Below are 72,089 nucleotides of genomic sequence, written 5' to 3'. Positions count from 1 at the left end.
TCCAAGACACCCTGAAGGACCTACCTGAGAGGTAGGACTTAAAGTTCACACAATCAGCAAACCTTAAGGTACACATGATAAGCAACACTGGAGAGAAATCGTATTAGTGTTCACACTGTGATAAGAGATTCAGTCGGTCAGCAGACTTGAAAAAACACAAGGTAGTCCACACAGGAGAGAAACCACACACATGTGATCAGTGCTGGAATAGTTTTGCACTAAAACAACACTTTACGGCACACGTGAGAGTTCATACTGGACAGATTTTTAATTTTTAATTTGTGTTGTATATAATTTTGCTTCATGTTACAAATCATATCATCTGCTTTCTTATGGGTTTTATATTATGTTCAGTTGTCTTGTAATGCATATGTGTCAGCTGTGAAGTGTTCTGAACCAGCGAAGCTTTCAACACAATGGACCCATCGGTAAGCCCCCCAGCACCTCCTCCCTTAGTTACTGGGTGAATGCTTTGGAAAATTTTTCTCAGTTTTGTTTGGGTTTAGAAAATAGAATAAAATAAATTCCATTGCCTATCAGGATACCTAGAATCACTTTTACAAGTATCCCATGCACATAATTTTCCCATGTTTCCATCTACAGATGTCCGAGTTCCTCTCCCCATGCAGCTGATACTCGACTGCCATTGGCTTATCTGCGTTCGAGGGAAAGGACTTACCTATACGTCAACTGTATTGGAAAAAGGTTCATTATTTGAAGCGTTTTAACATGGTTTATGCTAAAAATAATAACACCTTTCAAAGTGTTATGTTCCATTACAGCCAGTGGTTTCACACAGTGGTGGTCAGTAATGGAGTAGCGTTACTTCGTTACTGTACTTAAGTACATTTTTAAGTATCTGTACTTTACTGGAGTAGCACTACATTCCAAAGCTTAAGATTGTACTTTTTACTTCACTACATTATACTCATTATAATATATCACGTGCTCTGACACGCAGAAGCGGTTTCTGATTCATGAACGAACTGAGTCTTTTCAATGAACCTTTTATATCGGATCGCAAATCGCACCAAAACGATTCATTTACGAATTAGAATGACCCGATTGCAGCTGTTCTTGAGTCGTCAACTCACTGATTCAAATGAACAGTTTAGTGCGAGTCTCCTGTGAATTGAATTCACAAGTAAGAAACAGGAGATCTTGTGTGGGCGCGCAACTGATGTTGATAAAAGTAAGTTACTAATGTCGAATTTTAGGTTTAATTATTGTAACTGAAAACCATATTTAGGTCAAAAGTAGGGATGTCAACGATTAATCGATGATCAATTAATTGTCGATAAGTGATGCAATCGATTAAAGCTGTCGATTTAAACTCTAAAAGTACATTAAAACAGAAACAACACAAAAGTTCCTCAACATGGAAATCAATAGAAATGTAGTAACTAAGTCATTTAATCAGATAATTGTTTCATATCGTGTGCTTTGCAGGGCTGCGGGACACAGGACAGAAAGGCTATCCTACAAATTTGTTAATTAATTCCTACGATTTATTAATTTGTGGCAACTGTCCATGTTTCATTAATTTTATTCCCTAAATAACCCATGGTTTAACTGAAATAAGGGAACAAATTCATAAATCGAACAAATTCTTTATTTATGAAATCTTTAATTTCCCTTCCCATGTTTACCACAGTAAGAGATGCGAAAACAGTGATTAAAAGTGAAAGATAATAAAATAAACCTGCAAAATTAGAGGGTTAGACTGTGAAGATTTAGGAAAAGAGGCAATGCCTAAATGTTATTGAATATGTGGAAATTCGTGACCAACCGGCAAACCAGAACAAAGACACATAAATGAAGGTTATAGGCTCGAATGCATCCAGTGGCATGGTCACGATATAACATTTTCCAGTTAACCTATTATTCCTCTAATAAACAAAGCTTTTATACCACACTTGTCATAATCAGAGTTTATAATTTGTATATAAATAATTACTGGATTCAAAACGGCAATTAAAAGGTGCTGTGACCGACACTGACGATACATTTTCCCGTGATGTCATTAAACGGTGACGCCACAACAAGCATCGTTCACAAGTTTCTGCATGGACCTAACTAGGGCACAGGTTCTCAAGCCCTGGGACAAAATGGGATGCTTTGAGGAAAATGTATAACCTATATAAGTAATAGGCCCAACATAAATAGAACAATTTGTATTCATTTTTTAAAAAAAAAAAGCGAAATATATCTGACTAAAATAATTAATGACTCTACATCAGTGTGGAATGGCCTGAAAGCCATCACCAGCTACAAGACCCCATGCCCAGCACTGAGGCCAATCAACACCTGGCTGAATACCTGAACGAGTTTTACTGCAGGTTTGAAAAACAAAAGCCTGGTCTGACACCCCACGCCTGTTCTGACCATCTCACAGCACAGCCATCAACACCCTCCCCCTCCCTCCCTCCCCCCTATTGTTTCTCAGCCTGTACTCAAGATCTGTGAAGAGGATGTATGCAAAGTCTTTAGGAAGCAGAAGATAAGAAAAGCCAAAGGCCCAGATGGTGTCTCTCCAGCATTCATGAAAGCCTGTGCTGTCCAGCTATCATCCATCTTCACATTGATCTTCAACAGATCCCTGGAGCTGTGTGAAGTCCCCTTCTGCTTCAAACGCTCCACCATCATACCTGTACCCAAGAAACCAAAAATCACAGGACGTAATGACTACAGACCCGTTGCTTTAACATCTGTGGTCATGAAGTCATTTGAGAGACTGGTGCTGGGCTACTTAAAGGACATTACTGGACCCTTGCTGGACCCCCTGCAGTTTGCTTACCGAGCAAACAGGTCTGTGGATGATGCAGTCAATATGGGATTGCACTACATCCTCCAAAATCTGGACAAACCAGGGACTTATGCAAGGATCTTGTTTGTGGACTTCAGCTCTGCTTTCAACACCATCATCCCAGACACCCTTCAGAATAAACTCACACAGCTCTCTGTGCCCACCTCCATCTGTCAGTGGATCACCAGCTTCCTGACAGACAGACAGCAGCTAGTGAGGCTGGGAAAACTCACATCCAGCACCCGCACCATCAGCACCGGAGCTCCTCAGGGCTGCGTTCTCTCCCCACTGCTCTTCTCCCTCTACACAAATGACTGCTCCTCTAAAAGACCCCTCCATCAAGCTCCTGAAGTTTGCAGATGACACCACAGTCATCGGCCTCATTCAGGATGGTGACGAGTCTGCTTACAGACAAGAGGTTGAGCAGCTGGCTGTCTGGTGCAGTCACAACAACCTGGAGCTGAACACGCTCAAAACTGTGGAGATGATCGTGGACTTCAGGAGAAACCCCCCCGCTCTCCCCTCACTCACCATCATGAACAGCACTGTGACTGCAGTGGAGTCATTCAGGTTCATGAGCACAACCATCTCTCAGGACCTGAAGTGGGACAATCACATTAACTCCAATGTGAAAAAAGCACAGCAGAGGCGGTACTACCTTCGTCAGCTGAAAAAGTTCAACCTGCCACAGGCACAGATGACACAGTTTTACTCCGCTATTATTTTGTCTGTTCTGTGCTCTTCTATAACTGTCTGGTTTGGGTCAGCCAGCAAATAAGATTTAAGAAGACTGCAACGGACTGTAAGGACCGCAGAAAGGATCATTGGTGTGCACCTGCCCAGTCTTCAGGACTTGTTACCTGCCCGTTTCTTCACTCTGGAGTTTTACATCACAGACCCCTCTCACCCCGGACACAACCTGTTTGCACTTCTCCCCTCAGGCAGACGCTACAGATCTCTGTGCACTAGAACATCTAGACATAAAAACAGTTTTTTCCCCCATGCCATCTCCAGCTTAAACAGCTAACATATGAATTTGAGTTTTGATCTGTAATTCATTTCCGTAAATCATTCTACATCTTTAATTACTGCCTTCTCAAGTATTGTGTAAATACATATGCATCTCTATTATTCTCTATTATTTATACAGTTCTATATAGAGTAATAATGCACAAATCTGTACATAAAACAACCTACTGTTCCAGATTCTTTCACATTATTTATTGAAAAGTCTTGTTAAATTTATTTTTATTTTTTGTTCTCATGTCAGATGTGTATGTATGCATGTACGTATGTATGTACCAGGAGCACCTTTGAAAACACCAAAACAAATTCCTCGCGTGTTTGCGCACACCTGGCGGATAAAGCTAATTCTGATTCAGATTCAGGGTTCAGATACACTCTCTCTGTATAAATCTAGATTAAAAACATCCCTTTAACCAAACATTCACACAATGTATCTCGTAACTTGGTACTTCAGCTATATCTGGTCAAATGCACATTTTTATTCTTTTGCTTGGGTTGAACACATCATCTTTGCTTGGTTGGAATAGCAGCTACACTAGTTTCGTCTCTGCTTGCTTCTCTGTTTCGGGACTTGCATCCCAAGGCAACTAGAAATTAGACAAGCTTCAGTCTGGATCCAACCCTTACAAAGATCTAAGATGACCACCACAAACAAAATGGCACCCACCTCTCTACTAACATTCCCAATAAATTAACAACATAAGCTTAGTAGATAAACAAACAATAACATAAGTACAGACAGACAAATGATAACGTTCAGAACAAATCAGATTTCTTGTCATAGGCTCCAGTTATCACAAGGGTGTTAACACAATAACACTGTAAAGGAATTAATCAACAACTCAAGCAAACAACTAAAGCTGTCTTTGTTGAGAACAGAATCCTCATGATGCAGCCTCCACACACACCACTTGTGCAATGCTGCAGCTTAAAACCTCACGGCTTCCTCTCCTCCTGCAACCCCATCAGATTATTACCAATTATTGGAATCAGGTGGAAGCCCTTACCTCCTGCTTAGGGAAAGTAAAGGAGCAGAGAGAGAGAGAGAGAGAGAGAGAGAGAGAGAGAGAGAGAGAGAGAGAGAGAGAGAGAGAGAGAGAGAGAGAGAGAGAGAGAGAGAGAGAGAGAGAGAGAGAGAGAGAGAGAGAGAGAGAGAGAGAGAGAGAGAGAGAGAGAGAGAGAGAGAGAGAGAGAGAGAGAGAGAGAGAGAGAGAGAGAGAGAGAGAGAGAGAGAGACTTTTTCACTTTTGAGGTCTTCTTTAATAATTCAATAAAACAAAAGACCTATATTTTTTAAATTCAAAAACCTTCAAACATACATATATTTACAATTTTCACATAAAAAAAAAAAAAAAAAAAAAAAAAAAAAAAATAAAAATAAAAAATATATAAAAACCTTAAACACTCAAAAATTAAACACTAAATCTCCCTGATCATCAGCTTCACATAAAAAACCATCAACACCCCACACATGAAAAAAAAATTGACATTATTAATGAGGCTATAAAAAGCATATTCCATAATTAATCTTTTCTTTATAAACCCTCTCATCATCAGAATAGCATCCACATTTTCCCTCCCTTCTACTTTATTTTTCCTTGTACACCAGATTGCCAACTTTGCTGCACCATATAAGAAATTTAATAAAACAACTTTAGATTTTTTTTGTTTTAAATATTTAGGACCAAAAATAAACAATTCTTGATTAAAATTTCCTGTAAACTGTACACTCCAGCTTTCCATTAAGCCCAAAATTTGATCCAAACGTGGACATTCAATAAAAATATGGAAAACAGTTTCAGACACCCCACAAAAAGGACAACCCTCATCATCTGAACCATTAAGGAGTGCTTTGTGTCTGTTTGTAGCTAAAATCCCATGTACAACTCTCCACTGAAGATCACCCACCCTCTTTTCAATGGGTCTTTTGTACAGGGACCGCCAACTACCTTTCGGGGAAGAGCCTGATTCAAACACGGTTGTCCATTTAATATCTCTTACAGTTTTGAGATGTTGATAATTAATGGTTTTCACATGCTCTGTAAAGTGTTTGTCTGTTCAAAATACTAAAGTGATTCAGTTCTGGTGTGTCCAAGGACAGTAATTTTCTGTCATCTTCTTGCCAGTCTTCTTTTTTTATGGATACATGCAAATCAGGAAACCAAGCTTTCCCTCCATCATTACAATTCTCCACATGAGAAACTTTCATAAAATCCCTTATTGGAGCAGGGAAGACCTCCTCAAGATCATGTAACAACTTCTCAATTATGCGTTCAGACCTGAATCCCAGCATACGTGTCAAAACCTCTGCAGGTATCCAGTTCAGTCCCCTTCGAAGATGGCATATTTTGGAGACTCCTGCCTTCAACATTGCCGACCTAACAGTGGCAGAACACAGCAACTCGACAGAGATAAGTGGATTAAAAAACAGAGGCTCTTCATATACCCAGTGATTGGATTCATCCCATTCTCTTGAAAAGGATAACGTCCGCCAAGCTTGCAACACACCCTGATAGAATATTGTCAATCCTTCTGAATCTATTCCTTCAAGGGACATGACAAATAATAGCTTATCCAAACCCATTCTTCTATTTTTCCGCAACAGAGCACATGCAACATCCATCCTGATAGTACATGCTGATAGTACAAAAGACGCTGGGCTACTTGCAAACGGAAAACAGCAATCCTAGAAAAAATGTCAATTAGTCCTTGTCCTCCCTCATGAACTGGAAGATAGAGGATGGCAGCTTTTTGTTAGCCAGTGCTGTCCTGACCAGAAAAACTTAACAAGATTCTTTTGAATGTCTTCAATTATGTTTCTTGGAGGATCCAAAACCATCAACTTATGCCAAAGGGTGGAAGCAATAAGATTATTAGCTATCAGGACTCTTCCCCTATAGGATAACTGGGGTAGCAGCCATTTCCATTTAGACAACTTAGCAAGCACTCCCTCTACTAATCCTTCCCAATTTTTCATCCTAGATTCCTCTTTTCCCAGATATACTCCTAAGAATTTAATACCTGTCTTCCCCCACTTTACATTTTCCGGGAGTTCAGGTAAAGGGCTTCTTTCAGAGCCACACCATAGAGCCTCTGTTTTTTCCCAATTTAGTTTGGCTGATGAAGCCCCTTCATAAATCTTTAAAGCTTCCTTTAAAACTTGAACATCATATTTATTTCTGACCATAACAGTTATATCATCTGCATAGGCTGAGAGCTTAATAGCTTCAGCTTCTGGCCTCTCACTTACTAAAATACCTGTTAATTTAGTTCTTAATAAATAAAGTAGAGGCTCTATTGCCAAAGCATATAGCTGACCAGACATAGGGCACCCTTGTCTTATCCCTCTTTTCATTAGAATTGGTACACTTAAACCTCCTCCAATTTTAACCATACTTACAGCGTCGGTATATAATATTCTTATCCATGATAAAAAATGTTCTCCAAACCCATAACACTCAAGAACCTTGAAAAGGTAATTATGGTCCACACGATCAAAAGCTTTCTCCTGATCTAGAGAAAGCACACCAAAATCAACATTGTATATTCTTGCATAATCCATAATATCTCTCATTAAAAACAAATTATCATAAATAGACCTTTTGGGTATACAATATGTTTGGTCTTTCTGTATTAACACATCAAGAACACATTTAAGTCTGTTTGCCAAACACTTTGATAAAATTTTATAATCAGAACATAAAACAGCAACTGGTCTCCAATTTTTTAGCAAACAAAGATCACCCTTCTTTGGAATCAGAGAGAGCACTGCTCGTTGACAACTTTTCGGTAGAACCTTTGCTTTGTAACTTTCCTGTAAAACTTGTAAAAAGTCTCTTCCAATTATCCCCCAAAAAGTTTTGTAAAATTCTGCTGGAATTCCATCGATTCCTGGTGCACGACCAGATGAGAGTTGATTAACTGCCTTTGTAACTTCCTCAAACGTCAGATCAGAGTCTAAGTTCTTTGCATTTCCTTCATCCAGCGTAGGTAAGTTACTAAAAAGTTCATCTGCAACAACGTTTCCGGTGCATTCTTTAGCATATAAGTCCACATAGAAATCAACAGCCAGTCTCCTCATTTCCAAAGGATCTGAGGTCAGATTTCCATCAGGTGTACGTAATGCATGCATATAATTAGTAGTATGATTAAACTTCTTATTCAAGTTGAAAAAATATTTTGTAGGAGCATCCATATCCTGTAAGGATACAAAATGTGAACTAACAAGAGCACTTTTAACTCTTTTATTTAACATATTACTTAACTCTTGTCTCCTCTGACTAAGATCTTCTCTTAGATTCATAACATTTTGATCAATTAACATATTCTGAATCTTTGAAATATCATTCTCCAATTTTTTTATTTCATATTTAATTTTACAGGAAGTGTGTGCCACAAATTGTTGACAGAAAAGCTTAATCTGAGTTTTTCCTATCTCCCACCACTGAAGAAGATTATCATAATCATTTTTTGCCTCAACCCAACAATTCCAAAACAATTTAAAATTCTCATAGAAATTTACATCTTGAATTAATTTAATATCAAAACGCCAATAAAAGAACTGTGGTTTTGTTTCTGATAAAATAATATTCACAGTAATAAGCTGATGATCAGAGATAATACATGGTGTGATATAAGCCCCTATAACTCTATTACACTGATTATTATGTAAATAAAATCGATCTAAACGTGCTGCACTAATTCTACCTACTGCTGCTTTAATCCAACTATATTGCCTAACATTTTTATTTTTTCCTCTCCACACATCTACTAACCCTAACTGAGTAATCATTGCTTTTAAAACTTTAGCAGAAGCAGGATGTGGTTCTTCTCCATTCCTATCAATAACAAAGTCAAGGGTGCAATTAAAGTCTCCACCAATTATTAAAAAATCCTCTTGTGAAAGGGATACAAGAGTATTTTTTAGCATCTCAAAAAGCTTAATTCTGTCCTTACCAATATTTGGTGCATAAATATTAACAAAGACAAAACTTCTCTCTTTTATTTTAGCTTTAATTAAAAGGAGCCGCCCATTTTCTAATTCATTAATAGATAAAATTCTTACATTTAAATCAGCAGAAAACAATATTGCCACACCTGCACTTAAATTTGTTCCATGACTAAGAACAAATTTACCACTCAGACCACAAACCCCAATCTACCTCATTATTTACATCGCTGTGTGTGTTTCTTGTAGAAACATCACACTAATCTCTTTTAGTTTTATACTCTCTTTTAGTAATAACCATTTATTTCTATCCCTTATCCCATTTACATTAAGAGACCCAACTCTTAGGACATCCATAATAAGATAGGAAAAGGAAAAAAACAGTAGTATGAGAAGAAAACCAAAACAAAGACTGGGACCCATTGTGCACTTATTTTAGTCTACACTTCACTGCCCGGCGTTTCGCCCTGACCGGTTTTGCTCCTTGCCTAATTGCGGTTAAGTATTTTTTTAACCTAAACCTTTTCTGCTGAGATAACACTTCTAGGCTACATTCTTGTCTAACTTTCATAACAGATAACACAAATTTATCTAAATCTGGAAAAAACTTACCAATTTCAACTTTTTTACCCTTTGTCTCGTCCAAGAATGCATTAATCTGCTCAACCGAATACAAATCACTCCCACAATTAGCCACATCAAAGTCAGCACATGAATCATCATCTCTACAGCTTTCTACCGTCGTTTCTGACAAATCATCAAATTCTTCACTTTGCCCATCATGTGTCTCATTTTCCTGGATCATTTTTCCTGGATCACCACAAACATCTCCATTACTAACAACATCGCTACAACTTGGAAGCTCAGCATCATTCACAATACTATCAGAAGCACTTTGCCTTACCTCAGTGATAGTACCTGCCTTTTCAGGTTGTAGCGGTGTATTCTCCGTCGCAATCTGTGGCCTATTGACTGGGCCTTCAGACGAGCCTTCCTCTTCATGATTACGCGCTTTGTGCGGACAAGTGAACCGTTTGTGACCAAAATCCCCGCACTCAAAGCACCGTAAAGTCTCCGTACTAGCATACACCATATATGAACCTTCTCCATGAGATACCCGGAAAGACACATCGAGCGTTTTAGCGGGAGAGCTCAAAAACATATAAACATGTCTTCTAAAAGATAGCACATGTTTAAGTGCAGCGTTCTTACAACCCAACGAAATTTCTTTTACAGCACCGGCAATTTTGCCGAATCTAGTCAGCTCTTTAACAATACTCTCATTACCAACGAACGGGGGTACATTAGATATGATAATTTTAGTTGCCGGTGCGGACAATGGTGTAATATGCACGTACGTTTCATTGATCCATATTCCGCTTTCAATCAAGGTTTTCACCTGATTTTCATTTTTTAAAAAAACGACTACTGCCTTATTCATTCTTGAAGCCGAGCTAATATTTTCATGACCAACTTTGGCTCCGACGGCAAGGAGAACATCCTCAATAGCAGTGTTCGCCTCCGGTGTACACCTGAAACCATTCCGGAGGGTGAGAGGCGACGCTACCCCCGCGGGGGTGGACGTCATGTTGCCTCACACTCGCACCCCACACGAAATAACAATAAAACCTTCCCTAAAAAAAGTGTTTTGAAAGGTGAAAGAAAATGGAAAAAAATAATATTAAATAAACAAATAAGAAAAAAAAAAAAAAGAAAAAGCAATTATATAGCTTAAAGGAAACTGAAAAATGCGCTCTCCAGACACGTGCTCTCACACACGTCGTTCCCAGTCTCTCACACACGCACTCGTTCCCAGCATCCACTCCGATAGAGGGAGAGAGAGAGAGAGAGAGAGAGAGAGAGAGAGAGAGAGAAAACAAAACAAATACGTCCTTGGACGTAACAGTTTGATTACATGTAATTTGTAACTAACTGCATGATTCTTATTGAACATTTCTGACATAGTCACCACTAATAACCTACTCCTAAATATAATGTAGAAACTTAATATTTTCTGTAAAGCTGCTTTGCAATGATTGGTATCATGAAAAGCACTTTACAAATAAACTTGAATTGAATGTAAAAATGAACACAGCAGTCATCATTTACTCCTGACATGTGAGCTGCTGAAGGCGGCTTGATTTTGTTTTTGAAGGGAATGTGCCCCCAATTTACCTAAACACGTCTGTGTTCATGCATAGAGCTAAGAAACAGCGAGTACAAGGTTTTTTTTAATGAATCTTTGCAAATCGCCTTTCCTAATAATGTGATAGTTAGCAAGTTCTGCGGCTAAAGTTTACAGTCTCATGAGAGCGGCTTTTCGCCCCACTGAAGCGAGAAGCGGGGTTAGCAGAGCTCATTAGCATTTAAAGTGAAGGTGAAAGTCGTGACATTTGTCAAGTATGGTAACCCATACTCGGAATTGGTGCTCTGCATTTAACCAATCCAAGTACACGCACAGCAGTGAGAAGTGCACACACCGTGAACACACACCCAGAGCAGTGGGCAGCTGGGGGTTCAGTGCCTTGCTCAAGGGTATTAAGGGTGGAAGAGAGCGCTGTTCATTCACTCCCTCCCACCTACAACTCCTGCCAGCACCGAGACTCAAACCTGCGACCTTCTGGTTACAAGTCCAATTCTCTCATGTTCCACAGCTGGAACATGCACCGAAACGGCTTGTTGTGAACAGAGCTGATTTTGACAGGATAAAAAATTTTGTTTTACACTACAGTTGAGAAATTTTAACCAAAGTATGTTATAGACTTTTTATTAAGACCCTAAAGAGTCATATCAACTTGTGGAAACTAGGCATCCTATAACACCTTCAACATGTGAGTCTCAAGGTATCGTTTACATGCCAAAGACTTTCCACACTGATAGCAGGTTCAGTTCAGTTCATCTTAATTTCCAGAAGGCAATTTGGTTGAAGCAATCAAATATTTCACATAAACAATAAAAACACAATACAAAACAAACAAACAAACAAAACAATCCATTTTGTTCCTAATAAGTTCTTACCTTAAATTTTAAACCTTTACAGCTTATGGAATAAATGTCTAAACCAGTGGTCTCCAACACTACTCCTGGAGAGCTAGTGTCCTACAGATTTCAGCTCCAACCCCAGTCAAACACACCTGAAGCAGCTAATCAAGGTGTTCAGGGCTACTTGATAATTACAGACAGGTGTGTTGGAGCAGGGTTGGAGATCCCTGGTCTAAACCAATATTTTTAATAATAGGGGCTTCTATAACAAATGCCAGAAGGGAGAAGGTGAAACTAACAAAATGCTCTGGGCTTTACCCAAAACTTGTCTATGATATAACTGGCCCGTAGTCATCTGCTTCCGCCACGTTATTTTACTTCCCTCATTTACAATCCTCTCAAGACAATTCTTATTTTTCACATTTAGAGAATTAAACCAGCACAACAGTGAAAAAGATAACAGTAACTCATAAGATCTGTAGAACATGCACATCAATGTTTGTCCACATTAAATGACCTTAGTTTCCGCAAGCAATACAATCTCTGCTGCCCCCTCTTACACAAAACCTCAGTATTGAGAGAAAATGACAAATTGTTATCCAAAACAGTGCCCAAATACTTGTACTGTTAAACACTCTTTTTGTTGTGTCTTGCGGGTTTCATAATAATGAACATGGAATGTTGACGTATACATAAAGTGATTAAAAGAACGGAAAGGACGACTAAGATTCTTCAAGGACAACTGGCAGTGCTACATTTGCTACAAGTGCCTGCACTTCAGTGTCCGTATATTTATCGCTGTTCGTCATATGGCCAATCAATGTATACTTACATCACAGGTAGTACCCTAAACACCCTATTGTCCAGTGATTTATTAAAGGGCATACTGACCCGCAAAACATGATTTTTTAGTTCATCATTTTTAACACTGCATTTGTAACTTAAAAGTAACATAATTTTATTGACAAAAGTAACTGTAATCAAATTAGATAAATTTAAAATGTAAGGCATGACTTAACTGCGTTACCAGGAAAAGTAAAGCGTATATACCCAACTCTGCTCATGTCACCCACTGAGCATGTTTGGGATGCTCTGGATCGGTGTATACGACAGCGTGTTCCAGTTCCTGCCAATATCCAGCAACTTCACACAGCCATTGAAGAGGAGTGGACCAACATTCCACAGGCCACAATCAACAACCTGATCAACTTTATGTGAAGGAGATGTTGCACTGCTTGAGGCAAATGTTGGTCACACCAGATACTGACTGATTTTCGGACCCCCCAATACAGTAAAACTGCACATTTTAGACTGGCCTTTTATTGTGGACAGCCTAAGGCACACCTGTGCAATAATCTTCTAATCAGCATCTTGATATGCCACACCTGTGGGGTGGATGGATTATCTCGGCAAAGGAGAAGTGCTCACTAACACAGATTTGGACAGATTTGTGAACAATATTTGAGAGAAATAGGCCTTTTGTGTACATAGAAAAGGTCTTAGATCTTTGAGTTCAGCTCATATAAAATGGGGGCAAAAACAAAAGTGTTGCGTTTATAATTTTGTTCAGTGTAAATATACAGATTTTTAACCAAATAGCCTCAGTCTGTTGACACCAGTGAAATGAGCATTAAGTAAGTGGCAATTTACAGAAGATCTAAAGACAGCAGCATATTAAATGAGGTGAAAACAGGAACTATTGACATGAAAAAAGAGTCTTTTCAGCAGCTCTGTTAATATTGATGAGTCTCAGACCATCAACACTCATTCAACAAGACATTCAGATCATCAGCAGATCATCTCACTTTATTCTGAGTGTTTGCTGATAGAAACTGAATATATGAGTCAGGATGTATGCTAAAAGGCTATAAAACTGCTCTATGGAAAGGCATTACTATTATATTGTCATATTTTCTCACATATGCATTGCATGGATAAAACATAAGCAATACAAAAACAAACACTACTCATCTTTAACTACTACAGCAGCATAATATGTCTGTGTGAATCTAAATATAGTCTGATTTTATCATAACTACTATCTAAAAAACGCTGGGTTATTATTATTATTATTATTATTATTATTAACTCAATTGCTGAGTTATGCCTGTTGGGTCATTATGTTGGGGTTATTTTTCCAGTGTTGGGTAGTGTTTGTGTAACCCAGCAGTTGGGTTAGTGGGTGGCTCCTCGATCGTATCTCCTGAACACAACAGTGATGAAATGATGAAGTGTAGGCAATCTGAGATGACCACCAATGGTCAGAATATTATAGACAAAAGAATAATAATAAGCAGCAGTTCAGAGTCAAATATCATGTTTGCAATACAAAAGAACCATACCATTTCCATAATCAGTTCTTTAAGTGTGAATGGCTCATAGTCTGAAAACATTAGCTTAATGTGGGAAAAAAAATATTGGAGTCAATTTGTTACTTTAATTTATTAGTGTTAATTTATTTTATTAAACTGGGTAAATTATTACACTTTCTTTTATTTTATATGATGTCATGATTTACTTTAGATAATAACAAAGGTTTATTATTGTATGTTCGTTTGGCATTTTATTTATTGCATACCCTTTAAATTCGCTCATTGAAAGAACAACAGCAGCAGCAGCAGCAGTATGGTGTAACATTTATTTGAAACATGTATTTGGTACTTAAATTGTCTCTAATATATCGCATTAAGTCAAACAACTTGTTTTCATAATCCTTGGAAGTCAAACGCAATCAAAAATTTAATTAGATTAATCACACAGCTCTTAAGTACATTAGATCTTGCTTCTGGATTGCAAAAAAACGATAATGCATCGCAGACAGATATCTGGATATTATCACATGTAGAAACAGTTGGCAAGATACAGTTAGCTTGATAATATTTATGTACCAATAATAAATTGTAAGTGTATTTCCTTAATTTCCCCAGTACCAAAAGCAGAACAGTTAACATTAGTGTTTATCAATATCACAGTCTTTCATATTTTAGCCCCAGGGCTCTTTACTGTGTTCTGTATCATTCCTACTTACAAGAGAAGCTAATAAGGATCAATTACAAATCTACATGACAGTATATCTTGCATCTGTGTTTTCTAAATATATCACAGAATAATAACTTGTTTTAAAAATAACAATCAAGAATAAATTAAAAATATATCTTGTCTCTTAAAAGTGTAACTCTCTTCTTCAGCTTCCTGAACAAGAACAGCTTGTAAAAAGCTTCTACTTTCCTTCATGAAAATGTAAGCAAATTACAAATGATATGCATTATAAGAATGAACTGCACACAAATTAAAGAAACTCATAAGAAAGCACAATGATATAATTTAAATCATGAAACAAACTGATATTCAAGAATAAACCTTTGTGACATTGTTCTTTGGAGAGAAACTCCATCTTTGAGTTGATCTGAATCTCAGTTGAATCTGCTGGTTTTGAAGATGAAGATGAACTTTAGTCACAGTAAAAACTTTAGATTACGTTTCGTTGTCATGTCATGGTTAGGACAGATTTATCCAGAATATATTTTCTAGCTCGATGCATTCTTGTTTCACATTTGTTCAGGACGCAGCATCAGATCCGAAAGTGCTGGATCTGAAGATGATCTACTTAGGGCTCATCAACACCAGGCCAGAGCTTACCATATGCAATCTTTGCTTTTTCCTTGCTCCTCCGTAAACACAGCATCATCTCAAGAATTATCTGCATACACACACAACCACCTAAACTGACTCATAATGATGCAGTATACAAGCCAGACCAGTATGTGGCGCTGTAATTCTGCCACAGAGATACACTAAAAACAGAGAAGACAACTTGGACCATGTGCATAAACCTTGCGCGCTATACACAAACCCAACACAACAACAAGACAAATCTAGTGAAGTTAGTAAAGCTAGTAGTCTTCTGCAGCACGAACACAAGCATGTATACCGCCTTTGCTATTGTTTTTGTTATTTCATGACGTAGTGGCGTCTGACTGGGGTAAAGAAGTGCAGTGATGATAACATCGTTTCACAAAATATACAGACTGGCTGTACACATGAAAAAGCAAAGGTGTTGTTTTTGGATTTATCCACTCCGGTTTTAAAAAAAAATAAAAAAATTGTGGTTTCAGGCTCCCAAATGCTGGATCTGTCTGGATGAATACAGCTAAATGTATCTCTGTGTGTACTGGGCCTTATTGTGATTGTTTTTTTTATGTCTGTGTAGATCAGATGAATGACTGAAACACTTCCCACATGCAGTGCATAGGGTTCTCTCCAGTGTGGATCCTCTCATGCAGTTTTAAGCAGGTCACTGAAGTAAAAGTCTTGTCACAGTCAAAGCACATTCACTCTCTCACAGCAGTGCGCATTTTCTGACTTACTTAAAAAAAAAACACTGTTGCCACAAAAATTACATGAATGTGGCTTCTCCTTTGAATGAACTTTAAGATGTTTCTTCAGAAGTGAAGCCCACAAAAAAATTTTACAGCATTAAACACATGCATGCAGTTTCTCTCCAGTGTGGATGTTCATGTGTTTCTTAAGGTGTGATGATTGTCTGAAACTCTTCCCGCACTGATCACAAGTGAACAGTTTCTCTCCAGTATAAACTCTCATGTGATGCTCAAGACTTGTTTTGTTTGTCAATCTCTTTCCACACTGAAAGCAGTTGAAAGATTTCTTGGCCCTTCTTTTCTTTAAATCTTCCTGTTTGGTTTGAGAGCAACTCTAAAGTTTTTCTTCAGTTTTGACATGATTTTTCTCCTCAACTTCACTTGATTCTTCATTCTCCCCATTTTCTTCAATCAACTCTGAAATGAAAGAAAAAATGGTTCATTTTCAGTATCTTGTAAAAGATGAGAAATGTGAAAATAAAAGTGAACCCTGATGTAACAGTGCAGGGCTCCAGTCTAAAGCTGGGTACACACCACAAGATAATCGGGCTGATTTGGGACCGATTATTCCCCTTCAGTAATGTCCCGATTATATAATTTTCATATAGAAAAATTTATATATTCTACTCATACTAAATGTACCATTATTATAATACAATTTTAGAATTTCAATATATAAAGCAACACATAGCAATGAATGACTAATAAGTGAATAAGTGCTCCTCTGCTGCCATCTACTGGTTATGGTGGTAATTTTATGTATTTTTTTATTTATTTTGCATAAGCGTTTGTTTACCATGAAACTATACAGGTGCATCTCAATAAGTTAGAATGTCGTGGAAAAGTAAATTTATTTCAGTAATACAACTCAAATTGTGAAACTTGTGTATTAAATAAATACAATGCACACAAGTCTTTGGTTCTTTTAATTGTGATGATTTTGGCTCACATTTAACAAAAACCCACCAATTCACTATCTCAACAAATTAGAATACTTCATAAGACCAATAAAAAAAAAAAAAAAAAAAAAAAAAAAAAAAAAAAAAAAAAAAAACCTTTTTAATGAATTGTTGGCCTTTCGGAAAGTATGTTCATTTACTGTACATGTACTCAATACTTGGTAGGGGCTCCTTATGCTTTAATTACTGCCTCATTTTGGCGTGGCATGGAGGTGATCAGTTTGTGGCACTGCTGAGGTGGTATGGAAGCCCAGGTTTCTTTGACAGTGGCCTTCAGCTCATCTGCATTTTTTGGTCTCTTGTTTCTCATTTTCCTCTTGACAATACTCCATAGATTCTCTCTGGGGTTCAGGTCTGGTGAGTTTGCTGGCTAGTCAAGTACACCAACACCATGGTCATTTAACCAACTTTTGGTGCTTTCGGCAGTGTGGGCAGGTGCCAAATCCTGCTGGAAAATGAAATCAGCATCTTCAAAAAGCTGGTCAGCAGAAGGAAGCATGAAGTGCTCCAAAATTCTCTCATCTGAAAAGAGGACTTATGACCACTGGGCAACAGTCCAGTTCTTCTTCTCCTTAGCCCAGGTAAGACGCCTCTGATGTTGTCTGTGGTTCAGGAGTGGCTTAACAAGAGGAATACGACAACTGTAGCCAAATTCCTTGACACGTTTGTGTGTGGTGGCTCTTGAAAATTCCATTCCTTGTCAAGTTCACTCAAATTCTTGAATTGATTTTGCTTGACAAACCTCATAAGGCTGCGGTTCTCTCGGTTGGTTGTGCTTCTTTTTCTTCCACACTTTTTCCTTCCACTCAACTTTCTGTTAACATGCTTGGATACAGCACTCTGTGAATAGCCAGTTTCTTTGGCAATGAATGTTTGTGTCTTACCCTCCTTGTGAAGGGTGTCAATGATTGTCTTCTGGACAACTGTCAGATCAGCAGTCTTCCCCATGATTGTGTAGCCTAGTGAACCAAACTAACAGACCATTTTGAAGGCTCAGGAAACCTTTGCAGGTGTTTTGAGTTAATTAGCTGATTGGCATGTCACCATATTCTAATTTGTAAATGTGAGCCAAAATCATCACAATTAAAAGAACCAAAGACTTAAACTACTTCAATCTGTGTGGATTGAATTTATTTAATACACAAGTTTCACAATTTGAGTTGAATTACTAAAATAAATGAACTTTTCCACGACATTCTAATTTATTGAGATGCACCTGTATTTAGATATACATTTGTGACGAGTGGGGCGGGGCCGAGAGGCGTGGGAACGGAGCGAGGCCAGTGGAGTTATTGGAAATGAGCGACACCTGCACCACTCACCGGTCTCAAGTCCCATGGAGGAGCTCCAGAAGGATAAGAGGAGGAGTAAGGACAGTGAAGGGCGGGAGAGGACCAGGCCTGGATTTTATTTTTTGTTTTTTTCTGTTTGTGCATGGCAGTCGTCCGCGAGGGGCTGTCGCACTAGTTTGTGTTTATTTTCTCATTAAGGTTTTATTTAAAATGTTTGCCGGTTCGTGCCTCCTTCTTCCCGACTTACAAACGTTGTTACAACATTGTTTTGTCTCATCAAAAATAAAATTAAGGTGAAATACTTAAGTGTTAAAAATTGCTTACATTTCTCTCTCAAAAGGTTGTACAAACCCTGAAATTAATGATGTAATAACATTGGACAATTTCTGCCACAACACCATGGTTATAGTTAATGTTACTGCTTCTGGGTTTCTGCGTCAGCGCTGTTTGATCTGTTCATAGCAGAACTCTGTGATGAATTTGAACGCTTCTCATTAGATCTCGCAGCAACTGTATTCATTCTGCGGCGAGTTCAAACTCTTCTCACTGGATCTTGCAGCACTGTGTAGTAACCATGTCGCGAGATCAACATTGGTTCCTGAGTAAACCTGTTCTGAGCTTGGACCAGTTTGCTTGCGTTGCACTCAATTATTGGCCTAAGCTGCTAAACGGTCCATGCTGTGCAGCACAAACGAGTAGCACGGTTCTGTTACACTATTGTTTTATTTGCCGTTTGATGTTTCTCATATGCAACAGAAATGGCTACTCATGAGTAACGTGGTGGTCACACCGGCAGAAATGTTTTTTTGTTAAAAGCAAAATTGCAGTCTTGAGCCCAGCAGTGGAAAGTAGACAATTGTGTGGGTGATAAAGGCCCCCTGTAGCGAGTCCATAGCCGCTTTTACACTGTCGGGCCAGTGCGAGCCAGGGCTTAAAATGGGCCGGGTGGGGCTAATAGCCTCAGGCCTGTAGCACAAGGCCAAAATAGCACTGTGTTTCCACCGTCAGGCAAGAAGCTCCGCTGTGCTTCACTAAAATCCGCCCTTTACACGCTTCTCAGGAACAACGTCACACAACCCCATCATTTCACCAACAAAGAGAAGTTATAAGAAAACTAATAAGAAATAAGTCACTGGAACTAGTGCAATCACAAAACGAACATGATAAAAGCGGCCGTTTGCGTGCATGCTTTGTTAAATATTTAAATCCAAAAGCATCAGTGTTTTACTATAAGTGATGCATTGATCATAATGAAATAATTTATCAGGATTGAAAATTAGTCACACAGAAATAAAGCGTTATGAACATAGTCTGCTCTTCAGTCGAGTCTGTTTCTGTTTATTTGAAGTCACAATAGCCTATAAACATCACATTTAGAAAGAATGATAATTTCCAATTTTTATAAAAGTTCCCGAACAAAAACCATTAGGCTATTATATTTTTATAACATAGGCTACGCGGAGCTAAACTCTTGAGACGAGACTTATGACAGATAAATTATGTTACTAAATAAATACACGATTGTGATAGAGAATAAGAAGCTGACGTCTGATTTCTCCAGCAGTCATATTTACGATGTTTACTATGGTAATGTTAAAGCCTATCATGCATAGTCTTTTGCATCGTTTATAAATATTTCTGCCTTGTATAGTGATTTTTAATCCACATCGGATTGCTGCTGACTGAGAGTGAGTTTTGAGCTCAGCTTATTTTTAATGCTGTTGTTATAGCTGCTTTATGAAATGATCCGCGGCGCTGACACTCTCAAGACGCGGAGAAACTCCGCCTTTGTTCATAACCACTCCTCTAACCCCAGCTGGCCCGCTTTGGCCCCGAGGAAGCACCGACGAGGCACGATCAAGCCCCGGAAGTGTCAGTGGAAACGCGACTGGCCCTGGCACGCACTAGCATGCCCGCTTTTGGCCCGACAGTTTGTTTCTTGTTTCGTAGTTGTCTTGTGGCAGCACATGGCCTCGTTGATTGTTTTTTTTTCAGCCATGTGCTTCTCTAGCCCCTCCTCCTGGTTTCCACTTTACCCCACCCTCTTGTTAGCCCTCGTTGATTTATTTTTGGTGTAATTGCTCTCACCTGTTCCTCTTGTGCTTTCCTCCCTATTTATAGTTCTCCTTGCCCTCTTGTTTTTGCCAGTTTGTGGTCATTTTCACCCCTTCTATCGTTGTCTTTGTCTCTGTGTGTGGCTGAGTGTGTGTTTTTTTCTACCTGCCTGGTTGGTCTTGTGCCTAGTCTAGTCTAGTCTAGTCCTTTGTAGTTCCATGTTCTTGTCTTGCCCCTTGTTTTTGCTTTTTGTCATTTTTTATCCAATTCTTTTAGTCCTGATCTTTTGTTTTGCATTTTTGTTTGGTATTCTTTAAGTTAGTTGTGTTGGTTAGATTGGTAATTATTTCTGATTTATTTTGTTACTTTGTTACACAGCATTTAAGCAGGCTCGGGTAAGCCCACTGCTTAAGAAACCATCTCTAAATCCAGCACTTTAAGAAAACTACAGACCGGTATCCCTTCTTCCATTCATTGCAAAGACACTTGAGCGAGTTGTGTTCAACCAACTCTCTGTTTCTTGTGCAGAACAACCTCCTGGACAGCAACCAATTTGGCTTCAAAAGTGGCCACTCAACTGAGACTGCCCTGCTCTCGGTTACTGAAGCCCTGTGACTGGCAAGAGCAGCTTTCAAATCCTCAGTACTCATCTTGCTGGATCTGTCTGCTGCTTTTGACACAGTTAACCACCAGATTCTCCTGTCCACCCTCAGAAAGATGGGCATCTCTGGAACCACACTCCTGTGGTTTAAGTCCTACCTCTCAGGTAGGTCCTTCAGGGTGTCTTGGAGGGGTGAGGTTTCTAAGTCACAACTTCTTGCTACTGGGGTTCCTCAAGGCTCAGTGCTTGGACCACTTCTTTTCTCCATTTACATGACGTCAATAAGATCTGTCAATTCAGAAGCATTGCTTTTCTTATCACTGCTATGCTGATGACACTCAACTCTACTTCTCATTCCAACCAGATGATCTGACGGTAGCTGCTAGCATTGAAGCCTGTCTGAGAGACATTGTTAGCAGGATGAAGGACCATCACCTTCAGCTCAACCTTACTAAGACAGAACTGCTTGTGGTTCCAGCTAACCCATCGTTTCATCACAACTACTCTATACAGCTGGGTTCGTCAACCATAACTCCTTCCAGGACAGCCAGCAACATAGGAGTTGTGATGGATCATCAGTTACGCTTCACAGACCATATTGCTACAACGACCCGGTTCTGCAGATTTGCCTTATACACCATTAGAAAGATCATACCCTTCCTGTCAGAGCAAACCACACAACTTCTTGTACAAGCTCTTGTTCTCTCCAGACTGGACTATTGTAATGCTCTCTTGGCGGGCCTTTCTGCATGTTCTATCAAGCCTCTGCAACTGATCCAGAATTCAGCAGCGAGAGTTGTCTTCAATGAGCCAAAAAAAGCTCAAAGTTCAAAAAAAGTTCAAAATCACTCTCACTGACCTTTTCCTGGACTGTGCCCAGCTGGTGGAATGACCTCCCAATCTTAATTCAAATAGCTGAGTCTATACACATCTTCAGAAAACATCTAAAGACACATCTTTTTCGCCAGCACTTTACCAACTAATACTACCACTAGCACTTACTCACAGCAAAAGTAAAATAAATAATTACTGAAAGTAAAAGTGAAAACTAATGAGACAGATCCCTCTTTTTTTTTGGGGGGGGGGGGGGGGGTTATCTAATTAAAAATTTGCCTTATTAAACGAACTATTATTTATAAGCTTTTTTGTCCTTATTGGCCCTGAAATGGAGGGATTTTGTTGATAAATTAATATTTTGCTGAATGTGTTTTTGTGGCACCTTGGCTGGTTTAGGCCTGTCATGGATAAATAAAAATAAAAATAACAATAAAACCACCAGTAGGTGGCAGCAAGGAGAGAGCGCTGTTCATTCACTCCCCCCACCTGTAATCCCTGCCAGTACAAGACTCGAACCCATAACCTTTGGGTTTACTAGTCCGACTCTATAACCATTAGGCCACGACTTCCCAAAAACAAGTGAGCCCATCTGAAAGGACCATTGAATCACTGGCTCACTCGATTCGTTCAAAAATTTATTTATTCAAGGAACGAAACACCGTGTTCTTATGCACTGTAAAAAAACAAAAATAAATAATAAAAAAAATTATAGCACATTTGTGCTTGCGTACCTGTGCTGATATTCAGAAAATATAAAAACAAAAACTCATACATGGGTATTTTTTCTGTCATTGCTTGAATTATAAGGGCATTCTAACTGCATTCTAATAGACTTAGTCGCACAGTGAATGCTTTTGGACGTGTTTTTGGTTGTTTGTTGCAATGTCAGTGACATACTTGATAATGTCAGCTCTACCATCGTCTATCAGTCCCTCACAGTCACAGATACAGTACAATAACATTGATTTGATCAGAATCTCAGCTGAATTTTGAATACTTACTGTGATTGTTTTTTGTATGACTGTGTAAAGAAGATGAATGTTTGAAACACTTCCCACATTCAGTGCAGTGATACGGTTTCTCTCCAGTGTGGATCCTCCTGTGTCTTTTCAGACTTGATGACACACTGAATCTCTTGTCACAGTGTGAACACTTGTAAGGTTTCTCTCCAGTGTGAATCCTCTGGTGCAGTTTTAAACAGTTTGCCGAAATGAAAGTCTTTTCACACTCAAAGCACATGTACTCTCTCACACCAGTATGTATTTTCTGATGTACTTTCAAAGTTGAAAAACGTGAAAAACTTTTTCCACACACATGACATGAATGTGGCTTCTCCTTTGTATGAACTCTCAGGTGTTTCTTCAGGTCTGAAGCTCTCAAAAATGTTTTGCCACACTGATCACATGAGTACAGTTTCTCTCCAGTGTGGATGTCCATGTGTCTCTTAAGGCGTGATGATTGTGAGAAACTCTTCCCGCACTGATCACAAGTGAATGGTTTCTCTCCAGTATGAACTCTCATGTGACGCTCAAGACTTGTTTTGCTTCTCAAACTCTTTCCACATTGATTACATGTGTACAGTTTCTCTCTTGTATGAAATTTCATATGTGTCATAAGGATTCCTTTCCGTGTAAAATTCTTCCCGCACTGATCACATGTGTACGGTTTCTCTCCAATGTGGATCCTCTCATGTGTTTTCAGATGTGATGACTGACTGAATCTCTTGTCACAGTGTGAACACTTATAAGGTTTCTCGCCAGTGTGGATGTTGATGTGTTTCTTAAGGCTTAATGATCGTGTGAATCTCTTCCCGCACTGATCACATGTGTACGGTTTCTCTCCAGTGTGGATCCTCTCATGTGTTTTTAGGTCTCCTGACCGAATGAATCTCTTGTCACAGTGTGAACACTTATAAGGTTTCTCGCCAGTGTGGATGTTCATGTGATACTTAAGGGTTGCTGATTGTGTGAAACTCTTCCCGCACTGATCACATATGAACGGTTTCTGTCCAGTATGAACTCTCATATGACGCTCAAGACTATTTTTTCTTATCAAACTCTTTCCACACTGAGTGCAGGTGAAATATTTCTTGGCTCTTTTCTTTAAATCTTTCTGTTTGATTTGAGAGCAACTCAAAGGTTTTTCTCCAGTATTGACATGATGTTTCTCCTCATCTTCACTCAATTCTTCGTTCTCCTCGCTTTCTTCAATCAACTCTAAAATAAAAGCAAAAACAGTTCATTTGTCAGTAACTTGAAAAACAACCAACCAAACAAAAACAGAAATGTGAAAGTACATAAAAGTCAACCCTGGTCTAATTTCTTTTCAAAATTTTGTTCCTTTTGATGCAATTTAAAAAATATTTTTTTTTTTCCACATAAATCTACACCCCACTTACCATAATGACAAAGCAAAAACCGGATGTATCCCAACTTTGCAAATTTATTAAAAAGGAAGCACTGAAAAAATTACATTGCACAAGTCTTCATACCCTTTGCTTTGACACTTGAAATTTAGATCAGGAGCATTCCAGTTCCACTGGATTGTCTTTGAGGTGTTTCTATACTCAGACTGGAGGTAACCTGTGGCAAATTCAGTTAAATGGACATGATTTGGAAAGGCACACACACCTGTCTATATGAAGTTTAACAGCTGAAATGGATGTCGAGCAAAAACTTAGCCATGAGGTCAAAGGAATGGCCTGCAGAGCTGAGAGACAGGATTGTGTTGAGACAGATCTGGGGAAGACCACAAAAAAAAAAAAAAAAAAATGCTGTGTTGAAGGTTCACATGCAAGATGCTGCATTAGGTTATCATTTCAATAAACAAGCGTGTAGCCTACTACAATTACGAGCCATTCTATTAGGTGACATTTCAGCACCTGACAAACGGATAGTGACTCCTAAGTAGTACTCAAAGCACGGCTACGTGCAACTGTGTTAAGTGCATTTTTGGGAAACACACGTGAAACAATATGGAACGTTCGTAAAATGCTCTTAAGCGCTAAGATCAATAATTATCTTCCTAGATCTAGCCTCCTGGCCAAACTGTCTTGCTTAGAGAGGTGATCAAGACACTGATGGTCACTCAGGTTGAGCTCCATGATCTTATATGGAGATGGGAGAAACATCACTGCCACACTCCACCAATCTGGGCTTGATGGTAAAGTGGCCAAACTCAAGCTTCTCCTCAGTAAAGACACATGAAACCCTGATCGGAACTTATTAAAATACACCCAAATAACTCTCAGACTATGAAATAAAAGATTCTCTGGTCTGATGATCCTCAATTCCTCATTTATGTCTGAGGGAAACCAAGTATCGCTTATCACCTGCATAATACCATCCCAACGGTGATGCATGGTGGCAGCAGCATCATGTAGTGGGATGTTTTTCAGCAGCAGGGACTGGGGAAGTGATCAGAGAAGACAGAAAGCTGAATCAGGCATATGATCAGCTGGAGACAAAAAAAGAAGGAAGATCTGACCAATCAATTTATAACAATGTTTTCAGGATTTCTCAGAGGGCAGGTTTCAAGTATAACTCGTTTGAAGTATTGGTGCTTCATATAACATTATCCAGAGAAACAAATGTTAATGATAAATCCCCTGTGATGTTTGTACTGGCTACTGTATACAGGCCACTAGGGCACCATACACAGACTTTATTAAAGAGTTTGCTGATTTTACATCCGAGTTAGTGCTGGCTGGATTTTAATATCCATGTTGATAATGAAAAAGATGCATTGGGATCAGCATTTATAGACATTCTGAACTCTATTGGGGTTAGACAACACGTCTCAGGACCTACTCATTGTCGAAATCATACTCTAGATTAAATACTGTCACATGGAATTGATGTTGATTGTGTTGAAATTATGCAGCCAAGTGATGATATCTCAGATCATTATTTAGTTTTGTGCAAACTTCATATAGCTAAAACTGTAAATTCTACTTCTTGTTACAAGTATGGTAGAACTATCACTTCTACCACAAAAGACTGCTTTGTAAGTAACCTTCCTGATGTATCCCAATGTAACATAATGATGATGTAACATAAACTATGGACTCTCTCTTTTTTAGCATTTTAAATACAGTTGCTCCTTTACGCTTAAGGAAAGTTAAGGAAAACAGTCTGACACCGTGGTGTAATGAGCACACTCGCACCCTAAAGAGAGCAGCCTGGAAAATGGAGCGCAGCTGGAGGAAAACAAAATTAGAGGTATTTCGTATTGCATGGAGGGAAAGTAACCTATCCTACAGAAAAGCATTAAAAACTATAATACCTGATTACTTTTCATCTCTTTTAGAAGAAAACAAACATAACCCCAGGTATTTATTAAATACAGTGGCTAAATTAATGAAATATAAAGCATCAACAGGTGTTGACATTTCTCAACAGCACAGCAGTAATGACTTTATGAACTACTTTACTTCTAAAGTCGATATTATTATAGATAAAATTGTAACCATGCAGCCATCAGCTACAGTATCACATCAGACAGTGCACTATAGATCCCCTGAGGAACAGTTCCACTCATTCTCTACTATAGGAGAGGAAGAATTGTATAAACTTTTTAAATCATCTAAACCAACAACATGTATGTTAGACCCTATTCCAAGCTCCTAAAAGAGGTGCTTCCAGAAGTTATAGATCCTCTTCTGACTATTATTAATTCCTCATTGTTATTAGGATATGTCCCCAAAACCTTCAAACTGCCTGTTATTAAGCCTCTCATCAAAAAAACACAACTTGACCCCAAAGAACTAGTTAATTATAGACTGATCTCGAATCTCCCTTTTCTGTTCAAGATACTAGAAAAGTTAGTATCCTCACAATTATATTCCTTCTTAGTGAAAAACGGCATCTGTGAGGATTTCCAGTCAGGATTTAGACCGTATCATAGTACTGAGACTGCTCTCCTTAGAGTTACAAATGACCTGCTCTTATCATCTCATCATGGTTGTATCTCTCTATTAGTGCTATTGGATCTTAGTGCTGCGTTCGACACTATTGACCACACCATTCTATTGCATAGACTAGAACACTTTGTTGGCATTAATGGAAGTGCAATTGCATGGTTTAAATCGTATTTATATGACCGCCATCAATTCGTAGCAGTGAATGAAGAGGTATCATATCGATCACAAGTGCAGTATGGAGTACCACAAGGCTCAGTACTAGGGCCGTTACTCTTCACACTTTACATGTTACCCTTGGGAGATATCATCAGGAAACACGGTGTTAGCTTTCACTGTTATGCTGATGATACTCAGCTCTATATTACTTTGCGGCCCGGCGAAACATACCAATTTGAAAAACTAATGTAATGCATAATCAATATAAAAAAACTGGATGACAAGTAATTTCTTACTGCTAAATTCTGAAAAAACAGAGGTGGTAATTATAGGACCTAAAAGCTTTGCATGTAATAACCTAGAATGCTGTCTAAGCCTTGATGGCTGCTCTGTCAATTCTTCGTCATCAGTTAGGAACCTAGGTGTGCTATTTGATAGCAACCTTTACTTAGAAAGCCATAGCATTTGTAAAACTGCATTTTTCCATCTCAAAAATATATTTAAATTAAGGCCTATGGTCTCAATGTCAAATGCAGAAATGTTAATCCATGCATTTATGACCTCAAGGTTAGATTATTGTAATGCTCTATTGGGTGGTTGTTCTGCACGCTTAGTAAACAAAGTCCAGTTAGTCCAAAATGCAGCAGCTAGAGTTCTTACTGAAACCAGGAAGTATGATCATATTAGCCCGGTCCTGTCAACACTGCACTGGCTCCCTATCAAACATCGTATAGATTTTAAAATCTTGCTTATTACTTATAAAGCCCTGAATGGTTTAGCACCTCAGTATTTGAACGAGCTCTTGTTACATTATAGTCCTCCACGTCCACTCCGTTCTCAAAACTCTGGCAATTTGATAATACCTAGAATATCAAAGTCAACTGCGGGCGGCAGATCCTTTTCCTATTTAGCGCCCAAACTCTGGAATAACCTACCTAACATTGTTCGGGAGGCAGACACACTCTTGCAGTTTAAATCTAGATTAAAGACCCATCTCTTTAACCTGGCTCACACATAGCACACTAATACGCTTCTAATATCCAAATCCGTTAAAGGATTTTTAGGCTGCAGTAATTAGGTCAACCGGAACCGGGAACACTTCCCATAACACCCGATGTACTTGCTACATCATTAGAAGAATGGCATCTACGCTCATATTAGTCTGTTTCTCTCTTATACCGAGGTCACCATAGCCACCAGATCCAGTCTGTATCCAAGTCAGAGGGTCACTGCAGTCACCCGGATCCAGTATGTATCCAGCCCAGATGGTGGATCAGCACCTAGAAAGGACCTCTACAGCCCTGAAAGACAGCGGAGACCAGGACTAGAGCCCCAGAGACAGATCCCCTGTAAAGACCTTGTCTCAGACGACCACCGGGACAAGACCACAGGAAACAGATGATTCTTCTGTACAATCTGACTTTGCTGCAGCCTGGAATTGAACTGCTGGTTTCGTCTGGTCAGAGAAGTCCGGAACTGCCCCCCCGACTGAGCCTGGTTTCTCCCAAGGTTTTTTCTCCATTCTGTCACCGATGGAGTTTTGGTTCCTTAACACCCACCCCTATCGCTTACTTAATTTGCAAAAATTCATTTACAGCGATATCGTTGACTTGACTGAGCTGCATGATGACATCACTGAATTCAATGATGAACTGCCTTTAACTGTCATTTTGCATTATATATAAAACAATACATATAAAACATTTATTATTACAACTATAAAAAAAAGTTTTCAATTTTAATACATTATAAAATGTAATGTTATTCCTGTGATGCAAAGCAGACTTTTCTTCATCATTACTCCAGTTTTCAGTGTCACATGATCTTTTAGAAATCATTACAATTTATTTGACTCTCAAGAAACATAGAAATAGTTGGTCAATGGCGGTCTATTTCAGTTGCCTCAAAATAGCAACGTGCCAACAATGCACCTGAACACACCTCGTTTCAGACCAGCGCACAAATGGGCGCAAATGCATTTGCTATTTAAACAATGTGGCACAGGACATGAAAATGATTACTATATTAGGCTGAAACTATCAAAAAAACACTTGCATCACGTCGGGTGTATGTCTCTCTCTCTCAGCCATTTTGCAAAACTGACGACAACAGCTAAGCGGAAGAATTTATGCAATAATTCATTACAAAGAGATTTCTAGGCATTCCTTTTCTGAGGCTGCAATATGTTCAAATACAGCTGCTCATGTTTTAACTTGCACACCATCCTGCAGTCATATCACTCCTGCGCTTTCTCAACTACACTGGCTTCCAGTTCAATCACGTATTGATTTTAAGGTTCTTAACTTAACCTATAAAGCATTACATGGGCTGGCCCCAGAGTATATTTGTAATTTGGTCACAGTGTCCACGCCAGCTCAGTCTCTCCACTCTGCTGGTTCTCTACTCTGTACCAGCCTCATTGTAAACTCAAAACTATGGGTGGAAGGTCATTCTCTTGTATTGCTTCCAGGCTGTGGAATTCTCTGCCTTTTCCTATTAGTAATGCTCCATCTTTTGATTGTTTTTAGAAATTACTCAAAACATATCTCTTTAGTGAAACTTTTAAGTTATAATCTTACAGTTGTTGTTGCTGTGATTGTTATCATGGAGTAATGCTGTTTCTTTTATTGATGTTTTAATGTGGCAAACCTCGGTCCTGGAGAGCCGCAGCCCTGCAGAGTTTTGATTCAACCCTAATCAAACAAACACCTGAACAAGCTAATCAAGGTCTGAAGGGTTATTAGAAAGCTACAGGCTGTTTGTATGATATGTTAATGATGAAGCACTAATATACGTAATAAATAAAGTAATATAATATTCTAATATGGTTATTTATTTTAATGGCATATATATAGGCCTAACAGTTATCTGTATAAATTTTAAAACACTATGACAAGGTAATGTTTAATTTATTATATTATATATATTTATTACATTTTACATTATCATCTCACACATGGATTGGCATTTTCTGTCTAAATTCTAAATCGAAATACATATCTGATATGACTTAATATATAATTAGCATTAAACAAACAATATTATTAATATTCTCAAGGATTAAAGATTAAAGGGAAAAAAAGATTGCACAACCATCAATTAGGTGGTGATATGCAGTAAGCATGTAAATGATCATTGAACAAAAAAAGAAGAAAGAAACTGAATGGCGTGCTTTTTTTTAGCGTCCATTTCCATAGTGACTCGTCGATTTGTCGCTCTGTTGAGAATTTCTTGAATCTTAACCAGGAACATACTCTGTGTTGAATGAACTTACTCCCGGATGTGTTTTTGGAGCCACATACCTCGAGTAAGTAAGGTTTGGGGTTAATCAACCGAGAGTTCAGGGTTTAGCTGACGGTAAGTTAACTCTGCTTTCTGGAATACACCGCTGATGTGTGCAGTTTACTTTGCTTGCTTTAAAATGGTACTCTTCTTCTGTAACATATTTTGTATGTTTGTTTTTTTCCCCACTGATATTGTCTTCTTTGAATTTGCTTCTCAGTTCCATTCAATTTTAAGCTTTCCTTTGTTCATTCCATGTTTTATAGGTAACCTCTTTCATGCTAATTCAGATTAGCACACTTGGTTTAAATGAACTTAGTTTAAGTCCAGGACTCTAGTACATGAGATAGTAATTTGTACTTAATCTGTGTTTCAGAAAGTCATTTTTAAAACCTTGATTAACTATCCTAGATTAAGCCTACTTCTGTCTTAATTTAAACTCTGTCAGGGAAACTGCCCCAGAATTTATCTCAGAAGAATGCGATGAAGTCACACCCCAACGGGTTAAAACTTTGTAAGCCTAATGTGCCACAAACAGTCATTAAAGATGAATTTAGAATAAACACCAACCTCCTTGTTCCTCCTGTTTTATTCTGCAGGTTTCGGGTTCCTCGTGTTTTATTCTGCAGGTTTCTGGTTCCTCGTGTTTTATTCTCCAGGTTTCTGGTTCAATTGTGTTCTCTTCACGCTCTTCTTTAATAAACACCATCTTCACAGCAGCAGATCTCAGTTCAGATGATACTCCTCCAGATATTCCTGCTTGCTTCAAAACTTAGTCACGACTGTGAGGACGAGAATATTACGTAAACCGTTTCAAAAACTGGATTTTTCTGCTTACATAAACAACATCTCTAATAGAATGTATTAAACAGCAAAACAATAAAACAAAACAAAGATCGCGTCGAAACTGATCTTCTTCCTCTGAAGTTTAATGGTGTTTGGGAAACAAACGTATGTGTTTAGCGCCACCCGCTGGACTGGAGTGTAGCGGCGAGAGGAGGGAAATAGTCAAATCAAGTCTGCTTTATTGTCAATTGTCAAATAATACGGGAATTAGAGCGTCTAAAATGTGCGCTGATTTGTATTCCTTAAAAAAAGCCGATCTGCACAAATTAGAAGAAATGAAAATTATAGACTCGCATGGTATTTGATCATCATTAGCCAATATTCTATCATGGGGCCCGTGTGGGCCCCGTGGGCCCCATGGGCTGCTGTAAATATGGGCCCTACATGGGTTTGTCCATGGGTTCCATGTGGGCCCCATCTGAATTAGCCCATATGGGGTTAATGGGCCCAACTGGGCAACACATGTAAGAACCATATTGGTCCCACTTATGAAGCACATGTGGGATATACTAGGGCCCAGTATGGGTACTGGACTGGCCCCACAGAATGTATATGCGTGTTTTGATTAGTTTTTGTCAGTAAATGTCAGTTTTCTGCATGAACATTCCAGTTTAATAATCTACAAATTCACAAAACATGTAAGTGTGCAATTTGAAAAAATCATGCATTAAAATGTTGTACAAGTTCAATAATATTTTATTATCATTTTCTGACACTTTTTTAAATACTTTTCAGGTTTTTGTAAAATGTTGAACATTAACATTTTGATAAACCAACAGGTTCATACCATCTTAACAACTGGTCTTATGTAACTAATCTTACATAACATAAAAATTTAGTTAACATTTAAAGACTTAATTCACCAAGAAATGAAAATTCTGTCGTCATTTGCACAATCTCATGTCACCCCAAACTCATAAGAAATTAATTAATTTTCAGAACACAAATTAAGATATTTTTTTATTAGTATTTAATCTGAGTGATTTCTTTTGCTTTATTGAAAAGTTTACTTCCCCAAAACTCTGATGCTTCAAAACATTCATAAAGAGACTGTGAAATTAACCCATAAGATAAAATCCCTATGCCCAGGTATAACCCATATGGGGCCCACATATCAATGTTGGCTGGTACTTATGTGTATTTAAATGTCTGAAACCTAAAATATGCATTCTGTGGTTAAGAACACTGCATAGTTGTGATAATATGATAAGTGCCAGGCATTGCGCGAAACCACAGTTTGAATTTGACAGTTATTTGACGTCACCGAACTTAAATCCCATCTGTGGGACCATACTCCCAGGAGCACGGGAATAAAAATCCCATATGTTGGACCGTACCGCTCAAAAGGTTAAAGACCCCACCCACCCCCAAGACAGACCGTTTACACTCTCACCCTCAGGACGGAGGTATAGGAGAGTGAATTGCAGGACTTCCAGAAACAGGTAGCTAGCTAGTGGACTTATCTATCACAGAGAACAGTCGGTCCAAATTGTTTCATCTCACTGATCATTTGTAATGTTACTGCTGTTAATACTACCACTGTATATTTGTAAATATTACTCATGTAGCCTCATCTCAATTTGTACAGCTGTTACTGTTACTGCTGCTATTGTTATCATGCTTTATTATACATAGTCTATATATTTCTATTTTTTCATAGTCTGTATTCCTAATACTGCAGCATAGTTTTTTTATTATTATGTGTCCTACTATGTATGTATGTGTGTATAGTTTGTGTATGTGTGTGTGTGTATAGTTTTGCACTGTCACTGCATTCATTGTGGACAGTAAAGTAAGAATTGCATTGCTCAGGTAAACTTGTTTTCCTCACTGGGCATATGACAATAAACGCTTTGATTCATTGGATATGTTACATATACATGCATCGATGCTCCACACTCCAGTTCAGATGGTGGCAGTAATGCACTAATAAGCTAGTCTGCCAACCGCCAATAAACATTAGAAGAAGAAGAAGCCGCTGCTTTCGGACGCAGCAGCGGTGTTGAGTTTTCTGCGGAGAGGTGAGCAATTCACATTATTTCACATAACGCTATTCACATGAAACACATTTTACACAGTGTTGTTTTCATCGAGTATAGCGCTGTTTGTGTGTTTGCGGAGTTAAATAAACACTTAGTAGAACAACAGACAACAAGCATGTGAGGAAAACGTGTTAAGTTCATTCAGACCTGAGAGATTTGTTTGTTAGTTTGTTTCTTAATGTTCGTGTGAATGATTGTTTCGATGTTTGGAGTGATAATGTTGCTGTTACTGAATGTCTTGTGATGTGAGATGAATGAAGGCGAAACCATATCAAGTATTGCTGCTGCGATTTTATTCATAAAGTTATTTCTCTTTTGAGATTTATGTTTGGCAAATTTCTTATGGTCTCTTTTATAGCGGGTGAAGTTAGTTTTTAGGTTCGGTATTCTCAGGATAATCGTTAATGTCGTGCAAAAAAAATTTAAACCATGTCCAATCACAAATGAATGATTTTTATAACTTTGTAGTGAATGCTAATGGCCAGACTGACTTACTGAATGTGAGCTACCCATTTATAACATTTGGTAAATGGGACCACAGCATTTTTTCCCCTAATTGAGTACTGTACATGTATACAGAGATAGAAGAAATTGTGTGCTTTATTGTACTTGTATAAGAGGAGGTATTTAAAAAAAAAAATATTCGCTGTAATAAGTAATTATTTTTGTCACTAGTAAGCTACTACAAGTGTGTTTTTAAATGAAGTTTGTATGTTAAAATCATGTTACGATAATACTAGAAGTTTTAATGCAGTTGGATCTGTAAGACGGTCCCTTAAAGGGATACTCCACCCCAAAATGAAAATTTTGTCATTAATCACTTATCCCGATGTTGTTCGAAACCCGTAAAAGCTTCGTTCGTCTTCGGAACACAATTTAAGATATTTTGGATGAAAACTGGGAGGGTCTCTGACTGTCCAATAGACTGCCAAATAAATAACAGTGTCAAGGTCCAGAAAAGGTATGAAAGTCGCTTGGGGTCCGCGTAGAATTGACGCACTGCTAGATTTTTGGAGAGGTGCAAGTCAGGCTACGGCGTAGGGTGTGTGTCTATGCGTAGGCTACAGCGTAGGGTGTGTGTCTGTGCGTAGGCTACGGCGTAGGGTGTGCGTCTCTGTGCGTAGGCTACGGCGTAGGGTGTGCGTCTCTGTGCGTAGGCTACGGCGTAGGGTGTGCGTGTCTGTGCGTAGGCTACGGCGTAGGGTGTGCGTCTGTGCGTAGGCTACGGCGTAGGGTGTGCGTGTCTGTGCGTAGGCTACGGCGTAGGGTGTGCGTGTCTGTGCGTAGGCTACGGCGTAGGGTGTGCGTGTCTGTGCGTAGGCTACGGCGTAGGGTGTGTGTCTATGCGTAGGCTAAGGCGTAGGGTGTGTGTCTGTGCTTAGGCTACGGCGTAGGGTGTGTGTCTGTGCGTAGGCTACGGCGTAGGGTGTGTGTCTGTGCGTAGGCTACGGCGTAGGGTGTGTGTCTGTGCGTAGGCTACGGCGTAGGGTGTGTGTCTGTGCGTAGGCTACGGCGTAGGGTGTGTGTCTATGCGTAGGCTACGGCGTAGGGTGTGTGTCTGTGCGTAGGCTACGGCGTAGGGTGTGAGTCTCTGAGCGTAGGCTACGGCGTAGGGTGTGCGTGTCTGTGCGTAGGCTACGGCGTAGGGTGTGCGTGTCTGTGCGTAGGCTACGGCGTAGGGTGTGTGTCTGTGCGTAGGCTAAGGCGTAGGGTGTGTGTCTGTGCGTAGGCTACGGCGTAGGGTGTGTGTCTGTGCGTAGGCTACGGCATAGGGTGTGTGTCTGTGCGTAGGCTACGGCGTAGGGTGTGTGTCTGTGCGTAGGCTACGGCGTAGGGTGTGTGTCTGTGCGTAGGCTACGGCGTAGGGTGTGTGCGTCTCTGTGCGTAGGCTACGGCGTAGGGTGTGTGTCTGTGCTTAGGCTACGGCGTAGGGTTGTGTGTCTGTGCGTAGGCTACGGCGTAGGGTGTGCGTCTCTGTGCGTAGGCTACGGCGTAGGGTGTGTGTCTGTGCGTAGGCTACGGCGTAGGGTGTGTGTCTGTGCGTAGGCTACGGCGTAGGGTGTGTGTCTGTGCGTAGGCTACGGCGTAGGGTGTGCGTCTCTGTGCGTAGGCTACGGCGTAGGGTGTGTGTCTGTGCGTAGGCTACGGCGTAGGTCAGACACAGAAGTATAAATCAGCCTTTAGGCATCATGTGCCGTTATAACGCATCAAAGCATTCTTATGCATAAACAATGCGCCTTGGAGTTATGATTGAATGTTTCATGTAGACGAGCAGAGCTTTTACGGGTTTGGAACGACACTGCGGTAAGTGATTCATGACAAAATGTTCTTTTTGGGATGCAGTATCGCTTTAACTAAAGGATCCTGCAAGCACTTTATTTTTTCCTACTTTACTCATATTGCACAAAAAGTGGTTCAGTAACGTTGAATGTTAAAGGGACTGGTTATTGCAAATGCAGATCCCACTCTGTTTTGGTTAAATAATTATTTATTTATTTATTTATTGCTAAGGTGGTGTTCTTAATGACAGCTTTCCTTAAAATATATCCTATTCCTAAAATAAGAAATATCCCAATATGTCGCCTTTCTTACAGTGTCGCAATGTATCGCAACCCCTGTATCGGGATGCATATCCTATCACCAGATTCTCGGCAATACACAGCCCTATCAACCTTTTTCCTGACGGAAAAAATGGGCGCCGTCATTTGTAAATTGTATGGGTCTAGCTTCCGGTCTCATTTGCATCCAGCTATTTTTATGATTTTATGATTTTACAATTTATGTGTCCTATCATATTATTTTAATCTGTTATCCTAATTAAGAACACACTGGTTTGTAGTGCAAACAGTTTTACCGTTTACTGCACGTTGTTATTCTCCTCGTTATTTACCTATAGTGGCTAATGACTACCCATAGGCTCACTTCCGTGTTGAAGAAGATGGATAGAATATGGAATCAAAACCATGGTTTGAACCATAAAAAACAAACAAACAAAAAAAAAACATGGTTACTACAATCATGCTTGCCACAGTTAAATTTAAAGTATTTAAGTTAAGTATAGCACTTTTCACAATACAAAAAATGCATGTTTCAAGGTATCAATTTTAAAAAACAGCCTTTAATCAGCCAGAGGTGACTGAGACTCACTGGGGAACACCATCTTTTGGCAACAAATTAATGTCCACATGACAGTAGTTCATAATACAAGTCATGTGTTCAGTGCAGTCAGTTGAAGGCTATCTTCATGGCAAAAACTGAGTTAGAGTACAAGATTTAAATAAACACAAAATAAAAAATAACACTAAACCATTTCTATAAAATAAATATTCAATAGACATGTCAATTGCAAGTAAGAAACGCACAGGCACTATATGTAATATTTGTGATTTTAGGGACTAAACTTGCCTGAAAGCGGTGAAAACAGCAGCGAGAGACTGTTTTTCTGTCAGTTGTTGTGTTGACGCCCCGTTTGCATGGCAACTCTGCTCACGCACACACAGCATTTACACAAACACACATCTAGAATTAAAACATTACATTAATAAATTAATTTTGTAGTTCAAAAAGCAACAGCTACAATAGTTTACCATAGAGACAGATTCTTTCTGGTAATGTTAGCCAGTAACAGAGGAAACATGACGAGAAAGCAGTAAGGACGAGGGTTGTGCGATATGGACAAAAAAAGTATCTTTCTTGGATCAATTTTGCGATTTTGATTTTAATCACAATTTTGACACACAGACATGCTTTACAGTCATAAATGCATTCAGTGTAAATTTGAAACATATTTCCAAAAGTAAACCAATTAGAGCTTTATCAAAAAGCTGTAACATGCCTCTAGAACAGACATAAGGCAAAAAAAAAAAAAAAAAAAAACTTTTTTTTTTGCCCTGAATTGGTCATAGAGCTCATTGTGTCATTGGCTCAGATGTTGAAATAGATTTGTTGTACCAGGTTCACACGTATTCCATCTGCGGTGCGTATACAGTAGCCAATGTGTATGCGGTGCAGAAGCAACACAGACTCATTTAGCTTTCACGTTTGCAGTCCGCTCCTGATCTGCGTCTGTTTATCACAAACACAACATTTATCCATTATTTTGATTTCAAATCCAAACGTTGTTTCTGAAAATGCTTTTTCAGCTTTGCGATTCTCTTTTATCACAGTAGCCTACAGTAATACAAACTTTCATAGACATATTCACGTTTAAACTCAATAAATATTTATTTGTTTTCCTACCTGCACGAGTGCCATCTATTATCGCCTTGTTTATCTAAAAGAGCACTTTCCTTGTTAGCCAAAAAACGACTATTGGATGTTTTAGGGAATGAGGCCGGTGTTTCGCTATTGGGCCAATGTCGGCGAGACGCACGTGTGCTGTCCGGGATATAATTTAATTACTTTATTGCTCTAAAGATTTAGAAAATCAAACCTTATTTATATATCATGTGCTCTATTGTATAGTTATTTATTCGCTAATAAAGATGGGTGTCATAACATTTCTGTGTTTATGCTTTAATTTTTAATTCTTACTATTATTTATATTTGGAAGAAATTATACTATTTCTTTTATATATTTCTGGATCTTCGTTTTAATATGTTAATACTGAGGAGAAGAATGAAAGAATAGGGATATAAATGTTAACAATAGAAATACTGTAGCGGAGGCATGCTACAACTCTATATTACGCTGGTTGAGGCGGCCAAATATGGACAGGATTCCGGTAAGAGAATCAGGGATTGGAGATGGGATTCTTCACAAAGATGCATTTATTGAACAGTCTTTGGGTTGTCATCTGCGCCAGCTATTCTTTGGCAATGATATCTGTATTAATGGTATCGAGGGATAAAATGCATTATACAGAGCATAAAACAAGCGTGCAGAGATGAGCATTCACCAGACTGACTTTTTGTATGTCACACAGTAAAAATCAGTCCGTGTGGACAACAAATCTGGTTCCTTGGACAGGCTTTCATACAAAGACAGAAAACAAATGCATAGAATGTGAATTAGCACATATGTGAGTGCAGTGTTACTGAAGGAGCATTTTAAATTGATCTGATCTTTGTGTTGACGCTGTTACTTTTAATAAAGTAATATAATAATTTACAAAGAGAAAACACTCTGTATTTATAAGGCTCTGGTCTCTTCTGCTTCTAATATATAACGCTTAAATGTGAAAGTTAGTAGAAGAAAAAAAATATATATTTTGTCAAATCTTCTTCCAAACAGAAATTCATGTTCAGTGAAGCTCCTCCCACAAACCCTGCAGAATGAAACACACTGAAGACACTGAAAAGCAAACAGGTTGGTGTTTATTCTTCATTAATAATGCTGATGTTATAAAGCTTCAAGCAGATTTAGATTTGTTATAATAGGGTACTTTTTTTCAATAACATTGCTAGATAATTGTGTAGTTGATCAAACATATTTAATAGTTCTCCCTGTGGAAATGTGGGATTTGTGCCTATAATATTTCAAAAATAATAATTAGAAGATCAATGTACATTATTCATGGAAAGTTTCAAGGACATATAATTTACAAAAATTAGAGATGCACCGATTGCAGTTTTCTTGGCCGATTCCGATTTTTTTTTGTTAGTGTGATCTGCCAATACCGATTTTTTCCAATTCCGATTTTTTTTCCTAAGAACTATAATTGACAGCATATACAAACAAAGATCTACTTTTCTTCAACACAAAGTTTTCTTTTTCAAAAAAAAAACAAACAAAAAAAAAAAAAAGATGAAATAAGAACAGGAAAAATGCAAACAATAGCACAAATAAATGCAATAGAATAAAGAGAGCTATGAAACTATGTTTTTCAGGTCAAGTACGTTTTTATTCAGGTAAGAAATACTACAGAAATTAATCAAATGTAAATTTTTATCAAATGTAATTTCTGTAGTTTTCATTTAAAAAATTAAATACAAATGAATGCTTACCATTAAAGTTATAAAACATATTCAGTCAAGAGCAGAAAGTGATTTTCTTTGTCTTCTGTTCTTTGATTAACGTGACAGACAGCAGCAGGAATATTGGACGGCGGTCCCTTTAAGAGTTTATCCACGGACCATTATACTGTTACACAACATGCGTTCTCTTTCTCAACTATTTAACGTTCCAAAACTGACTGTGTTTAACTGGATACTTACCAAGACCGGCATTTTGACATAGTTTTGTATGTATTTTAACATTTCAGCGCAGTTAGCCACTCGTTTTGGTATTTGTGGCTCAAGCTGTTCGAGACTGAGCGTTGTGCGCTCCAGTAATATGGATTAGAACCGGAGGAAAATCATCCGATTCGATCCCTGGCCAATCGATCAGTGCATCTCTAACAAAAATGCATCAAAATCTGGAAAAGCAATGGTCTACTTTACATCAGGGTTCTTCAGAGGTACTGAAAATCAACCATTTTTACTTTTATTTCAGAGTTGATTAAAGAAAATGAGGAAAAAGAAGACCCGAGTGAAGTTGAGGAGAAAAATCATGTACCTAATGGTAAACCTTTGAGTTCCACAATAAAAAAACACCTTAGGGCATATGAGGATCCACACTGGAGAGAAACCGTTCACTTGTGATCAATACGGGAAGAGTTTCTCACAATCATCACACCTTAAGTTAGACATGAACATTCACACTGGAGAGAAGCGGTACACCTGTGATCAATGTGACAAAACATTTTTGAGAGCTTCAGACCTGAATAATCACCTGAGAGTTCATACAAAGGAGAAGCCGCATTCATGTCATTTGTGTGGAAAGAGCTTTTCATATTTAGAAAATGCAAAAAAACATCAGAAAATACATACTGCTGTGAGAGATCATGTGTGCTTTGAGTGTGAAAAGACTTTTACTACAGCTGAACGTTTAAAACAGCATGAGAGGATTCACACTGGAGAGAAACCTCATAAGTGTTCACACTGTGACAAGAGATTCAGTCGGTCAGGAGATCTGAAAATACATGAGAGGATCCACACTGGAGAGAAACCGTTCACATGTGATCAGTGCGGGAAGAGTTTCACGATAAAAGGACATCTTACAGGCCATATGAGATCCACACTGGAGAGAAACCATTCACTTGTGATCAGTGCGGGAAGGGTTTCACACAATCTTCACACCTTATATTACACATGAACATCCACACTAGAAATAAACTGTACTCATGTGATCAATGCAGCAAAACTTTTTTGAGAGCTTCAGATCTGAATAAACACCTGAGAATTCATACAAAGGAGAAACCATATTCATGTTATTTGTGTGGAAAGAGCTTTTCATATTTAGAAAATGCAAAAAAACATCAGAAAATACATACTGCTGTGAGAGATCATGTGTGCTTTGAGTGTGAAAAGACTTTTACATCAGCGCAGTGTTTAAAACAGCACTGGAGGATTCACACTGGAGAGAAACCTTACAAGTGTTCACACTGTGACAAGAGATTCAGTGCTTCTGGAGCCCTGAAAACACATGAGAGGATCCACACTGGAGAGAAACCATATCACTGCACTGAATGTGGGAAGAGTTTCAGTCAATCAACTTCTTTACACAGACATACAAAAAACTATCACAGTAAGTAGATCATCATCAGATCCAGCACTTTCAGAATGCAAAAATGCATCAAGCAGTGAAATATCAGCTGGATAAATCTGTCATTACAAGTGACATGACAAAGAAACATTATCTAAAGTTTCCCTACAGTGAGAAAATCCAGCAGATTCGACTGGGAGATTCAGATCAACTGAACAATGTCAAAAAGTGTTATTCTTGTATATAATTTTTCTTCATGATATAAATGATATCATTGTGCATTCTTATGAGTTTCATATTATGTTCAATTGTCTCTATAACCCATATGTATCGTAGTTTGTTTACACTTTCATGAAGGAAAGTAGATTTTTACAAACTGTTCTTGTTCAGGAAGCTGAAGAGGAGGCTGTAACTCTTTTAAGAGACACCTAGCTTTATTGTTAACTTGTTTTTAATTGTTGTTTTAAAAATACATTCTCCACTTATGATGAATTTTAGAAATGCAGATGCAAGATATACTGTTATGTGGATTTGTAGTTGATTCTTCTGTAAGTATGGATGGCATCTGAACCCGGTATTAAACTAGCTCTGGGGCTAAAATATGAAAAACTGTAGTATTGATTAGCTCTGATCTGGTGATCGGTTCTGCTTTCAGTACTGGAGAAATTATGAAAAACCACACTGTAAAAAATGTACTGTAGAATTTACAGGATTTTACTGGCAAAAAAGTTGCCAATAAAATCCTGTAAAAATTAATTGCTGTAAAATGGATTACAGTACATTACTGCAAAGCAAATTACAGTTAATTGATGTATGTGAAATACAGTAATTTGTAGTATGTTTTTTACAATAACATTGAATTAAACTTGTAGTTTATTTTACAGCAATATTTTGTAATTTCGTTAAATTACAGTATTTACCTGGCACCTAAGCTGCCAATAAAATCCTGGAAATACCCCTAAATTCAAGATGATGTTGCAATAATTTAACAATGAAAATGCTGTAAAGAATAATTTTAACATTAAACTGTAAAATACTGATATAAATGCATTATCATGAGCACTATCTTAATACATTTACAAATGAATAAAAACCAAGTCAATGATGTTGCAAATAACTGTAATCAAAACTGGCAGAAAGATATTGCAAGGCTTTTACTGTTAAAATAAATTTTTTTAGTCTTTCAACAGTTAAAATCTTATATAAAAAAAAAACATAGCATCACAAAATAACTAGAAATACCTGTTAAAAAAACCAAGCCATATTCTGAGTAGAACATTAACTTTCTGTAAAAATGAAGGTCAATCAACAGAATTTGTATAATTTTGGTAAAAAATAAAGAAAAGGATTAAAACAAAATGCTGGAATCAACATTAAATCACAAATTCTGTTGTTTGAGCTTATGTTTTATTAAATTAAGAATATTCATTCAAAAGACAATTTAATAAATACATATTGAAAGTCCATCAACTTTCTGAGATGCGCACACACGAGGGTTGTCCCTCTTCTCTGAGACCTTTCCACTTGTTTTGCTTCTATGTATTCGTCTTGTATCCAGTGAGTGTTGTGATTCCAAGAAAACATCTGCACATAAAAACAAGCAGAAGCATCAGGATAAAGTACAGTACTGAATGAAACTAGCTCAATAAAATACATGTCAAAATGCCACTTATACAATCAGCATTTACCAGTACTTAAAGGGTTACTCCACCCCAAAATGAAATTTTTGTCATTATTCACTTACCCCCATGTCGTTCCAAACCCGTAAAAGCTTTGTTCGTCTCCGGAACACAATTTAAGATATTTTGGATGAAAACCCAGAGGCTTGTGACTGTCCCATAGACTGCCAAATAAATAACAGTGTCAAGGTCCAGGAAAGTATGAAATACTCCATCTGCCATCAGTGATTCAACCGTAATGTTATGAAGCGACGAGAATACTTTTTGTACACGAAGAAAACAAAAATAATGACTTTATTCAACAATTCCTCTCCTCTGCGTCAGCGGTGCGCCATGTTGGAGAGTATCTGCCGGACACAAACATACACTGTTCTGTGTCAGCTGGGTCACACAGATACACTTTCTATGTTTATTTACGATTTGATTTGAATGAAAACAGCGTATCCGTGTGGTGCGGCTGACACATAACAGGGTACGCTGTTTGCTTCCAGCGGATACTCTCCAAAATGGTGCTACACTGATGTAAAGGAGACAAATTGTTAAAGTCATTATTTTTGTTTTCTTTGCATACAAAAAAGTTTTCTCGTAGCTTCATAAAATTACCACTGATGGCAGATCGACTATTCTGATGATGCTTTTCATGCTTTTCTGGTCTCAATCCCTAATTTATCAATTAATTTAACTCATTTTGTCTGTTTTTTTTTTTTTTATTATTATTGTTATTATTATTATTATTATTCTTTACTACATTTAACTGCAAGTTTTCCCTGTGTCTGTGAAGCAGTGCTTAGAGTCCAAGACAGTAGACGTCATCTTTATTATACTTCTCTGACTGGACGAGCAAGGAGCAGTTAGAGTCCATGAGAAAGCGAGTTCAAGTACATGTCTGCACTGACCATGATTGTATTACGTAATATAAGGTTTTCTGCAACTGTTGTGGTGTTCGCTGTTATTTTTATGCACAGTGATGACTAGGGAAAACCGTTTCTACTAATTTACTTAAAAGTATAGTTAACCCAGAATTCTGTCATCATTTACATTATCTCATCAATGCCCTGTCTATTTTTTTCTTTTCATGATACACACTTTAAATTTCAGTCATACTGGACACAGCCACTTAATGTGCTAGAATTAAATGGGTAAATAATAAGTAAATACTCTTTCAAACAACATGTGCTTTAATACAATATAATTTAATTCAGTTTGGTGCATTGAGTTAGACCTTTAGTAACAGATGCGTGTGCATTATTTTCTGTTTACAGGTGCAGAAATGAAAGCTCCCAAGCAAAGAACTCACTGGACTAAGATGTGGAAAGACATGCTGCAGAATAACCAACTATGAATAGCAACAAGAGCAGCTTTCACTGATTACCTCTAAAAATGTGTCATAGTAACAGTTAGGTAATAATGATTTACATAATTTTACCAAGTACAAATGTTTAATTCCAAACAATTTGCCATATACCAATGTGTTTTTTCAAAACATCTTTGACATTTTTAATGTTTTAACCTTTATTTATTAAATGTTACTGTCCAAGTGTAGGCTACATATAAATGCCTCATTCTTGCAGGAGCCTCATTCAAGTAAATGCATGCATGGGTAATTTGAAAAGATGTCGGCAGCAACAAAAAAGTCACGTGACTGAAACCCATGAATAGTTTGGCGCTTTTCTGACGATCTGCCATTGACCCCGCCTCGCGGCGGTGACATCATCTCTAGCGCGCGTCCACTCAGTCAGCGTCGAGTCTTCTGAGGAGAGGTGAGCAGATCACTGTCTTCGCATATTTAACTGTTAAATACACTTTACAGTGTATGCAAACATATAAGACGTTGCTTCTGCCTCGTTTTAATTGAGTACAGCTTAAAGCTTGTTTAAGCTTTTGCCTGCTTAAAAGCTTAGCGTGTGAGGAAAAACATGTAGAGTTCATTCATTGAGACCTGAGGGATTTAGTGTGTGTGTTTGTGTGAAGGATTGTTTCGATGTTTGGGGTGATAATGTTACTGTAACTGAATGTCTCCTTATCTGTGAGGGGAATGGATGCAAACCAATATCAAATTTTGCTGCTTCTGTTTTTTACAACGTTATTCCTTTTTTGATATTTATATTTTGCAGATTAAATTTGTTATAGTTACTTCACATGGTCAAAATTAAGCACAACTACTGCTTAATAGCCTACCTATATTTACATTACATTTATGCATTTAGCAGACGCTTTTATCCAAAGTGGCTTGCAGTGCATTCAGGCTAACATTTTTTTTTACCTAGCATTTGTTCCCCTGGGAATCGAACCCACAACCTTCTGCACCACAAATAAACAGTGCAGAGTTATAGAATCAGGAACATACTTAATATAATTAGTCTGTATGCCACGTGGGATATTTTAAAGGGGTCATATGATGCTGCTAAAAATAACATTATTTTGTGTATTTGGTGTAATAAAATGTGTTCATGCGGTTTACAAAAAAACACATTATTTTCCACATACTGTACATCAGTGGTTCCCAATCCTGGTCCTGGAGAACCCCAACACTGCACGTTTTTGGTCTCTCTTATCTGACACACATCTGAGGTCTTGGAGTCTTCACTAATGAGCTGATGAGTTGAATCAGGTGTGTTTGAATAGGGAGACATCTCAAATGTGCAATGTTGGGGGTTCTCCAGGAGCAGGATCGGGAACCACTGCTGTACATTATTGTTTCTCCTTTATGCCCCGCCTTTCTGAAACACCTCTGTTTTTTTTTTTTTTTTTTTTTTTACAAAGCTCATTGGTCTGAAAAGTGAGGTGTGCTCTGATTGGCCAGCTGTGTGCGCTAGAGATAAACGCGGCTGGCTTCGTTGCACAGAATATGCACTGTGAGACACGTGCGCATTGCTTGACATTGCTTCCATTCGCTGTTCCATTCTACTTTAGATATTCTTTCATTTCTGCCATTCCCCGTTATTATATTTGTTTGTGTGTTTTGAAGCTATATTTACTTTTAATTCTTACTATAATTAATTAAATCAATTAACAATTGTTTTAAAAACTAGCCTGCTTATATAATTTAATAAAAATGCACAAAGTAAATTTGATATAATCATGATGCATGAATTTACATTGTATTAAATTCTATATTTCTAGACGGATATCTTATATGTTTATACTAGGGTAGAATGAAAAATAAAATATGGTTAGTGATGGTTACAATAGAAAGACAGAAAACAGAAATGCATAGAATGTGTGAATTGGCACATGTGTTACTGAATGAGCATTTTATATTGATCTGCTTTTTGTGTTGAAACTTACTTTTAATATAGTAATATAATAATTTAAAAAGAGACAACACTTTGTATTTGTAAGGCTCTGGAGTCTCATTTATAAAACTGTCCAGCGATTTCATCCTAAAAGTGTACGTAGGCACAAAAGCTCGATTTTGCGTATGCACAAAAGTTTTCAGATTTATAAAACCATGTGTACGCCAGAACCTGTGCAAAAATCTCTTTATAAATCCCAGTCAGGGGAAGATTGTGCATCTCCAACCCGAGTCTTCCCCAAAATCACCATATATGGAGCTTACAACGCCTAGTTTTACTATGAATAACCTCATCTGCATATCATTTATCATTGTTTTATAATAAATATATGAAAATATCCATAAAAACAAAATGGTTTAAATAAGTTCTCAGATATATTTTAGTTGATCTCATTCTTTTATATTGGCCAAATAGTATTTCAGTTGTTTTAAACAATTCAAATTAAATTTATGCAGTTTCACTGATAATATTAACATATTTTAGCTATTTTTAGTGGAAACAGACAGGCCCAAATTTATTGCAGTGTATTGTCTGATTCGACCTGTCACTGACAAAGTATTTTAAAAAGGAAACCTGCAAATCTTACTATTTTCTCCTAGTTATATCCTTCAAATATAGTGGTATTTTTCATAATGTTATAGAGATGACTTCACACACATGAACACCACTGTGGAGCCGCAGTTGTACAGCAAGTTATTATCATTGCTTCTATTCAAAGCAGACAATGGAGCGTTCGACCACTGAATCCAGCATTCATATAATTTTTGGTAATATAACTTCTGCATAATGACTTTATATAATTTCAGTGTTTATCTCCATTAATGAGAGTGGATTATTTAATGTAAATGTGTATATCGTCATGAAAAACGAGTTTGTTTACTTATAAAACAAAAATGTTCTCACTCCATAAAAAAGAGTGCGTACTCATGTACATATTTACGGCAAGTTTATTTTTTATAAGTCACGATATGTGCATTTATAAATGAGACCCTGGTGTCTTCTGCTTCTAAAAAAAAAAAAAAAAAAAACATAAATACTTAAATCTGCTTCTTCCAGACAGAAATTCATGTTCAGTGAAGCTCCTCCCACAAACCCTGCAGAATGAAACACACTGCAGATACTGAAGAACACACAGGTTGGTGTTTTTTCTTCATTAATAATGCTGATGGTTAGATTTAGATTTGTTATAATAGGGTACTTATTTTCAATACCGTTGTCAGATAACTGTGCAGTTGATCAAACATATTTAATAGTTCTCCCTGTGGAAACATGTTATTTGTGCCTATACTGTTTCAACCCCTAAGCGGTCAAAGATCGGGGACGGCCCCAGATTATTGTTGTTTCACTTTAACAGCACGTTAAAACATCACAACCTTGATCTGGACAAACTGTGCATCAGCAGAAAGATTAAAGACTCTAGCTTCGATATTTGACCAATGTTTTGATAAAACATCGTTGCAGTGACATTAATTTTTGTCAGGAGTGCAAAATAATAAATATGTATGATTCATTTTTGAAATAGAAATTCACCAAGTATTCATGTTCAGTCACGTCAGCAGCGGTTTATTTGTGTTCACATCGATTCACTGAACAGCATCAATATGGGCTTATAGTCCAAAGATGCATGTACATGGAAATATATAGATATATTTACTCATGTTTACTTCATATTTCTTCTGACAGAATCACCATTTCTATTAATTTTCCACTGATTTACGCGACCTGATGAAACTTAGCCGCTCCTTGGGCTGTCTCTGTGTGTTTACTCTTCCGTGCTAGCACTATGATTCACACAGAAAGGTGATTTGTTGGTGAGAATGTCAATATTATTAGGCATCACATCCCACCCAATCATCCTGTGATGCGTTTCCTGTGCTCTTCCTCGTACATATCTGACCATAACAAAACACAGATAAACACTTAAAGATAAACACACAAAGAACAAAGAAAATAAACACACAATTACAATAGAATATGGTTTGTATGTGATTTTCTTGAGATTTGGGGTATTTTGATAACCATAATAATATGCACATCTGTAATGCTAATTTATGCAGTGATATAAAAGACTATAAATAGCATATTTTAACAACAGTAAATGACCAAATTCCACATGAGATCGCAAAAGGAAGTTTTTACAAACACTCGATGGTGTTTTAAAGTGAGTTTTGAGTAAACGTGTACTAATAATTTCATAAATTGTCTTATGTAGCTTGATGCTAATGTTACCTCTAATGCAGCTGCAGAACAGGTGCAGTTCTTCTTCATAATGCATTTTGTCATAATAATTGATGTAAGGTTGTAAGAAAATGTATTTTTTGTGTGCGTGTTGTATTTTTTAGAAATACTTTTGATAATAGTTGGGTAAATGTATACTGGGATTGAATCGATGTGGCTTGGTTAACCATGAAATGCCAGAACAAAGGCTAATAATGGCTGAATAAAAACAAAAGAATAATGATAAAAGAATGAGGATTATGTGTCGTACGTGGCAGATGAGTTAAAGGCTCGTCTTGAACACAGGGCTCGAATTGAGGGGGGAAAGCATCCCCTCAGTAAAACCACAATCCCCCCTTACCATCCCATTTGGATTAATAATGTGTATTATGTAAAACTTAAAAAACAATAAGATGATTCGCAAAAAACACTTAAGATAATTCAAGAATAGTGACGATTGGCCAATCAGAACTCAGTTCTGTAACAAGCTGCACACAAGCAGAAGCAAGTTTTCGAAACATTTTTGTGCAAAAATGATTCAAGCACAACTTTGTCATTTCCTTAAAAAAAAAAAAAAAAAAAAAAAGCACAGGAAAGGTATGATTTTCCTTCATTAGAATTTGAAAACATTCCCCTGACACAATGTTATTGTGCTGTATGTGTGACTGTGAGGGATTTAGAGATGACAGGAGAGCTGACATAATCAAGTCATCGACTTTGCAAAAACATTAAGTAAAACATGAAGCATTAGTAGACTTGTGGCTTTAGCTTCATTATGTTATCATATCCTACATCAGCTTTTTTTATACATTTAAAAAGTTTTTAATAATTTCTTTTTTTCATGTTTGAGCTTATCTTTATTATCGCAACAGTCTGGGTAATTCTGATTCTTGAACAGTAAACTTATGTTGTATCTAGTCAGAAAGACTCATGAGCAGAAACCTTTTCATTTTGGGTATGTCATTTGTGTCCCCATGCTGAAAATGGGGGGTGACAGGTAAGGGGTTAATAATAATAATAATAATAATAATAATTTATAATAATAATAATAATAATAATTTGAATATCGTTGTACCTCATTCATTGAGAGTTACAGGGACATATAATTTACAAAAATGCATCAAAATGACCAAAATTTGGAATAGCAATCGTCTACTGTACACTGTTACGTCAGATTTCTTTGGGGTTACTGAGAGTTTACAAACCATTTTCACTTTTATTTCAGAGGTGATTGAAGAAAACAAAGAGAATGAAGAATTGAGAGAAGTTGAGGAGAAAAATCATATTAAAACTGGAGAAAAACATTTGAGTTGCTCTCAAACCAAACAGAAAAATTTAATGATCAGAGGAGTCAAGAAATCTTTCACCTGCACTCAGTGCGGAAAGGGTTTCTCATTCAAACATCATCTTGTGCTTCACATGAGAGTTCACACTGGAGAGAAACCGTTCACATGTGATCAGTGCGGGAAGAGTTTCACACAATCAGCAAATCTTAAATTACACATGAACATTCACACTGGAGAGAAACCTTACAAGTGTTCACACTGTGACAAGAGATTCAGTAGGTCAGGAGATCTGAAAACACACGAGAGCATCCACACTGGAGAGAAACCGCACACATGTGACCAGTGCCGGAAGAGTTTCTCACGAAAAGGACACCTTACAGAGCATATAAGAGTTCACACTGGAGAGAAACCATTCACTTGTGATCAGTGCGGGAAGAGTTTTACACACTCAGCATACCTTAATGAACATATGAACATCCACACTAGAGAGAAACTGCATGCATGTGATCAATGCAGCAAAACATTTTTGAGAGCTTCAGACCTGAATAAACACCTGAGAGTTCATACAAAGGAGAAACCACATTCATGTCATTTGTGTGGAAAGTGTTTTCCACTTCTACAACATTTGAAAGGACATCAGAAAATACATACTGGTGTGAGAGAGTACATGTGCTTTGCGTGTGAAAAGACTTTCATTTCAGCGAGCAGTTTAAAACGACACCAGAGGATACACTCTGGAGAAAAACCTTATAAGTGTTCAGACTGTGACAAGAGATTCAGTGATTCATCATCTCTGAAAAGACACGAGAGGATTCACACTGGAGAGAAACCGTATCACTGCACTAAATGTGAGAAGCGTTTCAATCAATCATCATCTCTGCACAGGCATACAAAAATCTATCACAATAAGTAGATCATCTTCAGATATGATGCTGTGATTCTTCTTCAGATCATCTGTGTAAGAAGATCTGGTGAGTTTTTCAGCTTCACACAATCCACATTCTGTCCAGAGGAGAACTGACCCCCGACTGAACCCGCTCTCTCACATGTGTTTTTCTCTCTCTCCATTCTGTCACAGATGGAAGTTGGTTCCTTGCCTCTTTGTCTTCAGTTTGGGACACTTAATTTCTGGCAGAATTGTAGACTTGATTGCACAGACACTATTTGAACTGAACTGAGCTGGATATAGACATCACTGAATCAATGATGAACTGACTTTAACTGAAAAACTGACTGTTCTCTAGTGTCCTCTTGTATTATCAGCACACATTTTTTTCCTGTTTAACTCTGTAAAGCTGCTGACACAATCTGTATTGTATAAAGCATTATAGAAATTAAGGTGATTTGATTTGACAATCTGATGATTAAAATTGATCTGTAACAATCTGCAATCATGAGAGCTCAGTAAATGCTTTTGCTTTAAATTATTTTGCCGGGGGGTGAAGAAATCGCAGCATGTATGTGACAGGTTGTAGTACTTAAAATGTAAAACTTTGCTTTATGGACCAATCAGGAAATCAGAAGTCTAGTATGTTCACTATGGAGGTAGAGAGTAAATGCTGAAGGACGACAGAAAACCAGTAAGTATATAGAATATTTATGATTTTTTTTTTTGCCTTTCCTCTTCTTAAAAGTAAACACTCACGATATAATATAATCAAATAAATAATTAAAAGTAAATTACATCAATCCAATGTAAAGAAATAAAACACAAATCACTCTGATCAAATCACTGTCAGCTTCACTTGTCAGTTATGTACATATGTACGTCAAGTTTATTTTTTATAAATCCCGATATGTGCGTGGAAAATTGCCTACGCAATTTCAATGCCTATTTTGTGTGTACGCAACGTTTATAATGAGACCACGTAGCGTATGCACAAAATGGGCATAGAAAATGCGTGGGCAATTTTCCAAGCACATATCGGGATTTATAAAAAAAAATATATATATCCTAATTATTGGTGTTCAGTTGCTTTGACACAATCTGTTTTGTATAAAGCGCTATATAAATAAAGGTGACTTGACTTAACTTATAAATGTTGCATACGCACAAAATGTGCATATAAATATGTGTATGCAATTTTTCACGCACATATCGTGATTTATAAAAAATAAACTTGGTGTAAATATGTACGCACCGTACAGACATTCTAGACCATGAGTACAAACTCTTTTTCCTGGAGTGAGAAAAGTAATTAAGTAAACAACGATTTTAAACTCTGTTTTCATGTCGATATACACATTTACATTATATTCTACTCGCATTAATGAAGATAAACACTGAATTACATAATTTTACAAACAAAATCATTACATAATTTTGTTAACAATACATAATTTCCCTGTGGTATGCTATGTTTTAATGACAGCGAGGACAGCGAGGTGCACAATAATTCATCTTTAAACCAAAACCACAGATCACATGTTATGATAAATATTTTAGTGAGAACAATGATCAATGATGCGCGCTTCGATATTATGGTGGACACTGCTGGATTCAGTGGAACGGTCCATTGTCCGGTACAGGACCAATGATAATAACTTATAATAATCTCATTCTTAACTCAGGAGACAAAAACCTGACCTGTACAAATGGTCTGATATGCACAATTGCTTTTAGTCGTAACTTCAAAAAAATACAACATAAATCACACAAATGACCATAACAAACGAAATAAACTTATGTTTTCTTGCTAAATAAGTTAGACAAGAAGTCAATATTAAGTAAATATTTATTTATTTATTTATCCATTCATTCAGCATCGGATGTAGTGCTGGATGCTGCTCGGACGCGCAGCGTTGTCAGTGTAACATTTGGTCAGCCATTCCCTTCGCTAAGGGCGTTCCAAACGCTTATACGAGACAGTAATGCCCTACACCCTTTAAATAACTCACTAAAAGTTCTCCCCCCTTCCAATGTATTAACTCATATATACTATCACTTCCTATTACAAATCGCCCCAAATGACGACGAACTGGCGACGTTCTCAAAACGTTCTGTTTTTGCTGCGTCCTCTCGCCGCTTCACTCTCCAGTCCAGCGGTGGCGCTAAACACATTCGTCTGTTTGCCAAACACCATTAAACCTCAGAGGAAGAAGACTAGTTTAACCGCGCTCTCTGTTGTTTTGTCGCGGTGCTGATTTAATACAAACTGTTGGAAATGTTTCTTTTAAGAGAAAAATACAGTTTTTGAGTCAGGTCTGTAAATAGGCCTACCTGTAATATTCTCGTCCTCACAGTCGTGACTAAGTGCTGAAGCAGGAATATCTGGAGGAGTATCATCTGAACTGAGATCTGCTGCTGTGAAGATGGAGTTTGTTAAAGAAGAGAGTGAAGAGAACAATGGTGAACCAGAAACATGGAGAATAAAACACGAGGAACCAGAAACCTGCAGAATAAAACACGAGGAACCAGAAACCTGCAGAATAAAACACGAGGAACCAGAAACATGGAGAATAAAACACGAGGAACCGGAAACCTGCAGAATAAAACACGAGGAACCGGAAACATGGAGAATAAAACACGAGGAACCGGAAACTCGGATAATAAAACACGAGGAACCAGAAACATGGAGAATAAAACACGAGGAACCAGAAACCTGGAGAATAAAACACGAGGAACCAGAAACCGGCAGAATAAAACACGAGGAACCAGAAACCCGGATAATAAAACACGAGGAACCAGAAACCCGGATAATAAAACACGAGGAACCAGAAACCCGGAGAATAAAACACGAGGAACCAGAAACCTGGAGAATAAAACACGAGGAACCAGAAACCTGCAGAATAAAACACGAGGAACAAGGAGGTTGGTGTTTATTCTTAATTCATCTCTAATTACTGTTTGTGGTAAAGTTACATTAGGCTTACAAAGTTTTACTTCTCTGGGGTCTGAGTGTTTTAGGGCCCTGGAGAACTTCTGACATGCCCTGACATTTGTGTGTGTTTTATTTATTTATATTTATATTTTATATATATATATATATATATATATATATATATATATATATATATATATATATATATATATATATATATATATAAAACCTATTAATGACTTAAGTATGATTACACTGTAATCGGCACAATCTGTGCAACAATAATGTGTGAGCAGCATGGATGTAGCCTACATGTTTGTGTTTTTGAGAAAACAACGTTTATGTGTGAAAAATTATTTTTTTTAAGTCACTGAAATAAGGCCATGATACACATACAGAACATTTGTTCACAATACATTTGAGAACTGAATGTGGTATACTAGAGTTTATGAAACAAAAATGATGTAAAAATCAACCTGTTCACTTATTCACAGAAAACAATATTATGATGTTATTATAAATGTTATTTTGAATAATGTGTATAACCAAACAGTTGAACAGACTTCTATAGTATTTTTTCCTACTATCAAATGTGTCAAAATCTGTTTGGTTACCCACATTCTTCAAAACATCTTCTTTTGTGTTCACCGTAAGAAAGATATTAAAGGGTTAGTTCACCCAAAAATGAAAATTAGCCCATGTTTTACTCACTCTCAAAGCATCCTAGGTGTAGATGAATCCAATCTGAGTTATATTAAAAATTATGCTGGCTCTTCCAAGCGTTAGAATTGGAATAGGCGGGTGTTTTTGTTCAACAGTCCAAAAGTAGTCAAAGCATGCGCATCTGTAATAAAAAGTGCCTCACATGGCTCCGAGGGGTGAATAAAGGCCTCCTGTAGCGAATCGATGTGTTTTTGTGAGAAAAATATCCATATTTGAAATGTTATAAACACTTTTTTCTCACTTCTGCTGACTGTCATACGTGCAAGCCGTTCTGGGCAGATGACATAGGACACGCATGCACCGGTGATTAGTGACGAACATGGAAGCGTGGATGAGAGACACCAAAACAAATCGCTGCTCACTAATTAGAAGCACAAAACAAGGATTTGTAAAGAAAAATATAGGAGGATTTCGATCTAAGCCAAGAAGAGACTGGTTTTCATTTGCTAAAGTAAGGAAACTTTGCTTCCTTTGCTCCTGTAAACAAATTTGTGAGACTATCATATCTCAGAGGCATGTGCTCGACGCCTACGTGCTACGTCAACCTCCGGAACGGCTTGCACATATGACAGTAAGCGTAAGTAATAAAAAATGTTTATATTTTTTAAATATGAGTATTTTTCTTTAAATGCATAGATTCGCTACAGGAGGCCTTTATACACCCCCTGGAGCTGTGTAAGGCATGTTTTATTATGGATGTGCGCACTTTGTTGGACTTCTTTTGGACTGTTGAACAAAAACACCTGCCTACTCCTATTCTAAAGCTCGGAAGAGCCAGGATCATTTTTTATATAACTCCAACTGGATTAATCTGAAAGGAAAGTCTCCACCTGTAGCTGGTGTGTGGTGAGCGCACTGGCATTGTTCATTCGTTCATATACACCTAGGATGCTTTGAGGTAGGGGTGGGCACTATACTGGTATGAAAGTGACTACCGGTATTATGTTGCTCCACAACATGGATTTTGTGATACTGTGGATACCGTTACATATTCATGAATTAAAATTTTGCATAGTTTTTTTCAATTTGGTACACTTTGCAAATTTTACAGTAGCCTATGTGTTAAAACATTCAGATAGATCATTTAAATGGACAATATTTCATAATATTACAGTGTTTACTGTATTTTTAATAAATAAATGTAGCCTTGGTGAGCATATAATCAACAATTCCCTGACAACTGCACAATTGCCAAAAAACAACGGGACAACAAAAAAAGACTATTCATGTCTATGCCCAATCCCTTGCTTTTTCTAGTTATATAAGGTCAAAGTATTTTGCCTGTAATTTTTTTTCTTATAGCGCAATATGATATCGATATCACCTGGACAGTGTAAAATATTGTGATATGAATTGTAGCTCATATCGCCCACCCCTACTTTGAGGGTAAGTAAAACTAGAGGTTAGGGCTGCACAATATATAAAAAAAATTCAAAATATCGCAAATGTAAATATCGCTTTATATATATATATACCGTAATGGCGTGCGATATCTGAATCATTTTATCAATAGGCTCCTTAAATCAAAACGTTGCAAAACGTTGCACTCAAATTTTTCACAGGGCATTATTCTACTGAATGAAAGCTAAGGTTTATCCAAAATGTTGCTAGTTGCTATGTGCTTTGTCTTGCAAAAAAGTTGGTAAACACTGCAACACTGGTTCGTGTGCCCCTGTGTGTGTGACTGCGTGTGTATGCCACGGAGGCTTGAGTGATATGAGTGCACTTGAAATATGAAGTGGAGGCGGGTCCGGATTGAAGTCCGGACTTTGAGAAGAGCTGCTATACGTCGTCAGAGTCAAGTTTTTTTTTTAGGGTTTCAAGCACATAGTGCTGATACCCTATTGTAATTGTTATTATATATTATTATTATTATTATTATTATTCTGCCCTAAAACTAATCGTGCAGACCAGACCGTAAGGCCTAGAGACTTGAAACTTAGTAGAGCTCATTTTGGGGAAAACCTATCAAAGTCTCGTCGCAATTGGCCAAAGGTGGACGCTACAGTGCCCTGACTCGTAAACCGTTTGACATAGACTCAAAAACTTTACATCATTGCGATCCTTGGGTCAGCATGAACAAAAGTGTATATGCGAGTTTTTCGCTCTACGACGCACATTTTTTCTGCAAAATTGAGCTATGTCCGATACCTACTTTTGCGAACTTGCGAAATAAACATTATTTTCATGGAAAAACAACGAAATTGACTCAAGATACTTATACACATGATAAAGGATGTCTTGAATATCCCAAAAATGTCGAAAACTCATTTTCGACAAAAATCAAAGTTACGGTCTTTTGCCTTTGCATGGCAGCATTGCTGTCAATCGAATTGTTCACTAATTATTCACAAATATGTTAAAAACCTACTTTTGCGAACTAGTCCTAGGTTTTTCACTCAATCTCGATCAAACCACTGCAGTAATATTCTCTGGATTCTCTAGATAAATAATTATTAAAAAAAATTTAAAATTTTCCTTCAGTTACCTGTAACGGGGTCATTTATAAAAGGGGCATGGCCAAATATACCCAAAAGCCTTTAAAACCTAAATTAAAGCTCAAAACTTTACAAAAGCTGTTGAAAACATGTGACAGATGACTCTTAACAAGTATGCAAAGTTTCGTAGAGATCGGACCATAGGTGGCACTATAACAGTAAAAAATGCCTTAAAAACACAATATTTCTATAAAAAAAATGACCTCAAATTGTAGAACATGTTTATATATTCACACAAACACTAGATCTTCATATCATGGGATAGATCTCCTCATTCTGAACAACTTTGCCTCTGGGACTAATGCTGTCAATCAAATTGTTCATTAAATATTCACAAATATGTTTAAAACCTAGATTGTCTCAGTTTCATCTGTTTCTTCAGATTCGATGATGATGAGATCAGATCTCCATGTGGAGAACTGGCTGTTGTCAGACTGCTTGTGCATTCAAAAATCTCATGAGATTAATATTAAAATTAATGGCAAAATGAATGTTTGGAAATGTAAACTGATATTTTCTACATACTACAGCAAAAGATATAAATAACTGACTTAAAACCATTTTTTGGGGTGAAAATATTAACGTGCCTAAGACTTTTGCACAGTACTGTATGTATGTATATATATTAGGGGTGGAACCATACATGTATTCGTACCGAACTATCACGGCCTTAAGGCCAATTTATACTTCTGCGTCGAGTGTACGCCGTAGTGTACGTCGTAGGCTCCGCACGTAGGCGACGCCGTCGTGAGCATTTATACTTCTGCGTATGTCTGTTTTGCTCTGCAGTTACACCGCCGAAACGCTAGTTGACGCGAGCGGGTTCCACTGTGTTTACATTCCTCGATCCTCGCGGGCTTCTACGAACAATGGCTTCAAAATCACTACCATCAATCATACTTTAAAACCTCACGAAAAGCAGTCATACAGATGGCTGTATTTCCTCACTTCTTCAATTAATCGCTCAGTCACTTGGTCCATTTCCATGTTGGCTCTTCAATGAATTTCTGAAATTTAAAAATGGCGGGCGGTCCAGAGTGCAGAAGATCATTCCGGAAATGCGTAGGAGGAAACGTGATACTACCAAGCCGACCAATCACAGATCTTGCAGTCCGCGTCGTCGCGACGCGTAGTTACATTTTTGAGGAGGTGCGCGTCAGGGTACGGCGTAGGGTACGACTAATGGTACACGTCAATGCGTATGCTACGCCGTACCTACTACGCGCACCCGACACAGAAGTATAAATTGGCCTTTACATTGAATACAGGCAATTCACCTCCAATCCAGAAGGGGACGCCCGCAGCAATGCAACTCTGATAACGGGCCGCCAGCAGAAGAACAGCGAATGCTGTGAGTTGCGCACTTGAAAACAAAGCCCGCTAGATAGTAATTATGTGCTGGCACTGAATGCGTCTCTCACAGACTGAGTATATTTTAAAAGCTTGTCCACTCAACTGTTTGGGAAATGAAGCTTTGTGCTCGTGCATCTTACCTCTCTCATTCAGCACAAATCCAAATATAACACAAAACATCCATAATTTATATTTAAAAAATCTGAATTCTACACTATTATTAATTATGTAAATTATAGGCTTTGTAGTACTTCAGTTCCATCAGTGACACAGAGGCGGCTGCGCTGGTGTTTGATTCACTGTATTTTATTTTGATAAAGTACCAACTGTGCTGTCAAGTTAGCAATGCTGCGCACACACACAGACGTGATCACTTAAACTGTTTCTTTAGCAGAATGAAACCCCAAAATGAAAATTTTGTCATTAATAACATACCCCCATTAGGCTTGGGCGGTATCCAAATTTTGATACCGTCAAACCTCCTCCCTATTTTACCTCGGTATACGGTATTACCGTGAATAATTAAAAAATTATGACGTAAGGCTCAGACAGCGTCACCAAACTGTTTGCTTGTGCCTAAACCGTTCAGAAACGGAATACCAAACACTAATACTGAAACAATAACAAAATAACATGCACAACAATATTAACAACTTTTATTAGCAACAAATAGCAGTTTATAAAAAAGTGCAAATACAACAGAATTAAATTAACATAAACATCCAGAACAGTTTTCGCGCAGAGACGCAAACACAAATCAATTAAATTAAATCACAAAGAGCTGAAATTCAAAAGAGTTGAATTAACATAAACATCCATATTATAAAAATTATTGCAAAGCAATAGGCCTAAATAAAACCTTCTTCTTTCCAGTCTTTACAATAAAATTTTTTAACGAAAACCATATAAAAATAGGCTATCTGAATCAATTAAATAAATAAAAATAAACACAGTGCGAATAGGAACGAATGGCAAGTGGCATCAAATCTAGTCAAGATTTTTCGCTAGAAAAACCAGCATGTTTACTTTGTCCGGCTTTAACAGGGCACGTTGTGGACCGACAACTTTACCTGCGGTGCTTGTGGCACAGACGCACAGGTACTTTCGTGCCCCTCGCGACATCTGGGGAAAACGCCCGGCAGCATTTTTCCACCAGAGAAGTGGGTCCTCGTCTCCTTAAGTAACTGGCTCCAAACAGTATGCTGTTATTTCATCTCCGACTCGGTCCTCTACGGTGCCGATGCCGACTGGAGCTACCATTGCATCGGCTTTTTTTTTTTTTTTTTTTTTTGCAGCATACTTCCCAGAGTCATCTTTTTTTCGTGAGGGTTCGGGTTGCGCCTCTCCCTCTTCCACTCTGATGGCCACTGGACCTGCTGCCTCTAAGCTCACGATATCAGCCTGTAATTCAGCCTTGTTCTCAGCCAATGCGTTGTCATCCGTCTCATATCCTCCACGGTAACGAGGGTCAAGCAAAGTGCATTTTCGCATTATTTTGCGCACTGAATCGGATTCATACTTGGCCTCCAGCTTTGTTAGAATTTTTTTTGTTTTTATTGACTTTGTTAGCTGGAGGTCATTTTCTGACGCAACCAACACATTGTCTGACAAAATATAAGTGAAGTCACCGACTGGTATCAGTGCAGCTTTCAAACGGCTTTCAAACGTAAACGAAATTCGTTTATTTAGGCCTATTTATTCATTCATTCGTTAACGAATGAATTAATTAATTGGCCTAAATAAACGAATGAATGAATGAATAGGCCTCATAATGGTAAGCATAAAACGTGCAGAGAGTTCCTCAGGGGCAGGGGCTCAAATGTAAAAAAAAAAAAGGGCATATATATATATGCTTTGTATCACATAAAAATATATATATATATATATATATATATATATATATATATATATATATATATATATATATGCTTTGTATCACATAAAAAATTATATTTAAAAGTAGGGTATATTAAAATAGGAAAACATTTTTTTCCTGTATTTTTTATCAAATAAATGCAGGCTTGATGCGCATAAGGGACTTATTTAAAAAAAAAAAAATTGCATGCAAATTTGACCAAATGGAATAATATACATTAATTGAGTTATTTATTTATGCATTCATTCGTTTATTTAGGCCAATTAATTCATTCATTAGGTCCTTACCGGTGCGCGACTCGCAATCTTTCCCCCCTCTCTCTTTCTTTCTCCTCCACGCTATCACGTGATGACAACCATGCATACGCATTTTTAGGCATTAAATAAATTATATTTAATATTTAATCCTTGTCTCCTATATAAGTGCATTGTTTTTTTTGTTTTTTTTTAATGACGGTATGACGGTATTGAAACTGATACCGTTGCTATTTTTAGATCCCACGGTATACCATATTACCGTATTACCGCCCAAGCCTAACCCCCATGTTGTTCCAAACCCGTAAAAGCATATATATATGTATATGTGTGTATGTGTGTGTGTGTGTGTATGTATATGGATGGAAATTAGCATTGTGCTAAATCTGGCGTATTTACGTTCAACTTTGTACGTTCATGAATATGCACTGTCCCATTTAAATAAATTAATTGAAAATTAAAATATTTATCTGTGTGTATATGCAGTGCTCGAATTGAAGTTGGGCTGGGGGGATTCGGGACCCCCCATAAGAAGTAAAAAATAGACTTGGGGGGTCCCTCAGATATTTTTATTTGAGTAAAAATGATAATAACAAATGTGATTAAATTCATGCAATTAAATTCATGCAATGGATATGGTAAATTTCGTGAATTATTTACAATAATTTATATCAAGTTTGTTTATGGGCTAGTTGTCATGTCTCTTTCAATTTTAAAGAAAATATATATATATACATACACTGAACAAAATTATAAATGCAACACTTTTGTTTTTTCCCCCATTTTTCATGAGCTGAACTCAAAGATCTAAGACTTTTTCTATGTACACAAAGGGCCTTTTTCTCTCAAATCTTGTTCACAAATCTGTCTAAATCTGTGTTAGTGAGCACTTCTCCTTTGCCGAGATAATCCATCCACCTCACAGGTGTGGCATATCAAGATGCTGATTAGTATGAATATTGCACAGGTGTACTTTAGGCTGGCCACTCTAAAATGTGCAGTTTTATCACACAGCACAATTCCACAGATGCTGCAAGTTTTGAGGGAGTGTGCAATTGGCATGCTGACTGCAGGAATGTCCACCAGAGTGTTTGCCCGTGAATTGAATGTTAATTTCTCTACCATAAGCGGTCTCCAAAAGCATTTCATAGAATTTGGCAGTACATCCAACCGGCCTCACAACTGCAGACCACGTGTAACCACCCCAGCCCAGGACCTCCACATCCAGCATCTTCACCTCCAAGATCGTCAGAGACCAGCCACCCGGACAGCTGCTGCAACAATCAGTTTGCATGACCAAAGAATTTCTGCAAAACCTCTCAGAAACCTTCTCAGGGAAGCTCATCTGCATGCTCGTGGTCCTCATCGGGGTCTCTACCTGACTGCAGTTCTTCGTTGTTACCAACTTGAGTGGGCAAATGCTCACATTCGATGGCGTCTGGCACTTTGGAGAGGTGTTCTCTTCACAGATGACTTCCCAGTTTTCACTGTACAGGGCAGATGGCAGACAGCGTGTATGGCGTCGTGTGGTTGAGCGGTTTGCTGATGTCAGCGTTGTGGATAGAGTGGCCCATGGTGACGGTGGGGTTATGGTATGGGCAGGTGTATGTTATGGACAACGAACACAAGTGCATTTTATTGAAGGCATTTTGAATGCACAGAGTTACTGTGATGAGATCCTGAGGCCCATTGTTGTGCCATTTATCCACGACCATCACCTCATGTTGCAGCATGATAATGCACGGCCCCATGTTGCAAGGATCTGTACACAATTCCTGGAATCTGAAAACATCCCAGTTCTTGCATGGCCAGCATACTCACCGGACATGTCACCCATTGAGCATGTTTGGGATGCTCTTGATCGGTGTATACGACAGCGTGTTCCAGTTCCTGCCAATATCCAGCAACTTCGCACAGCCATTGAAGAGGAGTGGACCAACATTCCACAGACCTCAATCAACAATCTGATCAACTCTATGTGAAGGAGATGTGTTGCACTTCGTGAGGCAAATGGTGGTCACACCAGATATTGACTGATTTTTGGAACCCAGTGAAACGGCACATTTTTAGAGTGGCCTTTTATTGTGGCCAGCCTAAGGCACACCTGTGCAATAATCATACTGTATAATCAGCATCTTGATATGCCACAGCTGTGAGGTGCATGGATTATCTCACCAACACAGATTTAGACAGATTTGTTAACAATATTTGAGAGAAATATGCCTTTTGTGTACATAGAAGAAGTCTTAGATCTTTGAGTTCAGCTCATGAAAAATGGGGGCAAAAACATGATAAATACGCGTTGCGTTTATAATTTTGTTCAGTGTGTGTGTGTATATACACACACACACACACACACACACACACACACAAACAAACATATATATATAGGGCTTATGTATATAAAATATATGAATATAAAAATTTTACTAGGGCTGTGACGGTGGCTCTAGTGGTAAATTTTTATATTTCTTGTTTTATACAGCTTAAAGACCCTGGGGTCAAATTGACCCCAAAAAACACAGATGCTTCAAAATGTGTAGAGGGCATTGAAAAAATAACGTCATGTTCATTTTATGTTTACTGAGTTGTCTCCATTAAATCTGAAGCAAAAAAAAAAGTAAATTGTGTATTTACAGATGTTAAACATTGACTGGGGTCGCTTTTATGTTCACTTTTCTCAGCTTTTAACAAGTTACCAAAAATAAATAATTTTCACTTTTATTTCAGAGTTCATTGAAGAGAAAGAGGGGAATGAAGAATCAAGTGAAGTTGAGGAGAAAAATCATGTCAAAACTGGAGGAAAACCTTTGAGTTGCTCTCAAACAAAACAGAAAGATTTAAAGAAAAAAAGAGCCAAGGAATCTTTACCTACTCAGTGTGGAAAGAGATTCACACACAAAACAGGTTTTGAGAGTCACATGAGAGTTCATACTGGAGAGAAACCACACACTTGTGATCAGTGCGGGGAGAGTTTCAAACAATCAGCAAACCTTAAGATACACATGAACATCCACACTGAAGAGAAGCAGCACGCATGTGATCAATGCGGTAAAATGTTTTTATGGGCTTCACTTCTGAAGAAACACTTGAAAGTTCATGCAAAGAAGAAGCCACATTCATGTCATTTGTGTGGTAAGAGTTTTTCACATCTACAAAGTTTGAAAGTACATCAGAAAATACATACTGGTATGAGAGAGCACATGTGCTTTGAGTGTGAAAAGACTTTTAGTTCAGCGAGCAATTTAAAAATGCACAAGAGGATCCACACTGGAGAGAAGCCTTACAAGTGTTCACACTGTGACAAGAGATTCAGTCAATCAGCAAATCTGAAAAAACATGAAAGGATCCACACTGGAGAAAAACATTATAAGTGTTCACACTGTGACAAGAGATTCAGTCATCCATCACTTCTAAAAAGACATGAAAGGATCCACAATGGAAAAAAACCTTATAAGTGTTCACACTGTGACAAGAGATTCAGTCATCCATCACTTCTAAAAAGACATGAAAGGATCCATACTGGAGAGAAACCTTATAAATGTTCTCACTGTGACAAGAGATTCGGGAATTCAACAGGTCTGAAAACACATGAAATGATCCACAATGGAACAAAACTTTATAAGTGTTCAAACTGTGACAAGAGATTCAGTAATTCAACAAATCTGAAAACACACGAGAGCATACACACCTGAAATAAAACAAAAAAATCAACACAACATTACAAAAAAACAAAAGTTCAAACACCAAAACAAAAAAAACAATAAAACAACACACATTGGAGAAAAACATAAGTGTTCACACTGTGACAAGAGATACAATAATTCATCAACTCTGAAAACACATGAAAGTATCCACAATGGAGAAAAACCTTATAAGTGTTCAAACTGTGACAAGAGATTCAGTCATCCATCACTTCTGAAAACACATGAGAGGATCCACAATGGAGAGAAACCTTATAAATGTTCTCACTGTGACAAGAGATTCAGGAAACCATCAAGTCTGAAAACACATGAAAGGATCCATACTGGAGAGAAACCTTACAAGTGTTCACACTGTGACAAGAGATTCAGTGATTCATCAAGTCTGAAAAAACATGAGAGGATCCACACTGGAGAGAAACCTTATAAGTGTTCACACTGTGACAAGAGATTCCGTGTTTTATCAAATCTGAAAAGACATGAGAGGAACCACACTGGAGAGAAACCGTATCATTGCACTGTACGTGGGAAGCGTTTCATTCAGTAATTTGTTATACACAGTCATACAAAAACAATCACAATAAGGCCCTGTACACACGGAGACACGTTTAGCTAAATATATAAATATTTTGAATTGTATATGTGTTTCGTCCAGACAGATCCGGCGTTTTGGGAGAATGAAATCACAATTTATTTTTTAAACCGGGTCCCAGAGTGGATAAATCTGAAAATAACACCTTTGCATTTTCATGTACAGCCAATCCGTATATTTTGTGAAACAATGATGTCATCACCCCTCTTCTCGACCCTAGTCAGACACCGCTACATCATGTAACATCAACAACAATAACAATGGAGGACTACATGTTTGTGTTCATGCTGCAGAAGCTACTGAGCCTATTAGCTTGACTAAACTTACTAGTAGAGCTTGTAAGGAGTGAAATTATTTCCTTATGAAATGAATTCTTTGTGAAGCCAGACTTTCAGGAACTCTCGCAATGCAAATGCAGATGCACCAAAACAATGGGCTTTTGATCTCCTCGTGGAGCCAAACAAACAGACAGGAAGATCTGGAAGAAAGACCATTTGCTCTTTGGTACCTTCACCCCTCCTTCCCCCCCAGGGCACATGGTCCAGGCATCTAAAAGTTGTTACGCTCACATAAAACATTTACTATATCTTCAGGATTCATGATTGTAAACTTTTCATGTTTGGTATCATTTTAAAGGTGTTTGTGCGATTGGTAAATTGGTCTCAATTTCACAGTAGTCACTTGTATTATAAGAGAGATTGAAAACTTTTGTAGAATTGTGTTCTGCTGTGAAGGGGTTGTGTCCCCCTTTAGGGGTCTTTGAGAATGTTTATCTCCAGCCATGTGTGACCCTGATGTGACCACGGGAACCTAAACAAACCAAAAGGTCTTTTATGTTTTTACAACTGATTTGAAGATTTCTTTGTTATCTGGTCTGAGTATTTAAGGGAAGTGACAAAACACTACTGGGCGATTCTGTTGCCAGAAAGCCCGTAGTGTGGAGTGTATTTCATATGCTCCATACTATGTATCTTCCTGAAGTCAGGTATACTATTATGTAATTGTGTTAAACACATTGTGCCTACAGAGCACACTGTATAGTTGTTTGTGCTACTACATGTACACATTGGCTAGTTAAGTTTATTCTCTAAAACACCTGAGTGATTTGCTATGCATTTTAGACCATGTGTCTTAAATTAGGATAACTGTTACATGTGTGACTATGTTAAATTTGTGTGCCTCCTGCATGGATCACTTGGCCGTTCCCAATATGGCTACAGTGTCTTTGTGCAGGAGCAAAGTTTGCAACACAACTACAATGTGATTTACAATTACACTATCCTTTCTAAATTGGCTTCTAATTATTTTCATTATGTAATTGGCATGATACAATTTTACCTGACTGATAATAAATTGTTATATTTGATTTATTCTGCATTATTCTTAATTCATTATTACTAGTAGATTAAAGCGAAGGTATTACCTCAAATCTGTGTTCAGGATTGTTCATACGAAAGGTTTAATAGATGGAGCACGGGGCACATCAATTGAGTCCATTTCGATTTCTGACTATCACTGCCTTAAATAAGTTGCAGTTTTGGTAAATATATAAAAACTATGCTTTTTGTTACGAGTAAGCAGAGCGCGACCGACTTAAAGGTAGATATTTACCCTGCATCCAATGTTTAAGATCAGACTGACGAGTTTGTGTCCGGGAAGAGCATTCAATCGGCCGAAATGTTACTTCTAAAGCGATATCGTGTCTGCAGCTAAACGAATAATTGAAAGTATGGGATTTTCAGAATACTCAAATATCTAAATTAATAAACAATCGATATCTGTGATCAGCTTTTGATGGAAATATTGCCTAAATTTAATGATCACGTGAAATTGGAGTCAGATTAAACATGGAGCTAGACTAAAATTCAAACTAAATCCTGATAGATTCAGAAGCGCAAATAAAAGACCGAATACTGCGATATATATATATATATATATATATATATATATATATATATATATATATATATATATATATATATATATATATATATATATATATATATATATATAAATAAAAATTCACCTGTAGGGTCAAAAATTATCAAAGACTTCTGTTTTCCTGTCCCAAACTATCTTGAGTAACAAAAGGGCCATTTGGCATTCCTGAAGGCACAGAATTGCTGATATCGATCAAGGCCTGTAGGCCAACATGTTTACACATCGGGGGTCTGCTAATTGTCACACCTTTTGCACAGTGGGTGAAGCTGTAGTCTGCTGATTCAGGTAATATTTTTTCATACATGTTAGGTACAATTAACTATATGTTTTACTATCCTTCATCTATTTTGTAACCAATTCAAGTGTAACCATAACAAAATATTGTTATTAAACCATTTCAATTATTAATTATGTGCTAACTAATCTTGATTCAATATTAACTTTGAAGTGCTACCTATTGCAATACAATATAGTCACTTAATAGCAACGCTCTCCCACATATATAGCTATTGTAACTGCGCTTATTTCCGTCGTTGGTATAAGTGGCAGTGGGTGGTAACAGACTAGAAATGTACAGTTTTATACCAACGTGCTGATAATGTTTCTTTAGTCCTTCGGCAATCCTACAGCCTGAACCACTGTAGGGAAACCACCCTTACAGATGGTGCCGAAACCCGGGATTCCTTGCAGTGAGTTTTCTGAGATTTACTTTGGTTGGTCATCAGAATGAGGATTTTTTCATAGTTGATCTTATGAATGGATTAAAGCTGGCCTTCTGATTGCAGACTTGGTAAGTATGTTTTCATTCTCCATTTTGTATGATATAGAAATTAGAAGGTTATAAGAAGCTTCAATAGTCCCATTACTGTACAATCCGACAACATTCAGATTATCTCCTCAGGGATGGAAGGGAAAATCTCTAAAGCAAGTGATGCATTGTTTGCTTTATGGAGCAAAAAACTTGAGCCTACCTTGTGCAAACTCAAGAAAGAATATGTTTGATACTAGATGTTCAGATGATGAAATGTTCAAATGGTGGGACATACTTGGTAAACATCAAAAGAAATCAAAACATGGTGAAATAATTGAGGCTTTAAACTTCATAAGCTGTACTCGGCTACGTGATTTGATGAAACATCTATCTTCAAGTATAGATGCTAATTGTAAAGAACTGCATTCTAAAAATGCAGAAATACAAAAGTCAGAGGCAAAGATTCAGGATCTTCAATCACAGCTAGATAAATTACTAGCTGAACAGTTAGCTCTGAGTGAAAAATGTAAAAATCACAAGGGCACCATTGCAGATCTTAAGGCTAAGCTAAATGAACAAGAGTTCATGTCTCCCAAAACACTCAACAGTGATGGGTCTTAAAACGCATGTTCACTTCTTGGAAGAGGTGACTTCCTGTGATAATTCTAGAACTTTTAGTTCAGAGGAAGCATGTGCCACTGCTCAAAAAAGTGTGCCGATTTCAGTTCTTAAGGTGATGCAGCACCGTAATAGCGTAGAGTCGTGGACCAGAACGCATGGTGTAAAGAAAGCATTAGAGAGTCATGAAAATCCTCAAACTTCAGGAGAACACAGCAAACAACCCTGTGGCAAAGATAGCAGGTTTTGTAATTCCTGTCACAAAATAGGCCATACAGAGGAAAAATGCTGGTCACTGGGTAGGGGTAGACCTCCACCTTATTTTCAGAAAGATAGGAAACCACTTTCTAAAGGCAGAAATCAATGCTCATTTGCAGGTAAAACTCTTAGTGAGTTGACTGCATTGTTCATGCAAGGCCTCCAGCTACTGACTTCACTTGCTAGTGGGTTAGCAGCTTAATAGCAGATAGTTTAATATGTAAACATCCAAATGTCAATTATCCTGTTTGTATTTTCAAATTTGTAATTGTGCTAAACACATTGTGTGCATAAAGCACATTATAGTTGTTTGTATAACTACATGTGTACAAAGACTAGTTGAGTCTATTCTTTTAAAATACATGACTGCTTCACTGTAAGTGTGTGAAACACTTAGGTTTAAGGTTGTAGATGCTATGCATCTAGACCATGTGTCTTGTTTGAAATTGGAATAACTGTAATACTGGAATTGTATAGCAATTTCAAGTCGAATGTGTGTCTATGCTGAGTTTGTTTGTCTCCTGAGTGGCACACTCTGCTATTTTCCATATAGCTGCAGTTAAGCCATGTACAGGAGCATAGAATTGCCATGTGGCCACAGTGTGATTTCTCAACTGTCTTAACAATGAAAATGCCTTCCTCACAACAGGATCCAATACCTCTGAACTTTGCATTTCATCATGCTCCTTAACAAAAAACATTGGTATTTAAGCATTTTGAGCCAGATCACACCACATACTCAGATTCTCAGGCTGGCTCCGTTACTACAGGACTAAATTTGCATCACAATTGTAAAACTTCCTTGTCTTTGTTTGAAGCATGATTACACTTACACATAGCCACAGCTAAATACAGACACACAGATAACACCATTTGATCTTCACACACAGGATCAAATCTGTCTGATACTGCCTCAAAAATGTATGCAAAAAAATGTTTTTAAGTCTATACATCCAGACTGTATTATAATTGTAGATTTCATCCCATTATCATTTGTTTTGTTTTCTTTGGGTTTACCTAATCACTTAGTTTGTTCCTCAAGTTTGAGACGTAAATTAGTATTTCTCATTCTTCCCTAAGTACAAACATTTTCATTGATATGTCATGTAATTAATTTGATTTCTGTTTCTTTGTATGTTGTTCTTTTCAGTTGCAACAATGATTGTTTTTGAACATTTTAATTTCTGTATTTGGTCACACTGAATATTTGCTGATACTCTTACTGATGAAGGGGAGTGTTAACAATAATTGTTAATTTTATTATAATGCAATTATTTTTATGTTTCCAAAAACAGTTTAAGAGCTTTTCAGATCATCTTTTGTTCTCACCTTGACCATCTTTTTAAGTACATCAATTTAAGGGCCTTTTGCCAGAGACAAATTCAATCTGACCACATCAAATGTCTGACCAATGCTAAATGCCATGTTATTTTTGCTGTTTGTTGTGCCATATGATCTTTTTACATCACAGGATCCTTGCTGCATGAGTTCACATCCCTTGTCTGGCTTAAGAAACATTGGGGTTCTACCCCACTTCAGTGCCTGCTCTTGTGAAGGTGTGAAGTATTAGATGGACGATTTGCATGTCTATGAAGGGTGCAACACCATCTGAGGAAGATCTCAGGGCTGAAAGGAGAACAAAGACTGACCAGCTGCAAGTGCAACAAGTCTGGACCAGAAGTCTGAAGATGACATCTGCACACAACAGAAATCATATTTCTATGGACTGTGTCACCTTTTGCCTCTTTAGGTGTGGCCAACGGTGACAAGGGGGGAACTGTAAGGTCAAAAATTATCAAAGACTTCTGTTTTCCTGTCCCAAACTATCTTGAGTAACAAAAGGGCCATTTGGCATTCATGAAGGCACAGAATTGCTGATATCGATCAAGGCCTGTAGGCCAACATGTTTATACATCGGGGGTCTGCTAATTGTCACACCTTTTGGGTGAAGCTGTAGTCTGCTGATTGGTCAGTTTGAATGTCTCACATTTGGGTTTCAGTCACATGGTCAAGGAAGGGATAAAAGAAGACTGTAAATGTTGCTCTGTTCTTTCTCTCTGCTGGCTTTTCTTTGCTGGAGCTCTCTTCTCAGGGCTCTGCCCTCTCTCCCTCTTTTTTCTCCCTCTTTCCATCTTCCCCTCTCTCTTTCTCTCTCAGGTAATATTTTACATACATGTTAGGTACATTTAACTATATGTTTTACCATCCTTCATCTATTTTGTAACCAATTCAAGTGTAACCATAACAAAAATATTGTTATTAAACCATTTCAATTATTAATTATGTGCTAACTAATCTTGATTCAATATTAACTTTGAAGTGCTACCTATTGCAATACAATATAGTCACTTAATAGCAACGCTCTCCCACATATTTAGCTATTGTAACTGCGCTTATTTCCGTCGTTGGTATAAGTGGCAGTGGGTGGTAACAGACTAGAAATGTACAGTTTTATACCATCATGCTGATAACATTTCTTTAGTCCTTCGGCAATCCTACAGCCTGAACCACTGTAGGGAAACCACCCTTACACACCAGATGACTTTAACAGCTCTATTTGGGGGAAAAAAAAAAAAAATCAATAATAGGGGTGATTTTGTAGATGAATAAATCAGCATAGAAAATAAGCTAATTACAAACATGGATAAATATAATAGAAAAATGATACAAATGAGATGTGCTTTATATTCTTCAGGTAAGTCTAACTGTATTCAGGTACAGAAATTGAATAATCAAATGTAAAATAACACTTGCATAGTCTTCACTGTATAAATAAAATCTAATAAATCTGTGTTAAAGCTACAAAAGTGATTTTTTCCCCGTGTTCTGTTGTTTGATTAACATTCATGGAAAAGCGTGAGGAACATTAAACTGCTGAGAACCATTATACTATCCATTTACTTTCTCAATTGTTTACTGCAGGGATCGGCAAGTAAGTTTGGCATCGGGCCAAAAATCAAATAAAATTTGCTACTAGATAGTGGGCCAAAACATAGTGATAGGATAATTTAATGATAATAAAATGATAATTTTTTTGATGAAAAATGCAACTGGAATTGCTTGTGACAGACTGTTACTGTATCTTTGTAACTGGTAGTGAGCTGTTACTGTATTAAATCATGTAGGAGGACAGCCATTAACAAAAAGCCACATTTGTGTGGTGGTGTATGTGAGTATGAGAGCAAAGTGGAGAGTCAATAATTTCCACTCCAAGCATTTAATAATCTCTCCACTCCGGGTTCCCCATTTCCCACTCCTGCTCCACTTCTCGCGCCACTCCTCGCTCACTGATATCAGAAACACTGCTCCACCTACACTCCATGTCTGAAGTACACTGAACAAACTTATAAACGCAACACTTTTGTTTTTGCCCCCATTTTTCATGAGCTGAACTCAAAGATCTAAGACTTTTTCTCTGTACACAAAAGGCCTATTTCTCAAATATCGTTCACAAATCTGTGTTAGTGAGCACTTCTCCTTTGCCGAGATAATCCATCCACCTCACAGGTGTGGCATATCAAGATGCTGATTAGACAGCATGATTATTGCACAGGTGTGCCTTAGGCTGGCCACAATAAAAGGCCACTCTAAAATGTGCAGTTTTATCACACAGCACAATACCACAGATGTCACACCTTTTGAGGGAGCGTGCAATTGGCATGCTGACTGCAGGAATGTCCACCAGAGCTGTTGCCCGTGAATTGAATGTTCATTTCTCTATAATAAGCCTTGTCAGAGAATTTGGCAGTACATCCAACCGGCCTCACAACCGCAAGACAATGTGTAACCACACCAGCCCAGGACCTCCACATCCAGCATCTTCACCTCCAATATCATCTGAGACAGCCACCCGGACAGATGCTGCAACAATCCCCAGACAGCAAGCAGTTTCGGCCCAGAACCGCCCCACATCTGGCCTGCATGGATTTCATGCGGGCCAGATCTGGGCTAACACTATGTTGCTGTCTGGGTCGGTTTGCATAACCAAAGAATTTCTGCACAAACTGTCAGAAACTGTCTCAGGGAAGCTCGTCTGCATGATCATCGGGGTCTCGACCTGACTGCAGTTTGTCGTCGTAACTGACTTGAGTGGGCAAATGCTCACATTCGATGGCGTCTGGCACTTTGGAGAGGTGTTTTCTTCACGCATGAATCCTGGTTTTCACTGTACAGGGCAGATGGTGTTGTAGATTTTTATTAATCAAACTATAAATTATTCAAGTAAATTATCCAAGTCTAATCAATGGGAATATAGCCATTTATTTGTTAAATTATTCTACTATTGTAATCATCTGTTCCGCCTGCATGTATGGAAATCTGTGTGAGAATGGAATGTGCAGACATATGGTGAAGCACATGATAGGCACACAATGGGCCCTTATTTTCACAGAACATAACATTAAGGCCTTAGGACTGCATCATGATCCCATAATAGATATGAATGAAATGTATTGAACACGCCTAGAGAAAAACTGTGTATAAGAGGGTACACAAAAATATTCGGGAGATGGCTCTGCAGAGTTTTCTTGGCTTTATTTTATTTGAAGAATAAAGTCTATCTTCTGGCA

The 72,089-nt window shown here is 37.8% G+C and overlaps 3 protein-coding genes and 1 pseudogene across 9 annotated transcripts; 3 read left to right on the top strand and 1 right to left on the bottom strand.

Annotated features, from left to right (window-relative positions):
- Nucleotides 1-14,386: 14,386 nt before the first annotated feature.
- Nucleotides 14,387-31,197, bottom strand: LOC109079929 (gastrula zinc finger protein XlCGF8.2DB-like). Of its 3 annotated transcripts, none has more exons than XM_042721210.1 (4): nt 30,815-30,876; nt 24,516-24,623; nt 22,887-24,101; nt 14,387-16,558 (listed from the first exon to the last, which is right to left on the bottom strand). In XM_042721210.1, exons 3-4 carry the CDS (start codon nt 23,908-23,910, stop codon nt 16,476-16,478), a joined length of 1,107 nt encoding a protein of 368 aa, XP_042577144.1. In that variant the 5' UTR covers nt 23,911-24,101; nt 24,516-24,623; nt 30,815-30,876; the 3' UTR covers nt 14,387-16,475. The 3 variants fall into 3 exon arrangements, with proteins under 3 accessions (XP_042577144.1, XP_042577145.1, XP_042577143.1); XM_042721211.1 differs by lacking the exon at nt 30,815-30,876 and adding an exon at nt 25,217-25,430; XM_042721209.1 differs by lacking the exon at nt 24,516-24,623 and having other exon boundaries at nt 30,815-31,197.
- A 1,812-nt stretch (nt 31,198-33,009) lies between these two features.
- On the top strand, nt 33,010-41,933 carry LOC109052732 (annotated as a pseudogene).
- A 1,154-nt stretch (nt 41,934-43,087) lies between these two features.
- On the top strand, nt 43,088-50,904 carry LOC109052733 (gastrula zinc finger protein XlCGF8.2DB-like). 4 transcript variants are annotated; one of them, XR_006154320.1, is made up of 5 exons: nt 43,088-43,737; nt 43,908-44,096; nt 46,689-46,767; nt 49,075-50,106; nt 50,214-50,904. XR_006154320.1 is itself a non-coding variant. In XM_042721249.1 (5 exons), exons 4-5 carry the CDS (start codon nt 46,734-46,736, stop codon nt 50,046-50,048), a joined length of 1,008 nt encoding a protein of 335 aa, XP_042577183.1. In that variant the 5' UTR covers nt 43,089-43,475; nt 43,599-43,737; nt 43,908-44,096; nt 46,689-46,733; the 3' UTR covers nt 50,049-50,899. The 4 variants fall into 4 exon arrangements, 3 of the variants coding, with proteins under 3 accessions (XP_042577183.1, XP_042577182.1, XP_042577184.1); XM_042721249.1 differs by having other exon boundaries at nt 43,089-43,475; nt 43,599-43,737; nt 49,075-50,899; XM_042721248.1 differs by having other exon boundaries at nt 43,089-43,737; nt 49,075-50,899.
- A 2,758-nt stretch (nt 50,905-53,662) lies between these two features.
- On the top strand, nt 53,663-64,416 carry LOC109052737 (zinc finger protein 525-like). 2 transcript variants are annotated; one of them, XM_042721241.1, is made up of 3 exons: nt 53,663-54,256; nt 62,391-63,197; nt 63,451-64,416. In XM_042721241.1, exons 2-3 carry the CDS (start codon nt 62,582-62,584, stop codon nt 63,906-63,908), a joined length of 1,074 nt encoding a protein of 357 aa, XP_042577175.1. In that variant the 5' UTR covers nt 53,663-54,256; nt 62,391-62,581; the 3' UTR covers nt 63,909-64,416. The 2 variants fall into 2 exon arrangements, with proteins under 2 accessions (XP_042577175.1, XP_042577176.1); XM_042721242.1 differs by having other exon boundaries at nt 53,827-54,256; nt 62,391-63,346; nt 63,768-64,416.
- Nucleotides 64,417-72,089: the final 7,673 nt, after the last annotated feature.

This window comes from Cyprinus carpio, chromosome B3, assembly GCF_018340385.1.
Source record: "Cyprinus carpio isolate SPL01 chromosome B3, ASM1834038v1, whole genome shotgun sequence".
In the NCBI taxonomy this organism is placed as follows: domain Eukaryota; kingdom Metazoa; phylum Chordata; class Actinopteri; order Cypriniformes; family Cyprinidae; genus Cyprinus; species Cyprinus carpio.
The sequence above is the reverse complement of the archived record's forward strand: the minus strand, read 5'-3'. Positions and strand labels throughout refer to the sequence as shown.

Coding starts and splice junctions, on each gene's coding strand:
- LOC109079929 (XM_042721209.1), bottom strand. CDS start 30,953: ATGGTGTTTATTAAAGAAGAGCGTGAAGAGAACACAATTGAACCAGAA. Junction 24,102..30,814: donor AAAACAGGAGGAACAAGGAG/GTTGGTGTTTAT, acceptor CTTTTATTTTAG/AGTTGATTGAAGAAAGCGAG. Junction 16,559..22,886: donor TCATACAAAAAACAATCACA/GTAAGTATTCAA, acceptor CTTTCATTTCAG/AGTTGATTGAAGAAAATGGG.
- LOC109052733 (XM_042721249.1), top strand. CDS start 46,734: ATGAAACACACTGCAGATACTGAAGAACACACAG. Junction 46,768..49,074: donor AGATACTGAAGAACACACAG/GTTGGTGTTTTT, acceptor CTTTTATTTCAG/AGGTGATTGAAGAAAACAAA.
- LOC109052737 (XM_042721241.1), top strand. CDS start 62,582: ATGAGAGTTCATACTGGAGAGAAACCACACACTTGTGATCAGTGCGGG. Junction 63,198..63,450: donor CCATACTGGAGAGAAACCTT/ATAAATGTTCTC, acceptor TTGGAGAAAAAC/ATAAGTGTTCACACTGTGAC.